Raw genomic sequence first — 60,948 nt, 5'->3', positions numbered from 1 at the left:
ATTCTGTTATTATACATCCAGATTTATTTTTTTTTAGGTTAAAAATGCACTTGAAGCTCTTTTTTTGCAGCTTTGACCTCAGCAAACGGCAGTTGTTCAACTGTCAGTGTCAGAGTTGTGAGCTCCAGTGTTTTATTCAAGTCTCATGCTAGCTGATATTTCTGACAGCTTGGATTTCACATGAATAAATCAGCATTTCAGGTATTACCAGCCTAAGTTTCTATGCATTCTGCTAAAACAAAGGAAAATAAACTGGTCCTACAAACATGTAGCCAAACCCCAGAGACTGCTACCTGAAAAAAGAGTCTTTTTTTGGTTTGGTTTGGGTTTTTTTTGTTGTTGTTGTTTTGTTTTTGGGGTTTGTTGTTTTTTTTTTTGTTTGATGATACGGTATGGGACATAACAAATCTTGTTTCTTAATGCCTGGAGTTACTTTTAGATTATACCCTAGATTGTACCTTCAGATTGCACAGGTACATTTGGACTGTGCTGTTACATTGTCACAGGCTCTGGTGCCCACAGTACCTGCACTTGTGACTCACCGCAGCACCACGGGGCGTTGGAGGATCATCCACCACCACTGGCATCCAATCAAACCTTGTGCAAAACCTTCCCCAGGACCCGCAGGAGATGTGCCTGCTCTCATTGCCTATTGATCGAAATCGTCAGGAATCTCCAGGAAATGCCAGTCAGAAAGGGCTGGAGGCAGCAACAAAGTAAAAATAAATCCCAGCCTAGCATATCAGAAGATATTTAGTATAAAGGAATATTTACATATCCTGCTTTGTGTGTTAGGCACAGCATTTGATGAAATTAGTCTTCTCAGCCTTTTTCATTGGCAAAACAATGCACATCAGTTGGACCTTGGAAACAAAAGGTGAACAGTCTGGTAAAACAGATGCCTGGCTCCTGAACAAGGCTCTGACCCTCACTCCAGAACAAATGTGGTGAGCATTTGCCTGTATGACTGGGGCCATTTACCAGCACCTTTCAAGGCAAACAAAGATCACCATTGGCCACAATTAGAGCTGGATCCAGATGAAATGCTGCACCCAGCAACTCAATTTTCTACTGATTTTTCAAGAGATAATAAGCTTTTACAAACCTTTGGAGAACGAAGACTTTTACTAAGACTTTCACTTGCAGCTCCACTGACTTCACCATCCTGCCCCAGCAATATAAACAAAGCAAATTACCTGAGACTTGCAGACTACCCAAGCCAGGACAGCACAGTCTTCCTATTTCTACATAAGAGGAAATATTTCCTGGTTTGGAAGGTGTGGTCAGGTAAAAGGATCAGATCCTTTTCTTTAGTTAATTTTGTCGCTGTTTTTATCTGCACTTTCTTTCATAGTTTCAGGTGCACTAGTTACCAGGAATATCTGCTTCAAGGCATAAGCAGTTACAGTTCTCAATCTGCCTTCTCTCCCAAAATAAGTGTAAGGCTCTTTCCCATAGATGCTCCAGAGCAGATCTATTTTGATCACCAAAATATTAAACCTGCAAACTCAGGGGAGGGAAAAAAATATATAAATAAAAAATAAAAGGCTTTTCAAATCAAGCAAATAAGCCAAGGGGGAAAAAATAGGCTCAGTCATTTCTCCTACCCATTTAATTAATGGCATTCCACTTCAGAAACGGCACACGCAGAGCAAACCTCTCCGACTGCCTGTTTGCAGCCGAGCTCCTGCAGCTGCCCCTGTGCCCTCCCTGCTGGGCCGTGGCTCTGCCGTGCCTGCCAGGGGCCAGGGCTGGCGGTGCCCGAGGCAGGGCTGCATGTGGGGCCCTGCTCCCCACCCGGGCCTTGCTCCAGCCAAGTGTTTGAGCAGGCACATACCCTAGTGAAAGGAGCAGGACTGGTTGTGCTTCGAGATAAGATTGTCTGCCAGGGCTTTGTTGAAGGCAGCCTTGCAGATGCAGGAAGGAAAACAAGCTGTAAAGATGGCAAAACGAGAAGGAAAAAAATGCCCCAAGGGAAGCAGCACTGGCAGGAGACAAAGAGCTCCTCCTCAGTGAAGGGAACAGTGGGAGACTGAGACAAACTTGCACAGCACAAGTTATGTCCGGCATTAAGAGCCCCCTTGCCACACTCACTTGTGTGTTCTGCACCTCCCAGCACTGGGGCAGGGTGCCAGAGACCTTGGCAGCAGGAGGGACAGTCCACCCACACCCCACATTGACTGCAAACTGTCCTGAACAAGCAGCTGGGACAGGGGCTGTGAGGCCACCTGCAGCAGGGGCTGCTTTGCTCACAGTGACACCTACCTAGGAAACAATTTGGGGGGCTACTGACCTAGCAGATATTTCAGTGGCAGCAGGAGAAGCATCTGTTGGCACAATTTGGAGGAGGATGATCAAATGCTGCTCCCACAGGAGAGATGACAGGTGAAGGACAGCAAGAACAGCAGAGCCAGCCCGGCAGCCCCTGCTGCTCACAAACCGAGCACAGCATTCAGGCACTCATGTAACGTTTGCTTGTTTGGGTGGCTTGGTTGTTTTTCCAGATTCAGTCTCCTATCGCATCCATGGGTAAGGCCCCGCATCCAGTCTGTCCCGTGGATGTAAAAAGAGAACAAGGACCTTCACAGTGTCCGTGGAGAACTTCCTCTTCCTTATAGATGAAGGTTTTACTGCTTGAACATCTTGCTTCAAGCAAGGCAAGGATTCAAGGGGAAATCCTAGTTCCAGTTTAGCTCAAGCTAGTCTTGTGCAGTCCAGCCTTTTGCATCCACCTGTCCCACAAGTATTTTATTTGGCATAGTTTCCTGGTTTGCACATCTCCACTTATGGCCCTTTCTCCATTGCTCCAATCCACAACAACAGGAGGATGGAGTCTCCAGCTGCACTGTGAGGATGGTGTGAGGGCAGGGAGGCCAGGGGCAGTTGAGTTTTGAATGTTGAGGTGGGAAACAGCACTGCACAGCATGTGGTTTCTGCTCTCCTCAGTCTGGAGGCTAAAACTAGCACCTCCAGCCCCACAGGAGTCCTGCTGAGAGCACAGGGAGGAGCTGTGGGGTTGGGACTGGCTCAGTCCTGTTGGAATTCAACTGACTGGTGATAAACTCCCTGAGCCAGACTAGACCCGAGACAAGATAATGCACACAGCTTCCTGCTGCACTTTTTGGCCTGATGCATCTCCAAGTTAAACCAGCACCTTGTCCTCACAAGTGGCTGAGCCATGGTTCCTGGCATGCACTGGACCTTGAGCACAGGAGCAACAGGACTGGGCCAGAGGGACAACAGCTGTGCCAGGGCACCGTGGGCAGTTGCACAGCCCCAGGGACCCGGGAACAGCAGGGTACTTACAGTTAGAGCCACAGCTGCTGCTTTGTGCCCTGAGGCCCAAAGACTTTTCTTTTTCCAGAACAAGGAAAAGAGACTTGTGCTAAGTACCTTAGTTTGTTTAATCCACCATACAGAAACAAAAGCCTGAGAGGTTCAAAGCTCCAGTGTTTATTCCATCAGGCTTATTTCTGGGCTAAATAAACCATCAAAATCTAAGTCTCAGCTGAAAACATCTAAACATGCTAGCTGAAGCTAGTGAATATTTAGTGTTTGGCAAAGACAAAGCATGAATCCATAATTGTTGTGAGTCACCTAGAGAAACCAAGCAGTAGCCAACAATAAAACCCCTTTGAATAACTCAGTGGAAATGAAGATGCCTAGAAACGTGCATACCATCAACACCACATCCTCAGCCCTGGTGAGGCCAGAGGGGGGCAGTTCTGTAGAGGATGTTTCAGATCCCCATTGGTCACTGACCAAGGACCCCATGCCAGTCTCACCAGAAGCCCATCCCTGCATACAAGGGCAGTCTGACATCCACATTTCCCTCTGTGACTCATAGAATTGGACAAGTCAGGCTTTTGCAGACAACAAAAAAGATAAAAATCATATTGCTTGGGGGAGTGCCAAGCTATTATTTCACCCAATTAGAGTCTTGAACTGCTGAAAGTTAAAAGGATTTCCTCTGGAAAGAGAACATTCCCCAGCCAGAAAGTCTCCAGAAAGGTACAGGCGCAATAACTCCTGGCATTTGGTGTTAGGAAACAAGCGTCTAGACAAAGCTGCCTTCTGCTGATTTGTTTTTGATGACTTTTTAAAAGATGCTACAGTACAGATCCTAGGACTTTAATTTCTATTTTTTACAGTCTGGATACCTGTGACAGCTTCACATGTCCAGAACACGCTGGAAATTATTTCCACATCTTTGGTTGTTTTATTTAACAGCTACAGTCTAGAAGTACAATGCCCCCTGGGGTTCTAATGGATGGATATCACTATTTGCATGGATGTGCTGTCAGGCAGGAACAAGAGCTGCCTGCACCGACCCTGCAGCTGAAACTGCCTCCTGGGGATACCATGAGTGGGTTTAGCCCCATGTCAGTCCTGCTTGAGAATCCTCAGTTGATCTGAGGAACACAGGGGGCTCTTGCACAGGACTCTCACAGGAAAGTGCCCAACACACTGGTGCAAAGGCTCAAACATCCCCTCATGCACTGCATGTGGCACAGCTGGGTCTGGGCACAGCCCTCTGTTAGCATTCCTCACCCAGCTCGGCACCTCCTTTCCCATACCTCCTTGCTGTGAACCAAGCAAAGCTGTGGAGAATTGTACCAAGGGGAAGGTTTTTACCTCGTCCTGCTGTTCTCAGGCGGGCACGGGCAGGCTGGCCATGGGGAGGAAGCAGCTTCCCCTGCCACAGCACTGCCCATGATTGCTTCAGCATGTTACAATACATTGATTGAGCAACTGGCAATTACATTGCATTTATCTCTATCTGCAGTGTTATGGTCTTACATTCACAGTTGTCTAAACAAGAGCCTGCCTCCCATCCACAGTAACTTCCATTTTGTGTGCTGATCCTACAGCAGAGAGAAGCACTAAAGACTGAGCTCACCTTTTGGTGCTGCCCCCCACCCAACCTGTTTTTCAAAAGTAATTTTTAAATGTGCTTCTATATTGCTACAAAAGCAACCTTATTGCCACCCTGCAAAAGGAAATGTTTTGTGTTTTGGCACAGCGAGCTTTAGTTCCTTTTCAAGAAGAGGGAATTTAGTGTGGCTGCCCTGAGACTGGCTATAGCTTTATCAAGAGAGATTTCATCATGGATTTAGACAACCTCGCTTACAACCATTGTGCTGTCAAACAGGTTTCCTTCCTCTTCTTCCCAACACTTCTACATCACATCCTATTTAGAGCTCTTATAGTGCTTCATAAATAATGCGATAATAAGAGCCCTGTACACTTGTGGGATTTGGGAGGCATTATCTCAGTTTTTAAGAGATGGAATATGAAGATCAGAGATTAAAGGTGGCAAGTCCAATGGGCTGTGATCCAAACGAGTTCTTCTAATTCATTCCCCTTAATTTGGGGCCCTTTCCTGGCTTACACAGTCAGCCCAGCTTTCCCACTTCATCCTAGCACTTCAGTCCTGTCCCATCCTTTCGGTTCAGGGTACCTCCCAAATTTTGCACAAAAACATCACTGTCTGCCACTCACTGTATTTTGTTTGAGGTCTGTAGAGACAAAATTGCTGCTTCCATTGGACAGTAACTGGGATGAGAAATTAAACATCATAAAATCTGTTGTAGATTAGTACTGCTGAAAATATGGGAGTCATTGAACATAGGGATGTTCAGTGCTGTAAGAGGAATAACCTTTTGCTTAAAAAATACAACAGAGTGCAAAGGACATGAAAAGAAAACACTTAGAGCTACGGCTCACCCTTGGAGGACAAGCACTCACTGCAGAAACTCCTGGATTTCCAGCAGGGGCTAATTAAGCATGAGGAAGTGCAAGCATGGATGGAGCATTTGGCAGCACTTGACATTAGCCAGAAGAAGCAGCATCCATCTCAGGGCATCACCAGCTCTGTGGGGGCAAGGCTGACTGGTGCTGAGGGCTGCACACCACACCCTGTGGCTGGAGAGGCACAGAGGCTAAACCTGACAGCTCAGACAAGATTTCTATTCAAAATTTTAAACTGCTCCAAAAGACAACATGCTGCTGTGCTTCTCTCTGAGAAACAGGAAGCTATTGCTGAGCTGTCTATAGTTTATAAAATTATTATTTTTTCCAGCAAAAGTAAAGCCTTGCTGAAGGACCACACAGGCACCAGGATGCAGCACAGACGACAGGAAGTCGACTTGTGGGATTTTCCCTGTAAAGAAATAGCTTGAGAGGGATGGGTGAGCTGAAGGTTTTACCTGAAAAACACCAGTGGTTCTGTCCCTCCACAGCAGGCAGGCTTCGTGACTCCTGAGCAGTTATCTCTGTGTCTCCACATCAGTCTCAGCAAGCACCTCTCACTGCAGGGACACACAAAATCCCAGGATAGCTCTGGAGAACTTCTCCACTCCAGAGCAGAAAGGTTGGTGCCTGGAATGGTACACTATGCCTGCCCACCTCATTCTGTGACAGGAAAAAACAGGATGCCTCTTGCTTGGCTTCTGATGCCCAGCAAGAGCTGCTGCACATAGGCATGGACACAGGGGATGCAGAGGATGTGTGTCTGTGGGTGGCAGGAACAATTTCAGGATGGCTGGAGCAAGCTGCATGCCTGCTGGCAGGAGACGCCTGAAAGGAAGCGCACATCCATGGCCTGTAGGCACTGGGGTGAGGGGCTGCTGCAGGGCAGGGTAGGGCTGCAGCAGTGCCCTGAAATGTTCCCATGAAAACAATTCCTCATGCACAGGGAATGCTACCAGGCAAATTCCCAAGCAACAAACAAACAAAACCCCCAAACGTCTGTTTTCCAAAAGACTACCGTCTTAGCCTGAAGAAAACACTCATTTTCCTGACAAGGGCTTTCATGGAGCTAAGCAGCAACTCAAGTAACAAAAGGTAGGATGATGTCTCTGGTGAGAGGGTGCTCCAGCAGAAGCAGACATTGAGCAGCCCCTGCACTCACTGATGCCCATTCTGCAGAGCAGGAATGTTCAATTCCAAAGAAGTAAAAAACAAGCGGAAAATTCCACTCAGAAAAACCCAACTTAGACAAAAAAAAGCCAAACTAAACCAAAAAAGCTTCCACTGAAATCCAAACCACTAATTCTGCCAGGTGCTTTGCAGCTGATAGCCCCCATGACTTTCCTTTTGGGTCAGTGTGAGTAACAATGAGAAACAGGTAGGAGACCTCCAGGATCTCAGTCCAGAAGTTGCCAGGCCCACCATGTACTTCACTGGTCCCCTCAGAGGGAACATGAGATGTCACCAGCACACACAGAAAGGCTGCAGTGGCACTAGATGAGCACCTGCCAGCTCCCAGAAGGCTGGGCTGGTGGTTGTGTCCCTGGCAGGGAAGTGGAGGCTGCATGGAACCCCTTCCCCTGGTAGGGTCTGTAACTGCTCAGTCCAGGGGACTGTCAGATATGAATTAAAACTTACCGTGGGCTGTGAAGGAAGGCTGCCTGCCCTTCCAGCTCTCAGTCAACATGAGAATACTTTTCAAGTCATGTTATATCCCTTTCAAACTGCCAACATCCCTTTCAAACACCCTCATTCACCTTGTTCTAGGCTTAGTGCTAGTTCATCAACCATTTTTCACTGCTAGATTTGGCTTAGAGTTAACCCCTATTGGTAAAATGCTCTAAGGATCATATTATCATTTTAGATCCTTCTGTTCCACAGGTCTCACTCTTTTGCTTTAAATGCCATCAGTCTGGCTAACCCTTCTTTCTGCATTCAAAATACTCAAAGCCTCTATCATAACTCTAACTTCTGTTCTGGGATTTTGATTTTGCTTTATCAGTAGACAAAGTGAAAGATCCAGTTTTAGATGAATCACCTCCCTTACAAAAATTAGTGACCCATAGTTCAGGCTCTACATAAATGTCTTTGATGCACAATTACTCCTTACAGGAGAGTCTGCACAAGCCTCAAATCTTCTGTAAAAAGATAAAAGGTTTGGGTCTCAATTAAAGGCCTGTCACACTTCTTGGGTAAGAATCACCACTTCTCTGTGCAAAGAGGTTGTAGAGTATTTCCCAGCTATAACTATAGGATTTATTATTATTTTAAGGTGCAAGACTGTACACAAATGCCCAAACCATCATTTGTGGAAAGCCATGTGTGAGAAAACCAATCTTATCTGCTTGAACTGATAAGCAACTTGAAATGCAGTGACCTGGCTTACAGTGACTGCAGTCTATCACCACTGTTTATTTTCACTGATCATATTTAGCACTTGAGCTGAATACCAGTGTTTCAGCAGTAGCCCTTGTGGATATGTGGCTCATTGTTTCAAAGATGAGGAGTTTAACAGTTCCAACTAGAACCCAGAGTACTTATTTCTTTACCTGCTTAAAAGAGGTGATGGCAGATGAGTGTATGATCTATCCAGCACTGAAAAGCTTCAAATTTACTTCCTCTTCTCCACCCAGTATTTCTGGGTCACAGGCATTTTGAAAGAGAATGAAGTAGAAGCTCTAGTTAATTGAGTATTAAAATCAACATTCCCAGCACGGGAGCAGTAGAGGGAAAGACATGCTGCTTCATGATTGAGCTCCAATGGGCTGCCTTGTGAGATAGAAGCTGGCCTGCACTGGACATTGGCTTGCAATGATAAACCACGAGAATGTGCTACATAAGGAAATAGGTGAATCTCATTCCCTTGCTATCAAAAGAATAAACAAACGGAAGGAAAAAGTGGCCATGCAAAAGTTTCTTCTCTCCATTTCAATCCCACTGATTAGACCTACTACAGCTGATGTTCATATAAATTTTTCTAATTAGGGTAAATTATACAGGACAGTTTCTGAACAGCACATACATAATTTACCTGGTAAGTTTGAAGAAGAAACTGCATTAATAGTTCAGAGGAAAATTAACTCTGTCTGCTAAGGACTCCTGTTTGGAAATACATTTACAATAAAAAAAGCCTAAAGGCACTAAGAATCAGATCTTCTATTTCATTATGAAGACTTTTAATACCTTTGGTGCCCATTTTAAAACATTTCAGGTTAGATTCCTCTTACTTGTCAAGCAAAAAGCAATGAAATGGAATGGTCTCAGTATACCCAGGCAATCTCAATTAGAGCAGTTAAACTCACTGCGACCTTCCTAAGGGGGAAAAAAAAAAGTCAGTTCATGCTCTTAATACTGGTGGAACAGTGCATTAGTAACTCGTTGCCAATCTCATCAGGGATCCACTTGCACCAACAGGCCATGAGCAGTTCAGTACCAAGGAGCTGCTCCTTAAGCTGTATTCCAGAGAAAAACACCAGCTACACTTACCAAATGTTACTCTGCTAAAGAAACTTTTTTGTTTAGGTAATACTCTACCACTACACAAGGAAAAAAAAAAAACCTTCATGATAGTTAATAAACTGAGTGCTAAGCATAGTTAAAAAAAAATGTTTCCTTTTCCACCATAAGAGCTTTAGAGTCTTGATCACATGATGCATCTTCAGTGCATCTGTATTCCCAAAAGAACAGCAGAATTAGCAAATGGCTGATTTCTGCTAGTAATAAAACACTTGTCTTTTCTGCTTCATTATCAGATAGCTGAAGAAGTAATTTTGCCTTGGGTTTGGTCTGGTTGGGGTTTCTTTTCTTGGATATTTTTTGTTTGTTTTGGGGTTTTTTGTTTGTTTCTTTTTGCTTTGTTTTTAAATCAAGTGAAGTTGCTACAATCACCATGAAGCAATTTGAAAACTACCTCACATTTCTTCAAAACATGCATCTGAATTTTGTTAGCCAGTGCAGCAAAACAAAAACATTTGGAAGATGCTGAAAAAGGCTTCATCAAGAAACTACAGTGCAGACTTGGTAACACACCTCAATTGTTCAAAGCATTTTTGATATCATGCACAAATATTTGTACCTATTTTGTAGAAAATTTAAGATATTACAACCTTTGGAATCTTTAGAGAATAAATTGTAACAGAACTTTGACACATTTAGAACTTTAGAACTGATCAGTCATTTAAAACAAAACATCTTAGAAATAGTACTAATAATGGCTAGAAAAACCAGCAAGCAAGTTAAAAACAGAGGCATAAAATCTCCATAAAAATGTTTTTATTCCTTATCAGTGGAGACTGGCTGTGAAAAGAGGATCTGTGATGAGCTTTTAAACAAAAGAAACCAGTAATCCTCCTAGTTATCAGAGCCACTAAGGTATCCTGTTCCAGGGAGAAGACAGCTATCAAACCCAGCTCCCTGCCCTCTTGCAACACAGGGAAGATAGTTTTCAGCAAGAGGCTACACAAATTATGTTGAGAAATGCTACTCCAAAGCAGCTGTCCAAGGCCAGTGTTTTCCTCTATTCCACATCAGTCTTCACTCTCATCTTTCATTTTCTTTTTTTTCTTCTTCTTTTTCTCTGCATTCTGCAAACAAACAAATGTTGCCATGAACAAAGAGTAATGGAAGAGCAAAGCAACACGTGTAGCTAGGCAACAGGGCTCACAGCCACAGCATCCCCCCAGCTGCCACGCTCAGCAGAGCACAACCCAAGCCATGTCCTTCCTACGGTGCTGAATGCACTGGCTGCTTACAGGGGCAGGGAGGCTGTGCCACGCTGTCACAGCTCAGCACTGCCCTCAGGCCCTGCAGCTGACATATACAATGGACAGGAAATTAAACTCTGTTTTAAGAACAGGACTTCAAAACTGAGCAAAGAAGTTGGGTTTAGTCACATCTGCTCTACTGTTGCTAGAAGATATCAAATCAGCAGGTACAGCTTCTGCTCCCTGCAAGTCCCAAAGTGGAGACAGATGCCTGTAGATTGGCACCAAGGGACACTCTTCCCACTAGAGAAGATGCAAAGAGGGGGAAAACTAGAGCTGGGGGCAGGCAGAGGACAGGAGGGGAATGGAGGCATTGCAGTTACAAACTCTCCAGATCTTATTTGGTAATGCAAATCTTCTTGGACATTATAGTGATAATTATCACAAAATGAAGTTACTAGAGCAAAACTATTTGCATGTCATGGATTATACATACAAGAATTTCTCCCCACCCCTCACTCTACTCTGTTTTGGAGAGAAGTCAAAAAGGATCAGGTAACTGTGCAGTTCTGTCTCACCTCAGTTACGGGGCTGGTGGGGAGTTCCTCACTCAGTACCTCCTCTTCTTCAGCTTGCTTTTCCTTAGCCTTTTTCTTTTTCTTCTTTTTGACACCTTCACCATCTTCTACAGCTGTCCCTTCTTTACCACAGAAAGGACAAAAATGAAAGGCAGGTTGTCAGTTATTAAAAGTGCAAAAGGAAAAGCTATGAGACGTCAGAAGATGCAATGACTCCTATTTACCCTCTACCCTCTGCCTTGCCCTTACCTACTCCTTGCTATAACTAAAATATACAACTACTTGAGACACGTGTGCAGCACTATTCACATCCCCTGGTGAATTCACATCACACTATTCCTGTATGCTGCTCCCAGAGTTTAAAACAAGTTTGCACGTTTTCATTTGCTTGCCAAATTACCTTCAAGTACTCCATGAGAAAAGAGACCATTCACAGTGTGGGAAGTATTTTTACCAGCCACACAGGAGCTGCAAAAGTACTCTAAATCCCCCCTTGGAAATACATTTAGCCAGCAGTAGCTCATTCACAACTGATTTCTCTATTTTGATGTTGGAAATTTGTTAAGAAGCAAACCAGTTTTCTTTACTGTTTAGACTGGCAAACACAAAGATCTCACTGCAACTTTGAGCATTTAATGCAGAACCACTCTCCTATCCTGGACGACAGGAATTATTTATAATATTATTTATATAAGCTGAGAGGAATGTCAACCCAGGGAAAGATTTACTAGTGACCTTACAGTTACTTTTCAGAACTATTCATCAACAGCTGCCCTATCTAATCACAGTGGTAATGGAACTGTGATTTACCACTCACTTCCTAGAATACATCCTACAGTCTTAGGAATCTCGAGGTAAGGAAACCAAGCAGAATTCATGACCAAGCTGACAGCCTATGCAGCAGCCAGGCTGTTATTGGAGCATACTCAAGTTAAATTTATTTGCACAGCTGAGTCAGTGCTGGATCCCAAGTTTCACACAGTACTCATGACTAAGTTAATGATGTAGCAACCACTGTCCTTCAGTAACTACAAAATTGATGCTGAAACCAGTGGTGTTTGTGGTATGTATAGTTGCTACTGGAGGTATGACTGAAGATGTCATTTTCTCACCATATGGCCCCCAGGAAAGAATCAATTTAATTTTCAAGAACACTTACCACTTACATAATGAACAAGTTCAATTGCCAAAAAAAAAAGACCCAAACTACATAACCTCCTAACATTTTGGTTGTACTTCGTCACAAGTTTAGTTCCTCAAGCCAGAAGAAGGATTATATGAGTCAAAAATACACTTCAAACTCTGCTTCTAACATTAGCTTCAGATAAAAAAGTTGGCTTCAGGGTAAAAAATTTCTAGACATGTCTACAGAAAAATACAGCCAACCTATACATGCAGTTTTCTGATAAAAAACATACCAGAAGCAAAACAGCAAAAGATTCTAGATAAAAAAACTTGGTAAATATAACTTTGAGTGGATTCTGCCATGCACAAAATTCACAGAGAACAGTGTGTGAGCATAAGGCATACCAAACAGGTATAAAAATAAGTGTCCTCACCTCCCTGTGTATGGCATGGGGAAATAAAAAGTAGCTGAAAAATAAGCATAAACTATATTAAAGCCACACTATATAACAGGAGCATATACACATCGTATTTTGCTATGCTACATGTTTTTACTCAGTTGGATTGGTAAAATATGCATTTCCAAGAAAAATGTTGGGTGGTAACCTTGAAAAAATATTTTCCTGTTATTAACCTACATGTCATCGAATGTGACACACCAGGCAGTGGAATCTGTCACAATTTACAGTGCAGATGATGCACTGGGTGCTCACAGGCACTGTTCACTTCTCACAGCAAGCAGCAGAGCCCTCCCTGAAGATTTCAGCTGCTGCCTTCGAGCAAAGCTCGTCACAAGACTTGACATATTTGTACCTAGCCAGAATGAGGATAAAGGCTCCAGGGGTGCTGGCCTTTTCCCTCTAGGTGCAGTACTTCTAAGTCAATCAAGGCCAGTGGGGGTTCCTTTGTGAAACACAGCAGCTGACAAGGAAACCAGCAGCTCTGACTCAGGCACAGAGGCACAGAAAGCAGCACCCTGAAGAGCAGTTTGACTGATGGCCCTGTGAGTGCCGGACATCACCAGAAGAAGTTCCATTCACTCATTTTCCACCATTTTTGGCTAAGCTTTTACCCACAAGCCTGATGTCCTGATGTACCCTCTCCCTCCTCCAGACAGTGCTCCAAATGTACAGAATGAAGTCACGCTGCCTATCAGTAAAGACACCCTGTCAAGCTGTTGCTATTGTATCTTGCAGGGTTCACTCCCTTAAATTAAGATAGTTCTCTTTTCAATAGATACCTTCCCAAGTCACTGACTGCTACTATATCCTGATGCTAAACGCAAGCTGAAAGCTTCCCTGGGGACACTGGCTAGCCCTGCTGGTGGCATACATTCTGTTTGACCACATCCAACTTCAGAGACCACAGTCACAAAAACACCTGCCCTATTTCCCTTCATCAACATAAAAACAGGTTTTAACAGACAGCTCCTGAAGGGGATTATAGTTTGTTTCAGGCACTAATCCTTCCGCCTGGTTTCTTGTCAGGTATAAAAGGTGAATGTGGTTTGAAGTCCCACCTCAATCCCCAACCCCCTGCCAGTTCCCACTCAAAGTACTACGACTCATGCACCCCAAACAGGGAGAGAGAAAACACCACACATCTCATCTTGCAGTAACATTTATACTTTGGGCTGATATAATGCAAGGTACTGTCCCCCTTTACAACAAATATTAAAAGCAATGGCAGCTTCCCATCTCGTTTCTGTCCTTTACCTTTGCCTTGTAATTCAAACCAAAGGAAAACCTCTGGCTGAAGAATGCCTTTTTTTCTGGGACTACTTTTCCACCACCCCCATTTTTTATGCAGCTGCACAAACAGCATGGGGAAAGAGGGGGCAGAGACTTCTTTCACAACACACTGTCTGGATGTCTTATCTCTGACCAGGCAAAAGCTGAATAGAGCACTGCAGCAAAAAAACAACAGAGCCAAGAACAGCAGACATTAAAGGCTCACATGCATATTTAAGTGGACATGCAACATAAATCTTAATCTGGGACCTCCTCTGCACTCTTCTGTGTATTATGCAACTTGCTGAACTCCTCAACCTTCTAGGACCACCAAGCCCCTACTAGCACACTACACAATTATAGAAATCATGCTGGAAAACAGCAAGGCTATGGTCTGTCTAGCAAGTGTCAGGGAAATCCATGTACCTACCCATGCTGGGTGCTTGAATATAATTTGCAAACATGAGGCAATGCTATTTTCAAGGGTACAAGAGGACAGGCTGAAGGGATTAATTCTGCATAGAGGTGACACAAGACAAATAAACTCTCTGGAAACATTTATTCTATAGTCTGAAGCAACTGGCGCAGTTGGCACTAATGCCCAACGCATTACAGACAGTGTCTCCTCCATACCCAAGTAGCAAAAAAAATGACCCAGTACATACAAAGAACTGGGAAAAAGCAGGAGCTATTACCCATACATTTGAAGAATGACCCATCTTTTAATGAAGAAAAGCTACATATCTGAAGCCTGTACTTCAGGTTTGGGGAAATTTGAAAAACAACCAGCCAAACAGCACAGTAGTCCACAAGTACTCTGGATACTACCTCCAGTTCAAGGATACTAAGCTCCACCCAATCCCTAAATCTGGAAATAAATGAAGCAAACACAAGCAGGTTTGTGTATAAAAGCACCAACCACTGAATAATACAACTATGAACAGAGATATCCTCAAACTACAAAAGAGCAGGCTGGAAGTCAATGTAATATTTCACCTGCAACGAGCTCCTGCCTGTGAGATGTCAACACTTGCTTGATAATGCAAGGGAAGCCCAAGGGAACAATTCTGGCTATAGCAAGGGAAGTTAGTTCAAAAGCAGTAGCTGTGAGAACACCCACATTCTCCAAAAGCAAGTGGGCAAAGTTCAAGCCTCCAAAGTACTCATGTCCTTTTCTCATTATGTTAAGAGAACAAGCTGGGGCACAGATCTCAGCTTTACAGCACAAAGGATTCTCCTTCCCTCCAGCGTAATTTTACTTTTCAGCTATGTTTTAGGTTCCTGCAAGTTGCTCCCTCCATGTACACAGACACCATGAACTAAGTGGTGTCTGGAATGATCACACATCCCACCACCTGAGCATGAAGAGGTGTTGAACCAGCATACCTGCACTCTGATCCCCTAGAACAGAGCAGCAGAGAAGGCAGAAAGGGAAGACTCTGACAGCCCTCACCTGCTGCAGGCATGGGTAGTTGGCAAAACATGCAAGTAGCTCATGTCCAGATCTGGCTCTGGATCTCACAGAAGTGACTTTAAGTCATCCTTTTTTTCCCCCTCCCAAGTTACACACTGTTGAGAACAGAATGTTTCTTAAAATGAACCATAACATTAAACTAGATTATTTTGCAGTCAGTCACAGTTCAAAATCTTCCTTCACACAGTAACTTATCAGAGAAGGAAAGAACTGTGGCCACAGTTCAGTCCCCAGAGAATAACAATTGTTCGTGTATTACGTAAATTCAGACGAAAATTTCCAAGTGTCATTTCATGTCAAAGTCTGACCTTTTTATATGTTGAAACATGCCAGAAAACACTTCTATACAGACTAAAATAGTATTCTTGAAAGAAAATAGGGCAAGTTCTGGTTTTACAGAGAACAGCTTTTCTGTCAAGATACTAAATCCAAACTTGCTGAGCAAGAAATTCTGCAGGAGTATGAGCAGAGTTTTGTTTTGAAATGTTCCTGTATATTTACAATTGCTTGTAAATTGACTGCAGTCTGGTGTCAGTCTATAAAGGATCATTACCTTTTTCAAATACACTGTCATTCCCAAGGAGGAATACAGGCACCACCCAGGTGCTGTGGCTGGCTGTAATGCTAAGCCCAACTGCACGATGCAAACAGTGACATGGCAGCAGCACAGGTACAGCGACCAACCTTTCATCTCTGCTTTGAACTTCTTTGCTTTCACTGCAACCTCTGTGTCTTGCTCATCCACCTCCTGAATTTTGCGCTTCTTGGAAACAACAGGAAGTGTAGAGTCACCAGAGGGGTCAAAAACTTTTACTTCACTGTAATGAAGAAAAAAGTCAGTTTATATATTAAAGAAGAGCAAACCTTCAGGTAAGACTCTGCAGTTAAACATAAATTTCCAACACGACCTACCAAGAATATTTGAAAATCAATCTTGCTCAGCTAACAAAGCATCTACAGGTAGTGAGCCTCTCCCTCTAATACAAAGTGCCTTTGTCAGTAATCATGACTAGGGAAGTGATACCCTACAAAGTACAACTGCCTGATCTGAAAAGAAAATACCAGTTAGCTAAGAGTTTGATCCTGATTTATACCTGCTCAAGGTTCTACAGAGCACTTGAATAACCCATTACATTGATTTCTCTGATGCTGAAAGCCTATCCAGCATAGCCATATGGTCACAAGCACACAGCTCCCCACCATTTGGTGTTTTATTGTATTGTATTTGGTATATTATTGGATATTGTATATATAATTGTACCCTAGGGGTAATAATACATACACACACAAAGCATCAGAAGTAACTTTACTCCTGCTTTTTCTGCACTGCCTCTCCACCATTACAGAGAGAGCAAACTCACAATGCAGGGTAATATTATGGCTCATTGCTCTACCACCTGTATCACTGAATTTATGGGATATTCAAATATCTAATTTTTGTCTGAAACTGCCTCTTCTCAATTATTGCATGCTCATTTGTTCAGCCCCAAACTTCTCTACAGGCTGTAGAGAACCAGCCACCTGAAATCCAGCACTCTTTAATTGGAACTTTTAAGGGGCAACTGAATAATCAAATAGCAACGAAGCAGTTCTTCTCTTATTCAGAACAGAATTCCCACTGAAGAGAAAAGGAATTTTAAAACACTAAGCCTAAAATATTTCTCTCCCCAGCCACATAATGAACATCTCAACTTTTCTAAATTAGGAATCTGAAGTAGCTACCGTGCACATGTTATAAAAGCAACTGAAGCTGAATGACTGGGCTGGGAAGCATGTGGCAATGCCAGCAGACAGTACCATCAATTCATCCTCTAAAAATGGGAAATTATTCTTATAGGTATTAACAGTGCATATTGGTTTAAAGAAATTGAATATGCAGCCTTTTGCAAAAGGTGGACTCTGCTTCAGCTAAAGCTGAGTGAGATCTCACTGGCTTCCTTGACACTGTCATAATACTGCTAATTAAAAACAAAATAAAACCAAAAACCAAAACCAGAACCACAAAACCATAAATAAGACACATACAGCATCTCTCGCTTGGAAAGCATACAGAAATGTTTCACTTGAACCTCATCTCTAAAAACTGCCTCAGCATTTAACTTCTGACACATTACTTGGATTTAGCTAATTCATACAAAATCCATAGTTCCATACATGACTTAGATTCTCACCCATCTCCTTAAAACACTGTTTCAGCCCTTCTAACATGCCCATGCAGCAGTACTGCCATTTTTGTACTACAAGGACAATTTGACAAGTACTGAGTTAGTTTCCCTTTTAAGCAGCCAGACTATGCCAAACAGCCAGGAACTATCTTCAGATTCTCCCCAAGCCTAGACATGTTTGCAAAGCATGTCTAACAGCAGAAACATGTCCTGGCAGGAGTTCACGATTCCTCATTTCAAGAGGTCAAACCCCAGCATATATGTTGTCTCTTTAACAACCTCCTCCCTCAGCTCCTGCCTCTTGACAGGCCCTGATGCTTCATTCACTGACTGACACCGTCTGCAAAAACTGCTCCAGAAATCACAGCCGTCACTACACTTGGAAATGCCTGGCATATGGAAATTAAAGTTACAGCCAGATTCCAGAAAGATGTTTGGGGGCTGCAGATGGGTGCAACAGTGCTAATTTTTCCTCACAGAATAAGCACTGAGCCCTGGTTTTGCTGAGCTCTTGCCCTCTCTACACCGAAGACTCAGCAAAATAAGCAGGCCAAGCTGAGCAAGAAGTCTGCAACCAAATTAAGAAATAAACCCAGATGTCACAGCACAGACTAATAATAACTTCTTCAAATCCTCAGATGTTCAACTGCCCCAGTTGCAATTTGCAGTGTCACTTTGGGTACCAGAAATGTTCTAGCAGTGTCCAGAGTACATAAAGACCTTATCTATTGCTTAAGACATGTTACTACATATAAGACTTAAACAAGGAGATGAAGCTTTGCTCAGAACAAGTGGTGCCTGTTTCTTTCCTTTTTTTAAAAAATAAGATAGCTAAGTAGGTCTCTAGGACAGCTTCCATGTCAAAGAAATTAATTCAAACTCTGATTTTCTCCAATTTATTTCATTCAGAGTTGTAATAAATAAAGCTGCTATATATTAACAGCCTGCTTTTTGGGGTGCTGCTGGTAGCACCAAAAGTACTTCCTATCTGATGATGTCAATAATTTACTATTAGAAAATCTGAGAAAAAGGAAATTCTTATTAGCAAAAGAAATTATTATCAACATTTAAAAAGCATAGGAAACGTTTTCTGGATCTTAAGTCAACTCAACCCACAGCCAAAAAGCTTTTATAAATAAAAACACGGAGAGTTATTTTTACTCAGCCAAACTGAAAGGAAAAACTATTCACCTCTTGTTTTGGTATTTGTCAGTCTTGGCCAAGGCTTTTCCAGTGCCACTTATTCTTCTTAGCTACAAGAAAAATTTAGATATGAAAAACAAATTACTCATAATAAAAAGAATTCACAACTATTCAGCCCTTGAATTAAAAATGGAATGACAGACATATATTATGGGCCAAGCTCTTGTGTACCTGCACCAGTTTTACACCTGAGTGTAGAGTAGTGACAGGGAGTGTAACTGAGGTGAGAATGGCCTTCCTAATGATGATCTTCAAGAGCCCAGTTCAAGTAAGGGGCATCGACTACTGCATCAAATACACAAGTCACATGACATAACATGGTACTTCTAAATTCCCAAAAGCAGCTCAAATTTGTGCAACTTTTTTTCTTTGGCAAGAATAACTGCATGTTAGGGCAGGTATCACCCTATAGATGGCATAAAGCCAACCTTAAAGCCACAACACAGGCCCCAAACTAAATTAAATGTGTACTTGTCAGGTGACTGGTTTGTCTTTTGGTGTAAACTTGTCTCCTTTGCCTTTGTTCCGATGGGAAGTTTCACCTCCCATGAAGAGAGTGGGCAGGTTTTTCTGGATTTTTCTTTTCTGTTTCCAGTACTAGAGTATTTGCATCAGATCCAGCTTGGAAGGCTGAACCTAGTTGTCATTCACAAGATCACATGCAGCAGGCATGCCACCTAAAAGAGGAAGGGTCCCAATGTTCCTCCAGCACACTGTGCTGATGGCAACATGGAACAGCAGGTGTGGAGAGCCAGGATATGCATCAGGAGGTAAGAGGGCAGTGCAGCAATTTGCAGAGTAACATCTTGCTTTAGCTACAGAGAAAGCTCCCCAAGACTAAACACCACCAGATTCTGTCCAGATTCTGGGGAACCAGGGTAGAAAATGTGAAGCAGGGAGAAAGCACAAATAGTCCTACGGTAAAGAGAAAGAAACTATGAAGTAATAAGCCTATCCTTGCAATTCAGAGAGATGTAGGGAATGTAAAGTTATGATCTTATTCATCTTGCTCACTACCAAGATTTTTCAGTATAATGCAAATAAAGACAGCCCTGTAAACAAAAACAGCTGACACACAAATGCCTGCAGTCAGCTTACACACCTGGCCACTCCAACCAAAGCTGGGAGAAACTACAGGGTAAGAATGACATGCTACTGAGTGAGAAGAGTCAAAAGCAGTGTCAGAAAATCATACCCTGAATAAAAATGACAGCTTCATGCAGCTCTCTGCAAGACTTACCCCTCTCTCTTCCAAAAGCCTCAGTCTCCTCTCTACTTTTAGTCTGTTCTCAGCTCCCATTTCAGCACTGGTGCTCTCTCCAAGGGCATCATAACGAATAGTCAAGGCAGTCTTTGCTGCCAGCATTCGAGAAATCTGGAAAAGCCAAAAATAATATTAAATGCTAAGACCTAACATAAGGCAGTGATTCACTCTGATCTGGAAACCATACCCACATACAAAAGAACAAAGTAACCATTTACAGTGTTTAGCCCAAGAAATAATTAGTGTCTCATTTTTACAACACTGAAACACTGCTAATGTAACACCTTATTTCCTTGATAAATAGAGGGAAACATGTGAGACACAAGTCAGTTATAGGTAGTCTACTCTCACCAAACTTTAGATCAGGTTAGTCTGATCTAGTTAGTAATTTCCAGCTTTCTCCACAAACACATATTCATTTGCCTGTATTATAAAAGACTAAGCTTTAAGACCAAGCTATAAGTTACTCTAGCTTAAAAAGAGTCCAATTTTCAAGCAAGACTAAAGCCTTTAACACCTTACTTTATTATCACATAGAAGCAGAAACCTACTCCTTGAGAAAGCCAGCATTACATCCTAACTCAGCAGGAATACACACCTGTTATTACTCAGATATGTCAAAGGGACAACCACATTCACTTTTTTTGAACAGAAATGAACGATATTCAAAGATCTGTGGGACAGTGGTATTTTCCATGTAATCACAAAGCAATACAGTAAAGCAAGCCATGGAGAGAGCCTCACTGTGAAGTTCAAGCCACCATGAAGCTCAAGATAATGCCCTAGAAAAAGCCAAGCTAGTAAAGAACTATGCAAATTACCTTTCCTTTATTTTTGGCATTGCTTTGACCCACCAGGGAGGCATGATAGATAAGGCCAAACTTAGGTGTGTCCCTTTTAGTCTTCAGTGCTCTGAAGAGTGCCTTCTCAGCACCCAGTAACTGAACCGTTGAAGCTGGATGTTTTGCTAGATTCAGGAGGGAACCTAGAAAGAAGTGACACAGAGCAAAAGTAACTTGTCAGAGAAGCTGCTAGGCTAGATTCCTGCTTTTGAATAGTGTAAGAAGCTCAGATCCATCTATTTTCATGAGTTTCTCATTTGTTTCCTGAAAGACAGATAAACCATTTCAGCCTTTCATGCCTCAACTGTCTTGGTTTGATTTGAGCATCAGGAAAGAAGGCCGACTCAATAAAACATATTCCACCGGAATAATGCCCACTCCTGACAGCAAGAACATTTCCTCACAAAACTGCGGCACAGATAACTGAAATAAAGCTGCTACCTTGAGCCAGTCTGACTGTAAACACCCAATGTTGGTTTTTACCTCAGAAGTGACTGAACTGTCAGCAGGAGGCTCAGTAAGTGTCTCAGAAGAGGTAGTGACTTAAGTTGCCCTCATATTCCAAAAGGAATTCAGGCCAACTGAGAACTTCATCATCACAGACTACTACCAAGCTCATGCTGGTATTCTCAAGATTGCTGAAGTGCTGCCTTTGCTCCATTTACCACGGTATGTTCACCAGGCCTTACATAATGCTTTTAGCTGACCAGCTCCTCAGAGAAAACCTCTGATGAGGTCACCCAAGATTTATGTATGTTGATCACTGTAACTCACCTGCATGAGCAATGAGCCTTGCTCCCACCAGTTCTCCCACCATGATAGTGAGATTGGGAGCAATGGCCATCATTCTGTTCTTCAGGTAGTCATAGAGCTGTGTCCGATACTCTGAGATTTCAATCACCTGGCACAGAGTTTGGTTATAAGAGTCAGTATCAGCCAACCAAAAAATAGTAAGAGATAAATATATTGATACAAGGAAGTGCTGAGATTCCATTTTAGGCGACTAACAAATTGCAAAATGCAAACAGCCAAGAGCCAGAGTTACAGGAAGCTTTATATAGAGCATATTCTCAGAACAGAGCTACATCCACAAAGTATATTACATCTGTTCTGCTTATTCCCTTATGCAACTTATTTTCTCAGCAAAACTTCTGATAAAGAAGCTGACAACATGCCAAAGACAGTGAAACAGAACAAAAATACTTAGTAAGGGCATTTTCTTTAGGACAAAACTCTGGAATATCCAGTTTTTACATAAATCCTTGCCACTATTCTCTTGAAATGGAATACATGCTCTTTATTTGTTCCATACAAATATACACAGTTAGAATGCACATAAAAATGCTGCCTGGTCTAGACCAAGAACAGGAACTCCTAATCCTGCCACTCCCTGGTAGTCACAAATGGATCCAACTGGCACAACTGAAGTCAGAGGGTGTTTGTTCACACACAGCCCAGATGAGAGTAGGGTAGAACGCCTAATTCTTTTGGGGCTTCAGGCCCATTTTTAACCCCAGGTTTATCACCTAGCTTCCACAGTTACAGATTAAAAAGAGGCTATACAATGCTATTATCTCAAATACTTAAAAGTACAATGATAGCAAAATACCTCCCAAAAGTAAGACTGCCAATTTCAGAAGGCCTTGTGCAGATATCAGCAGCCTGAGATGGCTCAGATGAGGTAGTGACTGTGCACCCTCATGTCTGAACATCAGGAAAGCAACCATACAGGAATCATCACTGCCATCACAAGAGTGTTAGCACTGCCCTGGGAAAAGCTCTCCTTGGCAGAAGTGGCTCTGAAACCGATAAAATAGAGTCCTACTCCTATCCATCCATGTGTACATACCTGATCACAGAGATGGATTATGTTGTTTATGTCTTCTTCTGATACTTCTGTCCCCATGGAAATCTCAGCGGCAGCCTTCACATCCTCCTCAATCTCCTCTGGTAGGATGTCAGAAACATCAGAGGAAGCAAAATTGCTTCTGTCTCCTGTGGGGGACAGATGAAAGCATGTTTGTGCTGGGGGCGAGATGAACTAGTAAAAAAAGCACAGAAACAGATGAAGATAAAAGGCCAAAATAAAAACATTGACTCAAGTCTGCCATCACACTATTCCTAATTCCTAAAATATATGTCAGTGTTCTGACTTTATGTTTATACCAGCTAGGAATGGTTGGAAAAATTAAATTTTGAACTAGAAAAAAGCCCCAGAGAGCCCATACAGCATACTTCACCTTTTCAGTAGCTGGTTGCTGCAAAATTTTCAATGACAATATTACAAGAAAAGAATTCCAGGAAGCAGTCACTCACCACTAACCAAATCTATTTAATCGTTTCTACAACTGGGGGAAAAAAAGCTCCCTTAAAATAAAAAAAAAAAAGAAAAAAAATCATCAATACAAAGCACATGAGACCAAGAGGTGAGGCAAGTGTCCAAAATATATGGAAGGCTTGGTTGGTGATGTGGCATCAGCTTTCACTTAACCTTACAAATGACAAATTGCACCAACATCTAGATGCAAATATACCCTCCTTTTCTGCTGGCCCCATCTACCCTGCTGCTGAAGGCAGCACTGCTCAGGGAGAAGAGCAGCTGGATGAGCAGTGAGTGGGTCTCACACCAGTGCTACTCAGGCAATGCTCACTGCTGTGCCCCAGGCTCACCTGTCCTCACTACTCACCGACTTTCCGCACGCATTTACAGTACATGAGGTTATCCGTGATGATTTTGCCCAGCTCAGGGAAGTGCCAACCGTACCATTCCCGACAGCGCATGATGTAGTTATTCAGTTCTTTGTCCAAGTCATCAAGAAGCGCTATAAGAAAGAAGGATGGAGTTCTTTTTCTAAAAGGGCAACCTAAAAATGTGGTACTCTCAAACCAACCAATTTAAATAGTGTAAAGGGAGATTACCTGAAGCATTTCACTCTATAAATACTGGAATAAACCAAACTGCAATACACTAGAAGACTTTTCAGAAAACTGCATAAAACCAGGCACAATACTATAGAAATGTTAGAGTTCCCATGAGTGTGGCCTCGAAGTTTTATCACTGGGACCATCTTGGACAAACTCCCTAAGAGCTGCAAAGCACATTCCCCTAGAAGGAGCACGGCAGCCAGTTATCCACCCTCTTAGTCAGCCAAAGTGCTAGGCACAACGTTAATGTAAAATCTAGCTATCCAATTAACTTTGAGGAAAAGATGTTTTAATGGTAACAAACTATCTTGTATTCCATTACTTGATTTAAAAGAGCAAGCCTTTTAGTTGCTGTTATAATATAAATATACCAAAGCCAACGGGCTCACCATTTACTAGATATGACAAATAACCAGATTTATAGTTTATTAGAGCAGAGCACCTACAGCATATATTGCTAGAGAGCCCTGAGGCTAAAATATTTCCTGCCAATGCAATACCAACATTCCCATCTGTTGTCTCAGTGGTAGTGACGAAGGAACTGAATTGCATCATTAATTTCAGTTTAACTATGTTTCATCATTGGCAACAGTCTGGGAATTAAAATTCCAAACAGGATTCTTCACCACTGCTTCATAGCAAGCATGCAGATTATGTGTGTGTCTTCAAGGAAAAATGAGAAACAGGCTTTCCTAGCTGCTTCAACAATTTCAGTCAGTTCTATTTCCCATTTAGAAAGCAAGGAAGACAAAATGCAGCATTACACACTGCAGTGTGTTTTACATGCTTAACATGGGAGTCTGTTTCTACATTGCCCTCCATGCAAGACACCAAGTAAATGATGGGTCAGAAAATTCTATCCTGTGGGGCCCATTCTCCCAGCACCACTCAGAAGAGGGGCATGTTGGGAAGGAAAGCCCTTACAGGACTCAACTAACACTGCCTGTAGTTCAGCTGATTTCTATGCTAAGAAAAGGTGGACACCAGTTTATTGTATCACCCCAAAAATGTTCCTGCTTGTGGAAAACCCTACTGAGAAAACAGACTTTATGCCTAGCTGAACATCAGTGCCTCATTTTCTAAGACATCCTAGGAGGAAATTGACAGCAATATTTTTCTTTAGCCAATGTAAAGAAGTCAGCTATTGTAAGCCAAATCCATTAATAATTTAAGCTCTAAATATACTTACAAATTGCCTGGATAATCATGGTATCTACTTTGTCTGGGCTGAATTTCAGCTTGTATCGGGAAAGGCTGAGGAGACACAAATACAGTTTCATCAGCATCCTGACATCCTGTTGGAGAATATGCCCCACCTGTTCTTTTTTAACACGAGTACAGGTCCACAGGTTCACTGAAACCAAGCTCAGGTCTGTGCCACTGACTGCTCTCAGCTGTGGCCAGAAGCCACGCTGACACAAGCTTCTCAACAGCTCTGACATGTGTCCCTCCCGTACCCTGTGACCAGGGTGAAAGGGAAAGTTAAGGTTATTTGTACCACCTGCACAGACTGAACACGAGTGCGGTGGCAGGAAATTAAGTGGCTCTTGGTTTTTCTGCATGGTTCCCCACAAAATGTATTTGTCAACAGCACTTCCAGTTGGGCAGCAGCTGGAGGCAATCCACAAAACTGCACCTCCCTAGCAGCAAATACCAGCAACGCTAATGTGAATCAACAAAAGAAACTTCCTGGAACAGATTCTCACTGTCTGAGAAAGCCCATTAACATCTGGCTTTAATGTTATGTTAACATTTTCTATGTATGCTACAGTGAAAGACACTTGGTATCAATGAGAATTTGCATCTTAAAAGTCCTTTTTCAGTATTATCGCCTATTTTCTAAGCAAACACACTTTTAAGGAATTAGCTACAGCAAAGCATTTGTCTTACATGCCAATGGCTTGTGACAGGACAAGCTCATGTCAGAATATGGATTAAAAAGTTACTCGCTAATGGATGCTTGATCCCATGGTGATCCAACAACTTTGTATTGAACTACTACTCCACTAAATCTAAAAAGCAGCAAAAACAAGGTGGGAAGAACAACCCTGCCTTTTAATATTTGCATTATCTATTATATGGGTATTTATTCTGGCACAGATCATCAAATCATGATCTCTACCTTGTCTCTTAGTGGCAGTGGAGCTTTAGATGACTCCCTTGGCTGGTCCAAACACATCCCAGACAAATTCCTGAAGTATGTAACTTGAAAAGGAAAGCTACCAGCTTCCATTTCGGGTGAAGATGAAGCCTTTCCCTAAAGGGAAAGCCCTTCCTTTGTAAAACAAGATTTCAGATACAAAAGTATCTTGACTTAGGGAGTATGAGACCACGCCACATACTCAAGAGACACTTCAAGCAACACAGCACAGACAAGGACACAGGAGTGGGGCAGACACAGGATGAAACAGAGCTGTTATAGGAACCCACCTGTGTGCCAGACCCAGGCACATAGCTGCCATCTCTCGAGAAGGGAGGCCTGTTATGAGCCCTTCAATCTGTGAGCGAATTCCTCTCATCAGCTCTGTAACCATTGGGCTGTGTATACAACTCAAATTCAGCTTCTCCTGCAGTGTGGAAATCAATGGTCCAAAGTCAAGCACAACACAACATTCCTCTGAAGTCCTTCTTGCAGCAGCCTTACATCACTTTCACTGGTTTCCCACTGCAATCCTGTGATCACACAAGTTTCATCCATTTTTGATGCTCAAGGTAGTGACACTCCCAGGTCCCCACACAGTTAATATTCCATTTTGAAGAGCAGTTTTATAATTAATGTTCTATCTGCTATGTAGAACATTCAACTTAAAATTCAAGATATTGAAGTTTACTAAAAACCATTTGGCCACAGAAAGAAAATTCAGAGGTAGAGGGTGCCTTTGTGCCTTTTTCAGAGAACAAGGCAATAATTAGTTCGAATTCCTTAACATTAAGCCCTCATTTTGCTGCCTACACAGTCTCTTAAGACAGCATGAGGAGGTCCTCAGAACAAAGTTCACTGGAATAGGGAGCAATCAGATGTGGCATGGGAAATTGACGCCAAGAAGATGCTGGAAAAGGCAGTCCACCTCCAGTGAGCCTCCTTCTTCCTCTGGCAGGCAAGGACCAAGGGGTGTGCACAGCTGCCTGCACACTGAGGAAGGCACAATGACCCCTCCAACAAGACAATAACTACTGTTGCTGCACCTGTTAGTGAGGAATACGTGTCTGCCTGGCTCAGGTTTATCGGTTGGTTCCTCCCCCCACTCTTGTTCTGGACGGGATCATCAGGAAAATTAATTTTTTAACTTGCTGAGATTCTAACCAATATTCAAGAGAGAAATCAAGCAAATATGAACACCTCAGTACATTCTTACTGTATCACTCACCTGTGTACTCAAGACAACATCTTCCCTGTACAAATTAGGATTAACTATCCTCTCTGCTGCTAACACAGCACTGGCAGCACAATCCATTGCTGGTAACTGCAAAATCTCTGGAATCTGACTATAGCATTTCAGTAGCATGAAACAAAAGGAAGAGCAGCAAAATCGGTTATCACCTTTATGACACCTCCAAGTTTGGCATCTGCCACAGCCAACTGCTCATGAGCATCTTTTGCTACTATCTTCTTGAGAATCTTCTTCAAGTTCTTGCTGAGCTTGCCTTCTACGAGAGCTGTGGATGCTGTATAAAACAAAAAGACCAAAGATGCCGTTTCTTTCCCCTCCTAAAACCTGTAAAAATATTACTCCTAACTTCATGCATTTATTTTAACTGTCCACAGTAGCTCTAGTCTGAGCTGCAATACTGCTTCACCATGCAATAGCTAAAAATCAAAACAGAAGAAAATTATATACTTCCTCCTCTGAAAGCCTAAATCAAAAACCCTTCTCCCAGTTGCCTCTCCTTTCTCCATATGTTTTCAGTTCTATTTTTGCCAATTTTGTTTAAGGATCTCTACAAACAGTACGCCATATGTTTTAGATACATATTTAACATTTCCAACAGCAAGGTTATATGGGAATATTTCGTGTATCATTTAATTAACCAACCATTTGCCAGGTCCCTTAGGCAGCAACCATGATATCCTAAATTAAATAATGGCTTATTTGCATTCTCTGGTGATGATAATGTACTATCTAAAGCCCCAGGAATGATGCCAAACTGGACAGTCAGACAGACCCTTTTAATACAGCATGCAGACAGGAGAATCTTTAAAGGATGCTCTTCATTCTCAAACATTAATAGATCTCTAAAAGCTTTACAATCCCACACAATACATTTTAAGCAGGCACTTATACAACTCTCTTTGAGGGTCAGCTCTGTGCTCCACTGAACTTCTGTGATTGACATCTTCATCAGAGAGCAGCAGCCAGTGATTTTTGGTTTCCAGAACCCAATGACATGTAAGAGTAAAATCAAAACACTATGCTGAGTCTCCTCTCAACCCTTCTGCAATGCAGATTATTTTCCACCCTGCAAGCTGACCATAAGCATCTAACCCCCTTGAAACAATCACATACATAGTCTTCCCTTCAAAATAAATGAGTCATAAGAAGTCTGAAACTCTCCATTTTACAGATACGTCAACTTGAAGCAAAGTAGTAAAAGGTTTTGAATGCTTTTGTTTGTTTGTTTTTTTAATCAGCCTAACTATACATGAACTGAATCCAAACCTATGCAAAAAGCAACATAATCAAAAAAATATGCCATGGAGAGGAATGTACAACTCCAATCTCAGCTCTTTTACTTGCATCTCATGTTTGATGGTTGTGTCTCCATTCTTGCTTCTTTGTTCCATTTATAAGCTATCCCTACCGCATCAGAATATGAAGAACTACTCTTGAATTATAAATGTGGAACATTCACCTACTGAAGTCATACAGCACATTCAGCAGTAATTGTCACACCATTTCTAAATTATTGCCTAGAATTCCTACTATTTATATTCAAACCAAGCCACACATCAAGCACTTAAGTGTAGAATTAGTAAAAATTATTGAATATAAGGCTTTTCATTTTGCTTAAACTCCTGTATTTAAGGAGAACACAGACCTTTTTTTAGGCTGAAAACCACAGGCACAACATGTGTCCATAAAACCCAGGTGGCTGTAATAATGGATGTTCTCTAATACCTATCTGTTGTCTCAGTGGTAGTGACGAATTGTTGACTCAAATCAGTGATATTCAGCTTCAACAAGAATCCATCATTGACAACAGACAGGCTACATGCATCAGCCACAACTTACATGCTGCTCATTTATAAGCTGCTTAAAAACATGCATTGAAGGAAAAAAATAGACCTTATTACATCTTTATTGCACTATAGACTGGATAGATGATCTCGTAACTACCAAAACCAGCTCACTTTAAAAAACTTATAATTTAAAAGCTAAGAAAAGAAAAAGAGCATGGACACAAGTAAGTAATGAGTGAACTGGTGCATGATAGAGATTTGATTTTTTTGTAATAATAGTGTTAACTCACTTACCAGCAAGTGCTTCTGTTGTGTCCTGAAATTTTTCGAAATGTTTTAGCTTTACTCTACAGAAATAAAATAGAAGTGTGTAAAGAAGTGTACATAAACCACATGCTAGAACCATTTTATCTTTTTTCTGCCTCTGCCACTACAGCTCCTTTCTTTTCCCTAAGGCTTCAAGAGAGCAGAGATCATAATGCAAACCCTCAAAAAGGACTGAGAGCACTAAACTGGTCAACTGAATCTGTTGTGACTTTTCAGCTGGGTCCCACAATAGTTATATAAAGGGAAAAAAAATAAGGGGATTTTGATTTGGTGTTTCTTGGACCAACAACACCAGAAAACCTAACCCCCCTCCTTGCTTTGTAGTTCATATTTAAAGACAGACATCATCCATTTAAATTTCAACACAGCACCCTGACTGATGATAGCATCTTCCCACTCATCTTCAAAAGGAAATGTTCTGCCTCTGTGGAATGTAGAGCCTGCACAGCTCAGATTTAACATGCTTTTCAACCAAATGCATCTTCAAAGACTCAAAATTCGAACTGATTCATTGCCCATGAATCCTCAAGTCTTCCCCTGTAATTAGATGTTAGAATACAAGTTCTGAGCTGAGCTTAAAACAAACATCAAAAATTTCTTTCATGCCTTAAGTGCTGACCAGAGCCAAAAATCATATGAACAGTGTTCAACTACACTGTGTCAGATCCTTAGGCACAGCTTCCCTGTACCCCTCACACAGTCTGTGGTGGTGATATATAGTTACAGTTAAGAAGCTATCTCAATCCAGTAAATTCCTTGTCAGGGACAGGCATTTAACTAATCCAGCCCTGATTAACCAGTGCTCTTTGTCAGTCAAGTATCTGCAAAGGAAGCAAGGTCACAGATAAAGCTGAACACTTGAGTTAAGCATTTGCAGATCCCAACAAAAGCTTCAGGCTTACACTTTTGCCTTTTCAGAAAGGCAAAGGAGGAATTATTTTTATCAGAGTAGAGATCCCATTAAGAGCCACATCCTGTATAACAAGTGGCCAAGATGATGTTTCCAGGACAAGATTAACCACACTACAAGCAGGCAGATGTGGGATATTCTGGCCTCTGCTCTAAGTACTGTTACAGAGCAGGATATATACAAAAGGCATAGCTTGTTTAGACACATCCATTATAATCAAAGCTGGTTAGAAATCTTCCAGTAAAAACACCAGACAGACTTGGAAGGAACCCACCATTGTCCCCAGCTTTCAGGCAATCTGCTAGAAAGGGCAGCTTTATCAGCGGATGCTGCAGTCCCTGTACAACTCTGCGGTGGTGCTGACTTTCACTGATGGCACAGGCAACAACACTAGCTCTCAATTTACAGTGATTTACATAGTTCCATCTGGATTAAACTTTATTTTTCCCAGAAGAATTTCCTGCGAGCACAAAACCCTGTCATTTCACTGACACTTCCAGCATTACAAGCTTGGATGTTCTTGTCAAAGCACCCACATCACCTTAAAATATTGTTCAATTTTTTGCTTTGGTGACACATGGTAATGACTTCTGCTGCTTAATTACACTGTAAAGCATTTCTTTCACTTTGATATTCCATTGCAAGCATCTCAGAGTATCTAACTTCACATTATCATTGCTCACATCTTTTACAATACTGAAACACAAAAATCAATACTTCATTCTGAACTCCAGCTGCGTGTAACTGCAGGAAGCCATGTCCTTCCACAAGCCACGCTGCTATCCCCACATAAAGCTGCTTACATTTTGTTTGCTTTTTCGGGAGTTTCAAATTCTTTCCACAGACTGTCAACTTCTTGAAGCTTTTTCTCATTCAGAACCTGCAGGAAAAAAACGTAACACACAACTACATTTAATTCGTTTTTGAAAAATCTTCAACCCAGGAGACCTGAAACATTTACAGTGTATCAAACCACTGTGCAGTAGTTAATACTGATTATGTCAAACTCAACTTCAGTACCTCTGGTTTCACCATTCTCTCTCAGCAGCTTTACCCTACGAGTAGACAACAGTACAGCATTTTTACTTTCACCTGAATTACAGAAGTTCTTCAATAATGGCTGTGTCCTCTGGGACCTGGCACATCAGAGCAAAACCCTCTTCTTCTTTATCAAAACTGGGGTTGTTCCACCTCCTCTACAGGACCCACTCATAACCACAGTGACCCAAACCCAAATTTGCCACTGCTTTGGAAATATAAAACATCTGGGAAACCTAACAGAAAGCAGTGATCCCCAAAGTTATTTTCATTAGCCAGAGCTGACCCAAACAAGAAAGAAAACATCTGTGAAGAAAAGTCATCACCACAGCTTGGTCATCAACCAAGCCAAGAATTACCTAAGAGGCAGCAATGGCTTAATCCCATCTCTGTACAGGGAACCCCCTCAGCTTTTAAACAGCACAAGATGAACACTTACACTCCTGGAGCCTATAGACACTTCACAAAATGCAGATTGCATGGCAAATTCCCAGAAAACTACTCAGGGGAATAGTCAAGATCTTTACAACACTGTGTTCTCTAGTAATCACTCAAAAATCTTGTTGTTTTGTCCCCACAAAACAAATACAACTTAACTCAGTGCAGAAATCACTCCCAGTATTATGAATTTTGCTCCCTGGCAGATTTTTAAATCCTGGTTGAAGAAGGCTCTTTTTTTTTTTTTAACTCAATTATTAGCTGAACAAATAAATATAATTATTAACTTCCCACATGACTGTGAGGCACAGAAAAACCTTGAGGCAACTCTTCCTTTCCTCAGCTGAATGATTCGCTCCTACACCAAGACCTACAGCAAGAACTACACAGCATCCAGAAGACAATTCTTGCTCACCAAGGCCTAAAGCCAGAACACAATTAGGCTGGCAACAAACATTTGTGGTCACTGCTAGAAAGGGAAGGGGGTGACCATAACTGTCCCCAATATTCAGAAATACAAAATCTGTTCAAACCTCAAATAACTAAAAAACAAAGAACACCCCAAACCCCCAGCAGTGTCAAACTTCAGAAATGCTTTAGCAAGGAAATAAAAAGTAGCTAAACTCTGCAGAGAACTCTGCATTCAATACAGAATGAACACACAAATATAAGAGTGACACACAAGGCTGCAGGTGAACAGCTGCTCTGTCCAGGGAAGGAATGCTGGATGATTGAGAGCTTTTCCCTGTAGATGGGCACTGTGACTGAGGCTTTGGCATCTCCAGCCCTGGCAGCTGCCATCAAAGTCAGCATGGCAAACCACAACCTGTCTCAAAATACATATTTTAATAAAATACTATTTCTGTTCATTTCCAGCACCAAGCTTTCACCTCTCTGCCAGCCACACTGCGCAGCCCTGCCAGCCAGCCCCAGCTGCTGACACCTGCAGCAAACACTGCAGCACCTCTGCAGAGACCTGCTGCAGTTCTCTTAGGAGGAGGGTCCTACAATCTTTGCTTTATACTTTCTTTGCTGTCAGAAATTGGAATATTCCTTATTTTCAGCCCCTCCTGGCTGCTGTGAAAGGTTGAAAGTGCTTGGCACACTGCACCAGAGGTTTCAACCTACTCAAAAGACTTTTTTTAATTATTGTTTTTAATAAGTGATGGTGCAGAATACTGTTCTGTGTTAACATCCAGTGAGCAAAACCTTTAGGGAGACTGCTATCTGTGCATCAGTTCCCCAAGCACAAGTGTTGAGAGGGGGCACAGAACAAAAGCTATCTGCTTTTAGAAGTATTTCTGACTTCTTCCCAAGATACATATCTTGAAATCCTCCTTGCCTGAACTGCACGGCTTCACCCCACTGAGGAGGAAAAGTGTCAGGACAGAAGAAGGAAATATAGTGCTCCACAGTGCAGCAAGGGTGCAGTTCTGCTGCAGGCAAAGGAAACCAGAGCCTTGCTCTCTTTGCACTTGCACTCCCGTTAGTACAAGCTAAACCCTAAGACTAAGTCGGAGGGGAAAAAAGTAAAGATGCTATGATTAAACTATGACGAGGCTGGTAAAACTATAGGAATCAACACCAGAGCCAGAGAAGAGCCAAAGAGGAGCATGACACTGTAGCAGCTCTAGTTTAGTCTTGCCCAAAGCCCCGAGAAGCTGCAGCCCTGAGCCATCCGCTCAGGAGGCCGGCAAAGCCCTGGGAAGGTATCTGCTTCTCCCTCTGGGATCGGGGTCGGGACACGGGAATGCTGCCGGGCTCTCACCTCCTCGCCAATGGCGCTTTCGGGCACGCCCCGGGCCGCGGCCCCGCACGCCCGGGAAGGCGCTGCCCGTCTCCCCCGCGCCCCCTCACGCATCCGCAGGGTTCTGCGGGAACAGCGAGGGCACGGCCGGGAGGAGAAAGCGGTCAGCACTCCCGCACCCGGCTGTCCCCACACACACCGAAAAGCGCACGAGCAAGAGCGCCACTTCCTACGAAATCCAGGCGGGCAGAGGGAAGGAAGCGAGGGCCACAGGTGATGCTTGGCAGGCGCTGAGGAGTTCCCCTTCTGCCCGCCCAGAACCTTCAGTCTCCTGCGGCAGCCCCTTCCCCGAGGCCTCGCTCACAACGCGTCCCCTCTGCTCCCACCTCTGGCTCCGCTCGCCCCCCGAGGCGCCGCACGGGATGCGGGGGCCCTCACTCCTTCCCTCCCTCCTTCTCTCTCTCATCCCCCACCCGCGTTTCCCCGTAATTCCCACAGCAGGCCCGAAGCGCTCCCCTCCGCCCTCCCTGCTCCGCCGCAGGTCGGCGGCCGCCACCCGCCGGGTGGGAGGCACGGCGCCCCCAAGCCGCAGCCCCGCGGCTCACCTTGAAGATGGCGTAGCCGGCGGCGGTCTCGAACAGCACCAGCATCGCTGCGGCGGGCGGGGGGCGCCACGTGCGCCGCCGCTCCGCGCCCCGCTCAAGCACGCGCGCGCCTCACGGCGGAACCGGAAAGGGAAAGCGGCGGCGGCAGCGGAAGCGAACGCGTGCGGAGAGCGGAAGTGGTGGGGCCGCCTTCCTCCCGCGAGCCACGTGGCGGGGCCGCGCCCGCGCCTACACCGCGGGTTCGAGCCTCCTGACGCACAAACAGGCGGGATCTCAGGAGTCGCCGGTGTGCCCCTGTGGCGCCTCACCCGAGCTGCCCGCGCTTCCCCGGGCGCCGCGGTTGGCGGCAGGGTCAGCACCGTAGACAGGAAGCGGGTGTGCTCCCCGGGACGCGGGGGGCCCCTGCTGTTTCCCCAGCGGATCCCGAGACAGGTGTGAGTGGGTGGCCCCTCGGCGACCCCGAGCCGGACCGGCCGCAGAGTCGGGGTTCAGCCGGCGCTCCCGGCCCTCCGCACACGGCGAGGCGCGTTCTCTGCCCGCTCCGCTCCCCTCCCGCCGCCTGACCTGCAGTTCATGGCACAGAAAGCAGTTCCTTTACGTAAACAATTGTTGACGGAGCGCGATTGTGCGTATTTAAAAGCTTGGCTTCGACGCCAGACAAGCACCAAATTCTGCCCACATAAAACACGCGTTTTGAACGCTGCGTGTTTCCCCGCGCTGCTGAACTCTCCCCGGGGCACGGGCAGCTCTGTCCGGGGGAAGGCAGGGCCGGAGGCGCTGGGGCGGCCTTTGTGTCCCCCCCCTGCTTTGTCCTTGGGCAGCCCGGCTGCGCACAGCGCGGTGCCTGGCTGACCTACTTGTGTGCGCGGCCCTGCTGAGGAAGCGAGCAGCTGCCTGCCGGTGGGGGGGCAGGCGGAAAGCGCCGCTCCTCGCCCTCAGAAATCCCCGCTTCTTTCACAGGCAGGGTTATCTGTACTGAAAACAGGAATTTTCCTACCCGCGGGAAGAGAGGCTCTAAGAAACGCTTGAGTTTTGATTTATATCAGACATTCATTGCTGTATTTTATGCAACCATCTGTAGGAGTCAGCACGCCTTTGTTTCCTCCATGTAAGGAGTATGCTGGAAAGCCAATAGTCAGAGAAATACGTGGACTTGCATAATTCTGAAGGGTTTTTTAGGTTGTTGTTTGGTTTTTTTTTTCCCCCAAAGGAAAGACTTTGGTACTTTACATAACATAACCAATTTTTTAAAATCCCACAACCAGTAATATTGCCAAAGAAATTAGGTTCAAGGAGGTAGAGAATTTCCGAGTTCTACCTAGCTTTAAAGTATTGTTTCTGGCCCTGCTGGCAGGCTCAGGACTGTTATTATGTAACAACTCCGGTTACTTAGCTGGCTGCCCTAAAACACTGCATTCATCCTGTTTGCTAGCACTAACCCCTCAAGCGAGCAAATTGGCATTATGAGATTACAGATTGCTCTTAAATTAAAGTCTGCTTTTTTAAGAGATCTGTTTCTGATGGACTGAAGCAGCTTTGCACAGACTGTATGTGTGGGCCAATAGCTTTGAGAAAAACAGTTACAGCTATTGGCTCCTAAACGATAGGGCAGCTTTAGAGAAATTAGTCAACAGAGGTGAACTTTATTTGCTTCAGGTGACTGAGATTAAGTGCAGATAGGGAAATAAGAAACATTATAAAGCACCTGAGAATTAGTGAGGTTATTAGAGCAAGTGTCATTGGTGGTGCATGTAAATGCAAAGCTGACTGGGTTTTGTGGGAAGAAGCTTGTGTAAGTGTATTCGGTATTTTTAAACCAGTTTTTGTTGTTTTCTCTTTCAGTGCATTCTACGTTGAATTTGAGCTGTCAAAAAAGAAAAGCAGGAGCTTTTCTGCTGTATGTTCGTGATTTTCACAGGCTCAGCAGAGATTAGCTTTGAAGATCCTGTACAAATCTGGCTTGTGTCTTGAAGCATCCACAACTGATGGAGCAAGAAGGGAGTCAAGAAAGGTGGTGTTACTGTTAGTGTGTATGCTGATGAGCACATTCTAACCCTGTACTTTTATGGCCATGTATGGGGATAGGTAGCTGCATTCTGGCTCACATGAGTGTTAGCTTTTATTATGGGATTACACAAAAAAATTTGGTTTGTGCCAGAGTCTGAGAATTTGGTCTTAGCACTGTAAGGCTCCATTTTTAAAAACCCCATTAACATTTATAAAAAGCGGTAATGTTCAGGATAGAATATTTGTCATTTTCCATTCTGTTAGTATTGTGTGTTGCTGTGGAGCCCTTGCATGGCTTATTTTGTTGCTTTGTGTGTGTTATTAAGCTCATAATGAACTCTTACTGTGAGCTTGGCATAGCATGAACATATTTGGCTTTTCTGCCTGCTTGGCCTTGCCTAAGAAAGATCATCTTCATTCTGTAGTTTGTATAGCATTTGTTTTGTTTATCTTTATTTATTTTTTCCCTCCCTTGTTAATTCTGAATTATTTTAACAGTTGTGATTAAAACTAATTCCCATGAGTCTAAATACTGATTGTTCCACTGGCTGGTAAAAGTGCACCTCTTGGTGTAGCTGTGTTTGTAACTTGGCATTCAGCAACATGCAGAAATGCAGGCACAGAGTGCAGCTGCTTTGGTCTTTGCTGTTATTACAAGGGAACATGGCACACAGAGCATTGAGCTGTTTGTGTTAATGAATGCCCTCTGCCCAGAGCTAATGAATGTACTCTGCCTTTTCCCAAAGGTAGCTGGTAAAGCTAAAACTCTGTTTAGTAGCATGAGGATAATAATCTATTTAAACTGAGCTAATTTGTGTTGATTCATTGATTTTTACGTTCATGTTATTTTATGGTTCTCGTGTGGGGTTTTTTATTACTTGCTGGCCACTTAGAGCTAAGGATATGCCTATGCCAGCAGCAATGCCATGCAGGACTTGCCTGAGTAGTTGCAGAGGGGATGTTGGGACTCCATGCTACAGTCCAAACAGCTTGCAACCTAAATGTAACCTTTTAGGTAGGTGTTGCTTCTTGTGCAGGCCTCTGAATAGCCATGCTGTGCCAATGTAAAGCAGGGCACCTGTTCCGTTTTAATGATACATCTTTGCAAATTTGTTCAAATGCAACTGCCTGGGCACAAATTTGCTTAATTCATTCTGATCCCATCGCTTGCCTGGTTGCAATGACTTTAAAAAAAATGCAAACTGTGCCTAAAAAGAAAAGTGAGTTCTGTTGTGACATATTATCTTAGTAAAGAAGCCTTGGCGAGGTATTTGAGGTAGGCCTAAGGAAAGTGACTTTTGCTCCAAGATCTGCTGTTGTGGGAAGGGTTATATGACTTCACAGAATTGTTAGTGTTGGAAGGGATCTCTGGAGACCATCGAGTCCGACCCCTGCCACATCAGGGTCAGCTGGAGCAGGTGCCACAGGAACAGGTGGAGTTTGATTGTTGTTGAGAGGGAGACTCCGTGACTTTCTGGGCAGCCTGTTCCAGTGCTCGGCCACCCTCAACGTAAAGCAGTTCTTTCTCAAGCTGAGCTGGAACTCACTATGTTTTAGTTTATGGCCATCACTCCTCCTGTCACCGAGCACCACTGAGAAGTGTCTGGCACCATCCTCTTGGCACCGCCTTTGAGGTATTTATATGCACTCATGAGATCCCCTCGCAATCTCCTCCAGACTGAACAGGCCCAGCTCCCGCAGTCTCTCCTCATGACGAGAGATGCTCCGGGCCCTTAATCACCTCTGTGGCCTCCGCCGGACTCTCCCCAGCTGCTCCGGTCGCCACGGTGCCCTCAACGTTCGCCGCTTCTTTTAACGGCGATTCCTCCGCGGCCCTGTTGGCAGCCGGTGCCGCGGCAGCTCCGTGCGAGGTTCGGGAGCGGCCGCGGGCGGAGCCCGGGTGGGAAGTGAGCTCAGGCGCACAGGAAATCCCGCCCGTGCCGCGGCCCTGTGTTTGCGCTGCGGGCAGAGAAAGGAGCGGAGCGCCTGCAGCGGCCCAGCCGAGCCTGCCGCACGACACGGGGCCGAGCCATGTCTGACCAGGTACGGGCAGCCGTCCCGGCCGCGGGGGGACTACACGGCGAGAGCGGCGGCCCCGGGGGCGCGGGAGGAGCCGCCTGCGCCCCCCCGCCCGCACTCTCCGCGGCCGCGGGGCAGCCCCGGCCCGGGGCGAGCGGAGTCGCGGCCGCTCGGAGGGCGCCGGGGGGACTGTTCCTCTAGGGCAGTGTGAGTGGATGTGTGTGGATGCCGATCTCCCACCTCCGCCAGATACGGGCCCTCTCCCCCCGCATTCTAATCCTTTTTCTCCCTTCCTTCGGGGTGTTTGGCGAGGAGGGCGGGCGAGCTCCAGGCAGGGATACTCGGGGGCCGGGGCGGCGTCCGGACGAAGCGGGATCGCCGCCGGGGCAGCCCCGGCCCTGGAAACCCGGGAGTGCAGAGAGGGGTGAGCCATGTTGCACAACAGTTGTTTCCTTTCCTTTTCGATTTCCCGGGTGTGTGGTGGGATGCTTTTCCCCCGGAGCGGGCTTTGTGCGGGTTAGGCTACGCTTGCCAGGTCCTCTGTTCGCCCTAGGGATGCGAAAGCTTGGTTTTCTCCCCCTCTTTTCTCAGCTGAACGTTGTTTGCCTGTATTAAACACCCCGTCCTTTATCAAGGCTCCGTCCTGCCTTCGCTCCGAGTAATATTCTCGTTATATCCCTGTCATTTCTGTCTTCTGAGACGGGGACTTAAATAGGTGCTTGTACCGCAAGTTCCTGGGTTGCTCGGCCTGGCATGCAAACAGTGCTTTGCTTACAACTATTGCTTTAGGCTATGTGACCTGCTGGTGGAAAGTTAAAACAGCGTTCCGGTTTTAATTTGTGCGCTGTTTTGCTTTATTTTCTATATTGTCGTCATAAGGCAGTGTTTTCTAACTTTGTTTTTTCCCGAAGTCCAACCATCATGATAATGTCGGTGCCTAGAAATGTTTCTTGTAGTGCTGTGAAGAATAGTACTGGTGCCAGCCAGGAAATTAAAAGTCCCCAGGGACAAGGCTCAGCTTAGTGCATACCGTGCCTGCTTCGGGGAGTAGCCTTGGTGCAGTATGAGCGGTGAAAAGAAGCCAGCGCTGTGTGCTGGTGGTCTTCCTCCCCGCCCCCGACTTTCCAGCACAATGCAGCTGACGATGGTGCTGCTGCCTCTCAGTGCCTGGGAGAGGGGCAGCTGGGAGCACAGCGATTGCTGCCTCCCGGGAGGACACATTGCCCCTGTAGTAAAATACGTGAAAGTGATTGCATTAAAAAAAAATACAAGAAAAAAAAATACCCACCAACAATTTCTGAACTAGATTTTATAGACAGATGTTCACGTGACCTGCTCTGTAGCTGTCTGCATATGTGAACCATGGCGTGTTTTAACAAATAGCAGCTTTCAGTAGTGAGGTAAATCCTTCTCCAGGCAGGTTCTACTAAAACACATGTGTATTTTGTCTTTGGGACTGCTTGAAGTATGTAAAATTCCATGTATGTGATAACCTGGGTATCTTAAAAGTCTGTGAGTAAGGAGCCTGCTGTTTATTTTTAAAAGATAAGCAAAATACTGTTAGGCGTTGTGTCATTAATTTCTGGGGGGCTCTGCAACAAGAGCTAAACAGATGTTTAAGTGGAAGGATAATGTAAGGTTATGCAGCACTATAAATTTCGTTCCTCTGTTTATCAATTTTACAAGAATAACTGGATTATCTAAAGTTGTGAGTTGCTTAGAGTATTGTTCTTTCTGGCCCTGGGATTAAGTTAAGGGGGGGGTCATTTATCACCAGTAAAATAAGGGGTTACTTTATTATTAGTGGGAAATTGACTTTTATGATAAATAAAAATGCTTGAAAGAAAGGCAGACTTAAAAAAACCCAACATGGTTGCTTAGTGGGATCTAAGCAAAAACTAAGCAAAACACAGGTTGATTTCCCCTCCTTTCAAGTGTCTTAGGCTGTTTTTGCTTTATTTGACTCTAATGTTATCTGTTCGTGTACTGCTAATAAAGAATGCTGTAGTTTGTATTTATGTTTTCCACTCCTGTAAAAAATGAATGAATTTATTTGCTTTGTTAGGAACTATGTTATACCTCTGTTCCTCTAGTAATTTTGGTTTTGTTGATTTTTCTTTAAAATGCTGAGTATGGGGTTTAGTTTTCTAAGTTAGACATTGAAGTTTGAGCCCTTCTGAAAATTGGAGGAGGAAACTTGCAGTATGTTGCCTCACAGTGTTTGTTTTGTGTGTTTTATTTTTGTTAGTTGCAATAGCAAACCCAGTGTGTTTCATCCAAGAAATTTTGTGTGCTTTTTAGGGTCATTATATAAGTGTGAGACAGTGCTAAGACCCTTATTTTGTGCTCTTTAGGAAAACTGCAATGAAGCCTTTAAATCCTGTAATGAAAAGTTAGAAATGGGAGTGTTGTGGTATTTCTGTTCTCTTTGTATGGTGTTCATGTCCTATTTCCTAGGGCATCCTAAAGCACCTTTCACACTTTTCACAGTGCAAGAAGTCTGGAGGCTTGCTTGCTCTTTGCTGATACGGGATTTTGTTAATGAATGCTAGTAGTTTTAACAACTTTGCGATCTCCTTCCTTTTTTTATTCTGAAGTCTTCTTGTGTTACCTTAACCATTTGGCATTGAATGGCAGTATAGCTCACTGACAAACTGCAGAGAGCATTTTCAGACTTGCTGGGTCTTGTATCCTGATGTAAAATATTTTGCTCCACTTCTAAGCTTTGATTATTGGGGCTTCTGTTATTTGATTTAATATTTCTCTTTTTTTGAAGCTACGGTTTTCTTTCCTCTTATTTTGCGGGTGAGAGGTTGTGGAACTTTAAACGAGCCTTTTTATGGTTTAAAGACTCCAATCCCCTCTGCTTATGCTACTGTTTGCTGCTTTCCCTATTTGTTTTTAATACTAGTCCCCTTTCCTTGAGGATAGGAATCAAATACGAATCATAATTTTATCAGTCATATTGGCCAGAGGCACTGTCATAGTAGCAATGATCATTAGTAATACCTTGGACAGGATGATTTGGTTTGGAAGCCTGAATAGGTTAGATCAGTTAGATGTGTTACAATGTACAGAACTATGTAACTACTACAAATACCTCTACTGCTGGGATAATATGCTGCTATGCAATTTGTAAAGTAAATTTAGACAGCGACTGACCTTAAATGTCATGCAAAGGGACAGAGTGTTCTTACAAATTATTTCAGTAATAGTGAAACAGAAGCTAGTTTTGAAGTTACAGACTTCAGATCAGTAGAGATCTGAATCTTGCTCTGATTCCTAGAGGTTAGTAATCCTGCATAAAGACATTAAAACTGCTGTTTGTGTAAGTTATCAGAACAAGCTGCAGGTTCTTATTTTTCTTTCTTTCTGGTCAGGAGTGAATACCACTGTGTTTATATTCCTGCAAGTAGTCCCAGAAGCTTAGAGTTCAAATATGTTACAGAAAACTTCATTGGGGAACACAGGGGATCTGACTGTGTTACCCATGAAGAGCTCCTTCCATGCTTATAAAGTGACTTGCTTTAAGTCCTGTGTGTGTCAGGCTTCTTGAAAGCTTGGGCTGAGTTTTTGGATTTGAGCTTGAAGGGTGATGAATCAGACCCTGCAGTTTAGGTTGTGCCTGGATGAATATTAAAAAAATAAAAGGTATTCAAACCAGGTGGAGTCTCCAGTTCATACTTCTTTCCATTGTAGAAACTGAATTGATCTGGGTTGAGGCAGTGAGTCAAACTAATAGAAAGAACACTTCCTCTCTTTCTTTATTCCAGATTGAGATTTGTACAGATGGGAAGGATGTTTGCTGACTTGGCCTATGCCCTTTCTTATGATCTTTTAATGTTCAAAGTTGTGTGCGTTTGACTTCTTTAAGGAGAAGGGGGGAAAAAGCTTAAAAAGGTTTTAATCTGAAGATAGAGACCTATGTGGAGGGACTTCTCTATAAAGAGAAGGTTAGTATTTGGTGTGTTTTTGGCACTTGAGCCTAAATTTCAAGTCCAACAATACAAAGGATATTTCTGTACATTTAGCAAAAAGTCCCTTTTGGGATGGCAGCCTGTGGTAGGCACCTGTATATATTTTGTTTATTTTGTCTACAATGTTAAGCAGTAAAATATAAAAGGAAGATTTCAAACATGATCAGCAGGGTACCTGTGGTTATGACTACTGAATGAAACAATTCTTCACTGAGCACTATCTAGACCTGATGTCTGTAAAACCCCTTTGTCCTGCAGTGGAACATAGCTAAAAGCCTGATGCAGGATATGTAGTGACAGGCAAGGAATGGGGTTAATAGTACCTGATTTCTCACTTGTTTCATCTATCAACCAGTAACATGAAAACTCTGATGTACTTAATTAATGTCTTAGAGTGTGTAACACTTAAACCCTTTTGATGAGCTTTAGTGCTCAAGTTGTTGAATCAAACTTGTCTGTACAGTTTATTCTTATCCTGGAAAGATATCAAAACACTGTAGTGCTTGGAACTGCACCTTTCAAAACTTTGAAGTATTGTGGTCTTCAAACAAATGTGGTAGAAGGAAGCTCTTTTGTTGTCATAGAAAAGAAGGTAGCTGACCAGCCTTTTGAAAATAAGGACTACCTTTGATGCAATGGGTTGAAAAATGTTTGCATGGTTCACTCTCTTTAAGTTGATAGGGTGTCACAAGTGCTTTCTGTTTACTCTCCTCACAATGTTCCTTCTTTTCTGAGCCTCTTAGTACGCTTCTTGTGGGGTTTTTGCAGTTTGTTTGTTGTCTAGGAATCAGAGGTATAAAATCACACTTCTTATTTTTGTATGTCATCTCTTTCAAAATGATTCTTCTCTCATCTCTTATGTTCTTTATGCTGTTTCTTTCCTCTCATTAATTAAACTTCTCACAGGTAGACAGACAACGTTTCATACTATGTTGCTGTTATTTTTGTGAACACACACACAGAAAGGAGAGAAGACATCTTGAGCAGTCTGATTTCATCCAATAAAGAGGATGACAGCTGCCATACTGCCCAGTGAAAGTAATGAAGTGTTGAATTGATCAGGCTTTTTTTGTTTTCCTTGCAGGAAGCAAAACCTTCAGCTGAGGACTTAGGAGATAAGAAAGAAGGGGAGTACATTAAACTCAAAGTCATTGGGCAGGTGAGTTTTTTACATAATTGCTTGTTGACATTTGATGGAGGTGTGACTTCATGTATGGTAGAAATGACTAAATGCAAGTTGATACTTTCAGTTCTTCAGTGTGATCCTCCCCTGCCATAAACTACTTTCAGTTGCCAGAAATGTGTATTTGTATACTCTGGTGTGCTTTTTTTGATTCATTGAGGGATTAATTTATCCAAGGGTATGAATAAGTGGCAAACTTGATAAATTCAGGTCCTCAAAGTTTGTGTAGTACCCTAGGCATGATATCAGCTTTCTTTTTCAGGGATAGGAAAAGGATTGTTGGCTGCCCTGTTGGTAGATGTAGCAATGAGATGAATGGTGGATTAGAAGTCTGTATTCTGTCTGTGTTGGAATGTGAATGTTGAGAATGTTGGAATCTTCTGTGCAAAGAACCCCTAGCTCAGGGGTTAACAATCTTAACTAAGATTGTTTGAGTTGTATTGTTTCCTGCAGCTGGGTGGAGACAGATGACTTTCAAGTAGGACGAATAGAAACTACCTTGCCTCTTGATGGCCTAATCAGCAATTGCAAGAACACATTGAAAAGCTGAAAGTGGCCCACATGTCTTTTGCACAGAACCTCTTGCAATCTGTTTTATCTGTAGCCATTTTGACAGTTGCAGCTACTTGTATTTTATGGCTGGTGGGAAAGACTATAGAATAATAAGACCTGAGATTTCTCCTTAGGTTAGTCTTGTGCTGCCAAGTTTGCCTGCATCTAACTTCTAGATAATTACTCTAATTGAACGAGGTTTTGTATGTATTTTGAGGTGCAAGCTTTAACTTGTCTCTTTAGGAATCTTAGAGCAGAAATCCCCTGCATATGTATATTTGTATTTCATAAGTATATCATCTGGGTAAAGATGGCAGCACAGACTGAACCATGTATGGGTTTTAGTAATTTTAAATACAAAACCTCCATGCTGAGCCTAAGGCTATACTATGCCATCTGTTTTTTTAAGAAGAACTTCCTGTGGAAGTACATAGTGAGTTTAGTGACTGATAAATCATCCTGGAGGTTCACGATATGATGCACCAAGGTATGCATGGTGATATGCCATATTTCACGATATGACATGCCATATTTCTTGTAAGTTTTATGTAAGTTTTTTATTAATGGAATGGTTAAAAATAAAAAAGTTAGCAGTTACTACAAGGAGAGTAAATTTTTTTCTTTTCTGTCCTTAGGACAGCAGTGAAATTCACTTCAAGGTGAAAATGACAACACACCTCAAGAAACTCAAAGAATCATACTGTCAAAGACAGGTTTGTGAAACAATGACATTTTTCAAAAAGAAAATAAAACCCCAAACCACTTTTCTCACTGTACTTTCAAATAGACTTTTGAGATATCTGATGGTACAAATATAATGGATCTCCTAATTTCTTTTGACAAGTAAAAGTATTCCTATGTAAGACAACTGTGAAGTTATATGCGAAGAAGTCTGCAATATTATTTGTGCATGTAGGTAAATAATAACAATTGTTACAGAACAAAAACTTACCTTCACTTCCAGATTCTGTGGCAGATATTGTGGATTCACAGCTGCTATTTCCAGAAGCCCTGGCCTAGTTTGCCCTCAGCTTTGGGGATAGATGCCTTATGTGGCCTTTTCTTGGATAAATGTGTTGGAGTTCACTTCAGGAGATATAATCATAAGTAATAATACTTCGGGGGCTTTTTCCTAATACTATGAGACAAGTTGAACTTGTCATTGAAGTGTTCTTTTGCAAAATGTGTTCTTTTTTGCTGTCTTTCTGGAGTAGGAGGAAAGAAGAGATCAAATACCAGATACATTTGTAGACAAATCCAAATGGTTAAAAATATGATTAATTTTAAAAACCTGAAATAAAAAAAAATCTTGGAATAATTCATGCAGCAGTCTTACTGACTAATGAACATCCATGTGTGGAATTCTTTCTTAAAGAGATAATTGCTTGAATGAACACACCTGTATTTCCCAAGCTGAATTCTGGAGGGTCTGTAATTTCCTTTGCAGTAGTCAAAACAGTTTTTTGTGTCAAGTAGCCTTTCTCTGGTAAAGGGACTATGAACAGTTCTTCCACATTGGCCAGAGGGATTGTTGAAACAGTGTGAAGATCTGTCCTTACCTGAAAAAATTTTCTTCCTAGTTATTTGCATGCAGTATTTGAGAGCTAAGTGATGAAATTGTGTCATATTTCACATGAGTTTGTTTTGCTCATAACTTGAAAGAGAAGGAAAAGATGAGGTGTTTGCCTTATCTAGTGATGTGAAGTATGACATTCTGCCAGAAGATGGGCGCATTGTGCAACAGACGTACTTTAACTTAACTCTGTTCACCTCTGGGATGTTTGTTTCTCCTTGTTTGAGTGCTGTTCATTTTTCTCCCCCTCGGCTCTGCTCTTTCTTGTTCCCAGTGCTGAGCGTTTGTAGAATTTATAGTGGTAAAGGTTGCAATTCCTTCCTCTAGCCATAGAAGACTGGGAAAGCAAGAGTAGGAGTTCATGAAGTAAACATCATGTTCCTCCTGTTGTCTTAGGATCTCTAAATAAGGCTGATATGCAGTCCAGAAAAGTATATGTACAATGATATCTTGGGAGAGAGGGTATAGTCAGTACTTAATTCATAAATAAAAACAAGTTTAAAAAGCTAAAGAAACTTCCAAGTTGTTGAGCTAGACCTCCAGTGAGACTCTGGAATAAAAATGCATTGTGGCACTATCTTTTTGAGTCACTTCTTTGTAGTCTACATGAGTGCAACAGAATATCTGAGCTCCCTGTGTAACAGGAACTAATGCTCTTTTATGACTTTCATGTGTTGTTTTTATTTAAAATGTTATTTCTTGTAGACCTGTACAAGATTCAGTAAGTTGGGGTTTTTTTTCTTATACATCTGTTTATTTTTTTAGGGTGTTCCAATGAATTCACTCAGGTTTCTCTTCGAGGGTCAGAGAATTACTGATAATCATACCCCCAAGGAGGTGAGTTTCTTTCTAGAATTATAGTTTGACTATAGTTCCTTAACTAGGATTTTTTTGTAAGGCAGATGGGCAGTTTGGAAAGAGCCTGTTTGGACCTCCATGTGTAATGCCTCAGAAAGGAGAGTGTAGTCACTGCTTACTAGAGAGGGGGGAAAACATCAAGGGAATCTTCCCATTGTTAACCTTGAACTTCAGTATGTCATAAATAAGTATTTAGTTCACATTTAGTAGATCAAAGTGTAAATAAACAGAAAACAGTTACTTCTGTCCAGTGACTTCCACCAATTGTTATGAAAAAGCAGGAAGAAACTCATAATAATGACCTTCTGAAAATACCAAACAAACTTGTTGACTGTGAAATTGAACAAGTTGCTCTCTGTGAGAGAATAGTTGTAAACAGGCTTTGAGTTGCAAGGTGTAGGTGTTAAGCTGTATTGTGAGCTAGTAGTGCACTATAGTATATATAATTCACATGTCTCTACAGCTAGTGCATTGACTATATTATTCACTATGATAATATGAATATCACTATGTGATATTCACTATATCACAGGATGTTGGTGATGTCCTTGTTCCACTTAAACAAGGGGCTTAGAGAAAGGTAGAGCCAGCAGCTTCCAGGCTGATGTGTACTGCTGCAGAAGTGGGTCTTTGCTGTAAGGCTTTTGCTTTGACTCAAATACCTAAGTCTGAAGAAAAAGGACTAAAAATTGTGAATGTTGTCTAGTGAGATAATGACTGAAACTTTCTTCACCCCTTTGATGAATTATGATGGGAGAGAGGAACAAAGCATTGTCTAATTTGTCTAGGACCTGCTCTGATTTCTTCTCACACCATATTTATAACAATTATTTGCTGTTTTTTTTCTCTGTTCTCACAGCTGGGGATGGAGGAGGAAGATGTGATTGAAGTTTATCAGGAACAGACGGGGGGTCACTCAACAGTTTAGATCCTTCTGATTTTCTTCCCCCTTAATCCTTTTTTATTTTTAAATAATAGTTCTTTTGTAATGTGGTGTTCAACACTGAAACTGGCACCCCATCTCTGGGAGTTTACTTTCAAGCGTCTGGTATTTTGAATTCTCGTGCTCATTATACACTATTGTTTCTGTTTTCATTGTGCTGAACTTCTGTGATCCAACTGCAACCTTGCTCCCCTCTTCCCTTCTGCCCTCCCCTTTAGGAATACATGTACTCACATGCATTTGTATGTTCACTGGGTTCGTGCATTTCAGGCACGAAGGCTGTAAGATCTGCCAGGTGGGCGAGTGTTCTTAACGACTTCCATATCTGCCCTGAAGTTTTGATGTGTGACTGTCTCACTCCTGGACTATAACTTTCAGTGCGAGATGAAGTTTTTCAGAGAACTAAACTGTGGAGAAGTTGTGTGTATCCATAACTCAGAGCTATTTTGCTTAAATTGTGCTGATGGCCCAATGAAGATTGCCGAGATGGAAATGGAAAAGCTAGAACTGTTGTCATCCGTTCCTTGCTCCAGAGATGGCTTTGCTGAAGACGTGAAATTGAAAACCCTAATGATTTTTAAATATTACCGGAAGAGCCCAGAAGCATTTTAACCTCATATAGCAATTAGTACGTACAGGTATCCATGCAAGAATGTTCACAGCAGCCAACTGGTGTTACTTTGACACTCTTGTTTGTACCTTTTGGCCTGGGACGTGGGTTTTGAATGGACATTGTCTGTACCAGCTTCATTTAAAATAAACAAGAAAACCAATTTTATAAACAACTTGTATTTTCTTTTCAAATGTTTGGAAATGAGCAAAACAATTAGAAGTTATAATTAGGGTATGCTTTTCCAGTGACTATAAGTTGAAGCCAGAAAAAAAAATGTGCTCTGTAAATATACCTCATATTTTTTTTTTTTCTACTTGCCCTAGGAAAATACTTGATTTGCTTGTTTTGCAGGTGAGTCTTAGAGACTACTAGCTGTTTCTTTTCTTGAAGTGAATAGTCACATACAGTTACATAAATCTTCACTTCATGCACAGAATTTAAACCAAAAATGCACCTCGGAAGTAAATAAAGATGGCTTTTAATGTCTGCATTTCATATGATATGGTACCATTAAATAATCTATGATGGGTGACACGAAAATGTCATGATGGTTCATTGGGCATCATTATCAGGGTCTACATGTTCCAGCTACCTGCAGGTTATAAATGGTTAGTCTGAGAACTTGTTACTGGACATAAAAGCTGAGGTGGGAGATTATGAGCAGAGTAGTGTGAAGAGAAGATTTCAGTACTCTCCCTGCTTCACCTCTTTTGCAGATGAATGGGACTTGTTTGGTAAATCGAGTTCCATGTAAATGCCAGCTTCTGTTAGACACATGCTGGCACACTTGGAAAAAATAGCAGATTTTAATTACCTTTTTTATGCCATTTGCTGTAAAGCTAGACGTGCATTTTCTTTCATGCTTGTGGTTGTCCTGTTCCTGATTTAGTAATACTTTTGTATGCATAGTTGCACTACACAATTTTTTAAAGATTAAAATTTTTGTTCACAAAATGTCAGAATATGGGGTTTTCTTAAAGTATTTTATGTAATTCAGCTCTTAAAGAAAGAGGGATTGCTATGATGATGTAGAATGACACAGCTTGTCTGCACTTACCTCCAATTGTTTTTTAAAATACTAAATATATTTGCTTTAGAATACCAGAAATGAAACAGCCTTGTGACTCTTACCAGATCATCTTATAAATTAAAATTTGTATGATGCTCTTTTTTTGTAGGCAAGTTCCTATTATCTCTCTTCAGCAAACTAGGAACAGGTGCAGCTTACTGGGGTCACTCTGGAAGCTGAAAGCGGAGCTGAGAACTGAATCCACATCCCTGGGGTTTCATTCTAGTACTCTAGTGGCTGCCCTGACTATCTTTGCTTCTAGCTGTTCACTTTCCTCTTCCAAATCTGTTTTATATGCTCATTTATATCAGCTTTCTAGCTGAAGTACTGCATTTGGTTCTCTTGAGACTGTGGAGGAGGGTTTTTTGCAAAATGCAGCTTCAGTAGGATGAAGCTCAAGGCAAAGATTGCTTTCTGTTCTGTAACCTTGTCCTAAAATACATCTCTTTATAGAGTGGATGTGGAACCAGTGACAGACTGATTTGACCTCTTTCTCAGACTTCTTGTGAAGCCTTAAAGAGCCTCAACAGAGCTCCTGGTCCAAAGTCATGTCTTTGCTGATAGAACAGGAATGATGGGCAAAATCTGCCTTGAAAATTAGTATTGAGAGCTCTGTGCAACATGAGAAGACACATGTGCTACAGATACACTAGTACCCTTCCTAAAGAAGTTAATTCTTGGGAATTTTAAAGTAAAACCTGAGTTTTGAAGTCAAGGAGCTAGGTTGGATTCCCTTTCTGTCCTTTCCTTCTGAGCTAGTCCTTTCCAAAGAATTTCTAAAAAGAAGGTCTAGAGTGGAAGTTTTAAAGCACTTAGTTTCAAAGGCTATAATTGGAAATAAGGTTGGATTTTATATGTTGGAGAAAAGCAGAAAATCTTTCCTCTTGCAATTTTTCTCTTTGCTTATTTGTATGTTAGAAAAAGATTTGTTTTTAAGTGCTTAAAAATATGTGTTAGGAGAATGAAACCATCTTCACTGAGTCAGTTATGGAATAGAATGTGGAAGTTTATACTTTATTTTGAATTGTGACAATACATTTAGTATTCACTATGGTGATGTATAAAAGCTTTATTGAAAGGCACTTTATAAAACTATCAGTCTTAACAGCTTTTCTTAAAGCTGCTCTGCCTAAATGATTTGTGTATTTTCTTTAAGTATAAACATGTCTGCATGATCACCAGTTTGATAAAATTAGGATTTTTTGAAGTGAAATGCATAAATGTTGGCAGGATTTGAACTTCACTTAATATGTTAGATAGTGCTAAAACGTGAATTCTGCCATGATTTTTGACTAGCCACGTATTGCTTTAGAAACTCTACAGTTGTTTACTAGTGTTTAGCTTTTCCTAATTTAAATGGAAATTATTTAAGAATACTCTTTTAAAATATTTGTGTTGACCTGTGCTGTGCATCTTCAGTGTGCACACTTGAGTTACTGCTGTTCAAGTAAATTGTCATAAATGAGAAAATCAACCTCTGAAGCACTCTACAGAGACCAGTAGGAATTTTGCTGGATGTTTAAACTGGTTTTGGTTTGCTTTTAGAACCAGTACTTAATGCATACCTAATGCAGTTCAGCTCCAATTTAGAGACTGCAAAAATTGATTATTCTCCACAGGAAACTACAGGAACTGCAGTATGAATTGAATCTGCAAGTGTTACACCTCGTCAGAAAATATCAGAGAAGAAAAAAAATCCAGAGTAATTGTATTAATAAGGAAGATAAGAACAGAACCTTGCTATTGTTTCTTTGTAATATTTTTATTGCTGAATCTGAAATCTAGCTTCTCCTTACAGTAGCATGTTTATTGCAATTTATTGTTTTGGAGGATTCCTCCAGAAGTCGGCACTGAGGTCTTTCATACCTTTTTGAACCTAGTGATTTCATTATTTTAACACAAAATGGACCAAAGTATCTATTCTGGAACCTCTGGAGGTCAGTCTGGATTCATTTCTACCGGCTGATCAAACATGACTGATTTTACTTCTTATTGTTGGAATGTCAACACAGATTAGTGCTGCAGTCTAGGAAAATAAATATGTGAATGAGTAGCAGCACCTGTGCCAAAAGGTTTCTCTTGAGCCAAATTGGATCCTTGAATTTGAATGCAGCTGAAAGTTTGCTTCAATGACCCATTTCTAGCAGCAGGCATTTACTTGCTCTTTCATACTGGTTTCAGGCCTAGTTTTTCAAACAGGTGAATGTGAGAGAACACTTGTGGATGAAGAATATGTTGAGGGTGTTCCAGTCCGGTAGCTTTCATTAGTCATGCTCCTTGGACTGCTGAGGTGGTTCCAGATTTGTCCTTTGCCTCCAGTGTTAATAAAGGGGATGCAGACAGAATTCCTTCTGGGGCCAGAAAGCCAGTGCATTGACTTGACATGTAGACACTTGGTGAGTTGCTACTGGTGCACTGGCACTTGGATTTTTTTTTTTTTTTTTAATTTTATTTTTTTGATTGATTTTGCCGCAGTGCTTGTGGCACCTTCTGTAGCACTGAGGATGGGCAGGAGCCTGGGCTTCCCCAGGAGTTGTCTTTGAGCAAGCTTTGGAATAGGCTGTGGAAGAACATGTTGGCTTGTGCTGATACCTTCTTGTGGGCCAGCTTGTCTTCTTGTCACAACAGGAAGAGTAGAGCAAGTGTTAGCTGCTAGTTGCTGTTCAGCTGTAGTTACTGGTTGGCCTCTTATCCCTGGCAGTGCTTTGTGGCTCATAAATTGGCCTAGAAGGCCTGTTATGTAGTTTGGAGTGTTTTAATCTGTACTGTGCAGCATCCCAGTTTCTGTGTTCTGAGGTCCTGCAGGAATTTGTGGAAGTTCTTGAGACTGCTTTGATGGATTATGTAAAGGTAACCATAACTTCAGGTGTTCAGGAAAATCTAATTTGGTTTCTTTCTGTAATATATTATTAACACCAAAATAATTAGAGAATACAGGTGTATGTCAATTGCTGGTACAATTTGGGGAAATAGTGAAAAACTTGTTAAATAGTAAAAGAAAAGCATTCTGTCTTGGGGCTGGAGTTGATGGTAGTTTCCTGAGGTACCAGTGGTGCTCTCCAGTGTTAACTACTCTGATGGAACTCCTACTACAGAGGTATTTTCTTATAGGCTGGCACTAGGTGTAAAGATGTGTTGATATAACTGAAGAAAAAAATTTACTTCACTCTTTGATTAATAGCTACATACCTGATTAAATTTAAAAGCTGTGCTTGTTATTTGGCTTCCTCTAGAGGTAGTCTAGCATCTTCCTCTTTCTTTGTTTGCTCCTCAGCCTTATTTTGTTACCTTTCCTCATTTTTTTTCCCTTTGAATTCCAGGTGTTCTACTGCCATGTCAACCAGCTGCTGGCACTCTTCCTCTAACCACATTACCCCTTCTTTTTGTCTGCTTTTTTGTGCCTCTTTGAAACATCGCCAACAACTATTGGTTGGTTATATACTTCCTATTTAGGAAATAACTTTATCAGTTACAGATAAGAAGAAAATACTGTTACAATTCTGGCATTACAGGCATTTAATATTGTCTCATATGAGTAACTGGATTTTTGTTCAAGCCTTTCTCTGCAACTCTTTGTTAGAACCTCTTTTTTTAAGGGCACATGCTGGGAGTTGGGCTTTCGGAGAAAACATAATGAAAACAAACGATTCATGCTATGATGTAGCATGGATGTTATTGCCAGGAATCTTGCACATGGCATTGTAGCTAGGCTATGGAATTCCTCTTTTTTTGCACTGCAGGGACTGTGGCAGAGAGGACTATTATTACCATATCTGTTTAACAGAGCAGCAGCTTAGGTACTAGAAATTTGGGATGTAGTGTCACAGGAATTTCAAGGCAGACACACAGGCTGTGTCTTTACCAGAAATCATCTATTCTGATGAACTATCTGCTGCTAAAGTAAGCATTAGTCTTTCAATAGACCATCTGCTGCTCCATGTTCCTCTAGCTGTTGCTTCTTCTAGAACTGCAGAAGCTTCCTGTGGTAATCTTGCTGCTGCTGCCAAATATGTTCTTGTGCTGTTTTCTCTAATTGTGACTTCTTTGCTGCCACCTCCTCCTCATGGCACCTCCACTCCTCTAGTTTCTGTTTCTGTAAACTGAAACGTAAATGATTATTAATTGCTATAGCAACCTTGGGTTTGCTGAGCATTCTTGCCAGAAGAGCAGATCCTAGCCCAAGGAGCTCAGCAGATTGCCAAAGCGAAGGGGAGAGAACAGAGAATAAAGGGAGAATGGGTGCTGATTAGTGTTATGTAGCATATTGTCTGGTTGGTTCAGAAATATTAAAAAAAAATTATCTACTTTCCTTCACACTGTTTGTAAGGGGGCAAAAACCTGCATTGCATTTGTCACATGTGCTTTTGAGAAGAATATGAGGAATATGGGATACAGGTATGTGACTTATATGGAACAAAGATTTGGAGAAAAGAGCTGAAGGAGTACGGAGGAACAGTTAGGAAAGTTCAGTAAGTAAGAGCTGGAAGAAAAAATTGGAATGCATCTTCATGTAACAAGGACACAAACCCAGAACAAGAACCCGGGCTATGCAACAAATGAGGCAATGGAAAGCCTTGGCTGACATTTAAATATAAACAGAATGACAGTAAAATGGGCTATTTTTGTAGGAGGATTCACACTGAGAGCACAGGGAGGATCAAAGAAAGTCAAGGAGGTTCATGAAGCAAAGGAATATTCTCCTTATTCTGGGAATGGGAAGTGAAGGAAAATAAAACTAAAGGTTTTCCACCTCACTGTGATTCAAGATATTTTCCAGTCATCTTGATGTTCTCAGTCCAGCAGTTTGACTTGAACGCCTATTTACTTTCCTTGAAATAAAGTTAAGCAAGGCATGGCACAAATAAAAAAAAAAAAAAGGGTTTTCAAAGTATTTCTTTTCACACACGTGATTAAAACAAACATGCTGCTTATACTAATGGGGTTCTCGGGGATGCCTGTTTTCCCGGGAATGCGCTGCAGTGTGTCCAGGCGTTTCCAGGTAGGCTGCAGCTCCTCGGGACCACCCGAGGAGGCCGCTGTTGTCCCCGGGAAATGCCGTTCCAATGACAAATGACCAGATTGACGCGATGTGGCGAGATGGTGTCAAATGCGCTATTTTGTGTGAGCAGAACGTTCCAAAAGGTGAATAGAAATGTTACGATTAGATTGCACAAGAGCTTCCTTCTCATACTGATCGGTTTCCCAGAGCTTTGCCTCAAGTATTTATTTGGTTTGGTATTGGTCTTTTCCCTAAAGCTGTGTCAGCAAAGGTAAAGAGCAAAAGTGCTCTTAATGCCTTTTTTTTTTCTTTTTGGTGCGTTTTTTAGTTTTTTTGGGGTTTTGTTGTTTGGGTTTTTTGTATAATATGCTTATATCATTAAGGAATAACCTACATTACTACAAGATCTTTATAACCATGTGCTGAGGTTTTTGTCAGAGAATATAGTGGATTTGGTGTTGTATGGAAAGCGTGAAATATCATCTTCATGAACTCTCTATAAACTAGGTACAAGTAGGCTGAAGATACTTGATACTGATTTTTTTCATTATCAACAAAGACTTTGAAAAGTCAGAATTCAGAGTAATGACAAATGGATGAAAGTATTAGAAAAATGGAGTTAATTTAGTAGATATACATGCAATACTAAACTTAGGGAAAATCTAATATACTACTAAAAGATGGAACTTTATCTATGCACATGTTTGAGATTAAAAGGTTTGTGTTGTTATACTCTAGTTTGGAATTTGCCCGGGAGTGCTGAAGCAGATTGCTGGCTTCTTAACACTCTGTTGTTGGTCTTCTGTAATGCTAGAAGATGTTTTGTTGTTATCTATGTTTTTTCATGCTGAAACATCCTTAGGTGTGGATGCATGTGCTTGGCTTGCAAAAGAAAAGACAACAATAGATCTTGTCTCAAATGAGAACATTATCCTTACTAATCACATGTCCTCCATGCTCCTCTGTTGTTCCTTTTCCAGAGCTACCTTCACTTTTTCCTTTTCATTTGTTCCTACTATTCTTTTTCCATTTCTGTTCTTGTTCCTTCCTCTTCTTCACTTCTGACATTGCCTTTCTGCCTTCCTTGTTCTCTTTCCTGTGCAGATTTCTCTTCTTGGCATTTTTCAGGATGAATCTGAACAAGAACATCAACTTTAAGTGCATTATTAATTATATTATGTAAATGATTAAATGATTATTTATCTATTATTAACTGAGATGTAAAATTTCTGAAAGATGTATCTCCATGTACTTATTAAAGTTGTTTTGACTTCTGTGGGAGTTTTCTGGTCACTGTGACCAATGGCACCTGTTTTCTCTATATGGTAAATGCTTTTTATATACATATATTTATTTTTTTAATTTTTTTTTTTTCTTCTGGTAGATACTTGCCTTTGTGATACCTGATGACTCTTATGCTAATTTGCTGGTATTTAGTGTCTCAAAATGTTGCTACTTAAGCTGTATTCTTGAACCTCTGCCAACTTTGTATTTCTCCCTCTATTTTTTCTAAATATTTTTGAAGTTGTAGCAAGGGAGGAGGCAGGTACAGGGGATTCCTCCAGCCCCAGAAAACAGGATATTGAGGAAACAGGTAAAGTCTGTTAGCTCTGAATGGTCAGCTAGAGGATCACTGGTGAAACAGGAAAGCTATTGACAGTCTGTATTTCTGGAGTTCTAAACTAGGGCTGAGGAAAACTTTTCCAGATTTAGAGATTTAAGATGCATACCTGAACAGCTGTTTTACTTTGCCGTGTGGCGTCTCTTTTAAAGAAGGCATTAGGGAGTGCTTCTGGGCTCCAGGTTTTCTGTGAGACTGGTCTTGGATATTTACAGTCCTGGAATTGCAGGTTTTGGAGGTCTCGACTCAGTGGGCAGCGGGATGGGTGGGCTGAAGGCTCTGCATGTTTCCAGGCTCCCTCCCACACTTCTTCCCAGCACTGCCGCCTTGGCCAGTTGGCAGGGGAGCATGAAATTTGGGCAGGTGAGCAAGCAGCCAGGATACCTGGTGTGAGGGAAATGCCATATCTGCCTATGTGTGTGATGCTGAAGTACATTAAGAAACCCCACAAATCCTAATGCTAATGAGGGTAGAGGAGAGGGGAACTTAGCTGTGCTTAGGGTGCAAAATGAGCTGGGGCAGCTGGGGAGCTCTTTCTGGCGTGAGGCAGCCCCAGGGGCAGGTCTTGTGTGGAGCAGTGCTGGGGGTGAGATCAGCTGATGGGAGCTGGGGACAGGGGCCCTCAGTGCCTGCCCCGGGACAGAGCCTCCCTGCTGCCCCTCTGAGGGAGCCTCGCGATGGGTGGGGATTGCTGGGGGAGCTGGGACAGCACTCGTGGGGAGAGGGAGTCTGGCTGTCCCTCAGTGGGGCTGGGACAGGAGGGAGTCTGGCTGTCCCTCAGTGGGGCTGGGACAGCACCTGTGGGGAGAGGGAGCCTGGCTGTCCCTCAGTGGGGCTGTGACGGGAGGGAGCCTGGCTGTCCCTCCATGGTGGGCACAAGGTGCCCTGAGGCGGCGGCAGCCATCTTGTGGTGGTGGACGCTGGCAACAGAGTTGTCCAGCTGCAGTAGCCACAGGCAAGCAGGACACACTAGGTAAGCCTTTTTTCTCTTTTTTTATCCTCATTTTACGGGAGTTTCGTTGGTACGTGTCCCTGCCAGCACCTGCAAGCACCATTTCTCATCTCCACAGCCCCTCTGCTCCTGCCTTCTACCGTGTGGGAGATGCTGGCTGGGATGGCTCTTGGAGGCAAGATGGCCCGAGCCAGGGAAAACTGGAATGTTGTGGATACTGTGGTGATTGTTCCTTCAGAGAACAAACATTTCAATCTATAGGTAAACCTGTTTTTTCTGTCAGTGTTTTTATATTCACATAATATTTTTTTTGTTGTGCAGGAAAGTGTCAGAACAAATCATAAATAGAACCCAAATGTTGTGGTTTAATCTAAATCTCATAAGAGAATTTGCCCAATGATATAACTTGGTGACTCTTAAAATGTATATTCTTGGTCTTTCTGTGCCTCTTCTGTTTCTTGCTCCACCTAAGTTAATAAAATACACCAAGAATCTAGTTTTGAAGTTTTGTTTGTTATGGTCAAAAAAGGTGCTTCAAATACATCATCAGGACTGTAGTGGACTTCAGACAGAAAACTTGGGAGGAAATATTAACACCTTGATGCAGACAATAGTTAAGCTGGAACACATGATCTTGTTCTAGTAACACAATGAATGCCTTGACTCTTCTCTTCAAGGCTTGACTGCTCTTGGCTGTCCACCTAGATTAAATGTTTACAATTAACTTAACCTCTACCAGGCACAAATGGTAGAAGGCCATGCTGTCCAGCAGGGAGAAGCTGCAATATGAAACAGGTAAGTTGTGACATTTGTGCTGCCTCTGAGCTGCTGGTTAACCTCATGCAAACTTTCTCTACCTCTGACAGTCTGCTGCCTACAGTGTAAGGCCCAACAAAATCTAACTTTCTGCTTCTAGGTATGACCCTAATGCACATAGACGTGCCTAAATAACCTCAAACCATATTTATTCTAAGTGCATGCTTTAGTACTTAAGGTTATTCTGGTTTACAGGTGAGGTCTGGAGAGAAAAAAAAATCTAGCTATTGTCTGCTTGTTAATACAATGTATATTTCTTGACTTTTGATACAAAATAAAAAGAAAAAAACCCACCTCTCCTGCTACTTTAAGTATAGTTGAAATAGTTTTTACTGTAATTCTTGATCTATCTTTTTTGAGGCTTAATAATAAAGACATCTGTTTTAATAACAGTTGATTATTACCACTCTCAAAAAATACAAAATAATGTCTAAATACAAAAATTTTCCCTGGTCTTTTATCTTGCAAGGAACTACCAAACAAAAGCATAGAAATAAAGTTGGTTGGACCATCTCCTTCAACTGGTTTTGAAGAAATTGACTGTAACATATTAATCTTTTATATACCTTGCTTATTTCCCACAGAGATAACTGAGAGCGCAGTAATCTTCAGCAAGATGCAGAGATCAGTTTCTTGTTAGTTAATCGTAAGTGCTTATGACACATGGTGATAAGGGGTATTGATTTATCTCCTTGCAAACAGAAAAAGCTGAAATGGTTGTGCCAATTTGTTAGTTACATTATGAGCTGCTGTTAAGAAAATATTCATCTCTTCAAGATTTGCACACTAGGACTTCAACTGCTGCAGTCCACAATTGTACAAGCACTGTGCTAGTGGGTCTAAAATTCCTGCATGAAAACTTAACCTGAAGAGAACTTCAAGTTGCTCTGTGTTCCCAGTGATGTAAAATTGCTGAGGAAAAGATAAAGAAAACTGTTTTCCTCTATAAATTACAGTTAAGGATTTATGCTGAGACCTAAACCAATGTCCACTGATTCATGCAAAGAATTGCTTTTTGCCCTTGGAGAGTTGTTGGTCTTTGTTCTGGCTGTTACCTGCTCTCTGTGTAACTGCTTCTGCAGCTCCTTCTTGTCCCAGGGAGGTTGTGTACCGTGCACTGGGAAGTCCTGGTCCACTTTACCCCTAACACCACTTGTTAGACCAACTGGGGGTAAACTGATGGCATCTCAGAATATGCTTTGAGACAGAGCTTGTCCTCTGCTCCTCCAGCTGTGTTATTTCAGTGCTGCAGGTCCTCAGGAGGAGTTATAAGGAACAGTGCTGTTGTACCATTAATCAGTAGTGTCTGCACTTCTATGTATACATATATGACTTGACAGTCCACTGTATACCATTCTGCAAGTGAGTGATTGCTTTGCCACCTTAGCTTTATACTGATGGTGCAAAGCAGACAGAATCTATACCACAAGCCAGACAGCACTTAATGTATTGCCATTGGTGTCTAAACCATGATTGAAACCAGTCTTTAACAGAAATAGATACTCAAAGACATTACAGGGGAAGGGGCAGGAAGTTTTGCTGCCATGGGACTTAAAAAGCTGCTGTCAATTGGGTATTTTCTTTCCTGCTCTCTGTTCAGTGGTAAGACTCCTCTTACATACTGCTTTTCAGAGTTACTTGTTTTTTATTCCAAACATCTCCTGCATTTCCTGTTGACTGGGGTGTCTCAACTGTTCTGCCAGATTCAAGTTCTAAATCCTGTACTTAAAAAACTGGGAGATCAGAGAAAGTAACAATAAAATGATAATCAAAATTTAGACTTGATTCCACTTAAGAAAAAGCTCAGCAAGTTGCAGAAAAATCCTGAAGTTTTGTTTTGCTCCGGTCTTAACCTCTCATCATGTTTTGCACATCTCTACGTCCTGAAACTCATCAGAATATTTCATCAGTACCATCTAATGCTGTGGAATTGTAATGGCCTATCAGGTAGCTGCAACTCTCTTCGGAGATCACTTGTCTCCTCATTACTAAGGTGAGTTCCATTCTCTTTTTTCTACAATGAAGATCCAAAGACTCATTTACAGGTGCTTTGCATATTTAGTAATGGTGAATATTTTAATAATTATGGTTTCATTTCTGTAATAGTTGCATCCAAATGTCTCAAAATATTTTAGAAACTCATAATCTGATTTTTATTTTTAGTTTAGGGGAGATGTGAAGCCATAGCTTTCACTTACTTTAGCAGCAGCAAGTGCTCGGTTTCTCTGCAAATAAAGCTACAAATGTTTCAAACAGATGTTTCACACTTTAATAAGTTCTGTATGAATGTTCTGTGAAGTCCTGTTTGGTTTTCCTGAATATAGGTCTAAGATGCATTTTTAAATCAATAGCATCAGTAGAGGAAAAAGGAAAGGCTCTATTTTGCTTCCTCAGAGATGGCTCTGAGGAGGCCTTAAAGCAGCCTTCCAGTACCTCAAGGGGCCTACAAGAGAGCTGGAAAGGGACTTTTTATAGGGCATGTAGTGATAAGAGGGAACAGCTTTAAACTGAAAGAGGGTAGAATTAGATTGATATTGGTAAGAAATTCTCTGCTGTAAGGGTGGTGAGACACTGAAACAGGTTGCCCAAAGAAGTTGTGGATGCCCCATCCATGGAACTGTTCAACACCAGGTTGGATGGTGCTCTAAGTAATCTGATCCAATAGAAAGTGTCCCTGTCCATGGCAGGGGGGTTGAAACAACACAATATTTAAGGTTCCTCCCAATCCAAGCCATTCCATAATTCTTGTCTTAAGTTGAGTTGGTTTAGAGGAGGCAGTTGATTCTGAGAGGTGTGGGCCTGAATGTAAGGATTTTGTACAAGGGGTTAGCACTCTTAGGGCACATAGATGTGGCTCTTAGGGACAAGGCTTGCTGAGGGACTCGCTAGTGTTAGGTTGATGGCTGCACTAAATGATCTTAATGTTCTTTTTCAACCTAAACAATTCTATGACTCTATGGTACCTCAGTCCTAGTTTTAAGGGACCTTCTCAAGATGCCCTATAAAGCAATTAGATGCTGTCACAGTCAAGTGTTTTAATCTGAGGGCTCTTGACAAGGGATCTGTCTCTGTCTGTAGAAATAGGGGGCAATGCCTGTCCCTTCTTGCTGGGAGTATGGCTCTCACAGACATCTGTTGTGGGGTGCCATTGCTGAGAATTTCCATTCACATGCTTTACTCAATTAAGGTATTGTGATAACCAAGCTAAGATGCCTGACTAGAATAGAAAAAAATGCAGTAGAACCCTGAGTCTTGTTTGCAGAAATTAAATGCAAAAACCTTCTGTCTCTCTGTAAACTTTTATCTTCTTAGTAAAGTCTGTTGTATGGTCTAAGCAAGCTTCCAGTTGCACAATAAAGCATTCAGATTTTCTGTCCATTTGCTTGTCTGAATCTGTAAAAGTGAAGATTAATTCTTGGTCAGGTTAGGGTGGACTGAGATTTGTGCAGAATAATTTTCTTTGCTGATGGTCTGTGAGGCAGCTGTGGTTCGGTGACATTGGTCTCAGTAAATAAGTAGCTGAACCATTGGATGAGAGAGTAAGTCTAGTTCTAAATTTGATAGTAGGGGAAAAAAAAGGTGATTATGTTTAACTTTCTCACCCCAGAAGAAATCTGGGATTTGATGTTGCAGTATCTTTTGGCTTCAGTTACAGATTTTTGATAGTCACATCAAATTTAATTTCCCTCAATATATAGCATGGTTAAAAGAATTATTTAATGTATCTTAATAATGATCAAATAAAGTGTAAGATTAAAAACT

The 60,948-nt window shown here is 42.1% G+C and overlaps 2 protein-coding genes, 1 long non-coding RNA gene and 4 other non-coding genes across 7 annotated transcripts; 1 reads left to right on the top strand and 6 right to left on the bottom strand.

Annotated features, from left to right (window-relative positions):
* Positions 1-10,006: 10,006 nt before the first annotated feature.
* Positions 10,007-34,420, bottom strand: NOP58 (NOP58 ribonucleoprotein). The gene is made up of 15 exons (XM_086897207.1): positions 34,005-34,420; positions 30,980-31,056; positions 29,234-29,286; positions 27,302-27,426; positions 26,191-26,327; positions 24,950-25,014; positions 23,523-23,657; positions 22,685-22,830; positions 21,610-21,736; positions 20,815-20,978; positions 19,970-20,104; positions 18,718-18,779; positions 16,046-16,179; positions 11,033-11,154; positions 10,007-10,334 (listed from the first exon to the last, which is right to left on the bottom strand). Exons 1-15 carry the CDS (start codon positions 34,047-34,049, stop codon positions 10,278-10,280), a joined length of 1,584 nt encoding a protein of 527 aa, XP_086753333.1. The 5' UTR covers positions 34,050-34,420; the 3' UTR covers positions 10,007-10,277.
* Positions 21,357-21,442, bottom strand: LOC111932356 (small nucleolar RNA SNORD11). The gene has a single exon (XR_002866110.2). It is a non-coding gene; the product is annotated as a small nucleolar RNA SNORD11 (small nucleolar RNA).
* LOC111932352 (small nucleolar RNA SNORD11B) lies at positions 22,501-22,584 on the bottom strand. The gene has a single exon (XR_002866106.1). It is a non-coding gene; the product is annotated as a small nucleolar RNA SNORD11B (small nucleolar RNA).
* LOC111932355 (small nucleolar RNA SNORD70) lies at positions 24,269-24,356 on the bottom strand. Its single transcript, XR_002866109.1, has one exon. It is a non-coding gene; the product is annotated as a small nucleolar RNA SNORD70 (small nucleolar RNA).
* Positions 28,878-28,966, bottom strand: LOC111932354 (small nucleolar RNA SNORD70). The gene has a single exon (XR_002866108.1). It is a non-coding gene; the product is annotated as a small nucleolar RNA SNORD70 (small nucleolar RNA).
* A 3,387-nt stretch (positions 34,421-37,807) lies between the features above and the next one.
* SUMO1 (small ubiquitin like modifier 1) lies at positions 37,808-47,898 on the top strand. Its single transcript, XM_086897300.1, has 5 exons — positions 37,808-38,054; positions 43,092-43,166; positions 44,378-44,455; positions 46,081-46,152; positions 47,033-47,898. The coding sequence occupies exons 1-5, from the start codon at positions 38,043-38,045 to the stop codon at positions 47,099-47,101; spliced, it is 306 nt and encodes a 101-aa protein (XP_086753426.1). The 5' UTR covers positions 37,808-38,042; the 3' UTR covers positions 47,102-47,898.
* Positions 47,899-50,539: 2,641 nt separating this feature from the next.
* Positions 50,540-56,337, bottom strand: LOC111932001 (uncharacterized). Its single transcript, XR_015289124.1, has 3 exons — positions 55,528-56,337; positions 54,736-54,932; positions 50,540-52,898 (listed from the first exon to the last, which is right to left on the bottom strand). It is a non-coding gene; the product is annotated as an uncharacterized LOC111932001 (long non-coding RNA).
* Between the last annotated feature and the right edge of the window lie 4,611 nt (positions 56,338-60,948).

This window comes from Cyanistes caeruleus, chromosome 7, assembly GCF_971803275.1.
Source record: "Cyanistes caeruleus chromosome 7, bCyaCae1.hap1.1, whole genome shotgun sequence".
Lineage (NCBI taxonomy): Eukaryota > Metazoa > Chordata > Aves > Passeriformes > Paridae > Cyanistes > Cyanistes caeruleus.
Note: the sequence above shows the minus strand (reverse complement) of the source record. Positions and strands in the feature narration are given on the sequence as shown.

Bases quoted from the DNA above. Each gene is read 5' to 3' on its own strand.
- NOP58 (XM_086897207.1), bottom strand. From the start codon at position 34,049: ATGCTGGTGCTGTTCGAGACCGCCGCCGGCTACGCCATCTTCAAG. The intron at 22,831-23,522 runs GTGAGTAGTGAG...TGTCCCCCACAG, and splicing joins TAAATGCGTGCGGAAAGTCG to GAGACAGAAGCAATTTTGCT. The intron at 20,979-21,609 runs GTGAGTTACAGT...ACTTCTTTCTAG, and splicing joins AAGGCTCATTGCTCATGCAG to GTTCCCTCCTGAATCTAGCA.
- SUMO1 (XM_086897300.1), top strand. The intron at 44,456-46,080 runs GTTTGTGAAACA...TTATTTTTTTAG, and splicing joins AATCATACTGTCAAAGACAG to GGTGTTCCAATGAATTCACT. The intron at 46,153-47,032 runs GTGAGTTTCTTT...CTGTTCTCACAG, and splicing joins ATAATCATACCCCCAAGGAG to CTGGGGATGGAGGAGGAAGA.